Here is a 69435-nt window from a genome sequence, read left to right as displayed (position 1 = left end):
GGAAGAAGGAAAAAAGAGGAAGATTGGCAACAGATGTTAGTTTAGGGCGAATCTTCTCCTACAAAAAATAAAAAACCACACAAAAAAACAAAACTATGTATTTTAGCACAACTGTAAAGGTAATGAGGACCATAACTTTCACTTCAGGGAAATAAGGAATATTTTATCTTTGGGGCTTTTAGTTTGTTTTACCTTGTTTTATTTTGTGTGTTTGTACATATTATTGTCGTTTTGTTTTTGTTTTATAAGGAAATGTACTTCATTTTCTGAAAATGATATTTATGCTTACCTAACACTAATATAACTGGTTCAATTCATTGGCAATACAAAATTTTGGAAAAATGCAGTGGTTTGATTAATTAAGTAATCTGATCATATAGTTTACTATTTATATTATATGGGTTACTGACTTTTTAAAAAAATTAGATCATAATAGCACAAACTCAATTTTCTTTTAATTCATAGTTTATTGTTATTTTTTTTAAAGAAATGGACACATTTTATTCACTAAAATGGTCCTATAAATTAAACCATCTGTGGCAAAGTTTTTTATGGGAAAATTAAATTGGGGTATCAAGAGAACATCCTCTCTCTACTTCAGTTGAATAAGAGTTTTCTTTCACCTCTTCTGTCTTTCATGCAGTGAAGGACTCCTCAGTCAGACTGCCTGAGTTCAAAACCAGGCTCTCCCTGGGTACTGGGTGACCTTGGACAAGTTACCTAACTTCCTTCCCCCTATTCCCTTCCTCCTTTTCTCTTTCTTCTTTTCCTCTTTCCCCCTTCTCCCTCTCCCTCCTCCTCCCTTCCTTTAGTAATAATTATGATTTTCTAAAACTTCATTTTGAAAAAAATTTAGAGTTACAGAAAAGTTGCAAAAATAGTACAGAGAATTCCTATCTGTTTTTCACCCAGCTTCCCCTACTGTTAACATCTTATATAACCATTTGAACAATCGTCAAATTAACAATGGTAGAATACTATTATTAACTAAACTACAGACCTTATTCGGATCTTACCGGTTTTCCCACCAGTGCCCTTTTTCCAGGATCCCATACTGCATTTAATTGTCATGTCCACCCCAATCTATGACAGTTATTTAGTTGTTTTTTTTTTTTGTCTTCACACTTTCGAAGAGTACTTCTCAGTTATTTTGTAGACTGTCTCTCAATTTAGATCTGATGTTTTCCATAATTGAATTGAAGTTATGTATTTTTGGCGAGAATACCACAAAAATGATGATGTGTTCTTCTCAGTGCATCATATCAGAGGTTCTTGATGTTGATATGTTTTATTACTGGGATATTAACTTTGATCACTTGGTTAAGGAGGTGTCTGCCAGGTTTCTCCACCATAAAGTTGCTATCATTTATCTTGTAGTTGATAAATATCTTGGGGAGCTACTTTAAAACTAGGTAAATAATCCTTCTCAAACAAGATACTTAATTTTTCTGAACTTCATTTTCCTCTTTTGTAAAATGGGTTGTAAGAATTCAATGAAATTTCATTTAAAGTATTAGCATAATTTCTATTACGTATTAAATGTTCAATAAATGTTAGCTATTATAATTATCGGGCATCTTTCATTATTAATATAGTGAAGATCTCTAGTATATGCAAGATACAGTTTTAGGCTATCACATTTTTGACTGTTATTCCTGGTAAGAAATGCATTTTGCCACCCAGTATACACACACATGTATATACTGTTTCATGAAAAGTATATGTACTTTCTACATGTGATCTGCTCTATTTTCTATTCTCCTCTCTTTTATTTAAAAAGAAAAATGCTGGTCATAACTTAGGAAAGTGATTTCACAACTCACTAATTAGATTATAACCAGCATTTGAAAATCACAGATGTAGGTTAGCATGGACTTACCTGTAGTAGGAGGTGTGATATGGGGCAAAAGCACAGACCTTGGAGTTGGACATAGTGGGTTTGCATCCTGGCCCCACCATGACCTTGAGTAACTTATATGAGCTTTTCTCACTTAGGTATCCTCATCTGTGGAGGCTTTTTGTGAGGACTAAATAATTCTTATGGATCCAATACAGTCTTTGGCATGTAAACGCTCAGTGAATGTTCATCTTTTTTCTATGGGACAAAAATAAAAGCACTGTTCACAGAGGAGGTAGCTTTTGAACAAAGCTTTGACGAATAAGTAGGAAAAAATTGAGTAAATATTTCCCACTACTGTATTTAAAACCTAAATGAAATGGACAGTTTTGCAGGAAATCAGAAATGATCAAAATTAGTTCAAGTAGAAGAGAGAAACCAAACAGACCAGGAATCATAAAATAAATTGGAACAGTCATCAAAGTCTATCTCCTCCTCCTTTCATAAAGGGCCAAGAGCTTTATAAGTTATACCAAACTTTTAAGGAACAAATAATGCCCATCTTAAAACAGTTTTAGAACGTAGAAGAAAGTGTGGAGCTATACAGTTTATTTTGCAAGGCTAGCATAACTGCTATCAAAACTAAGGAGAGGGCTCGCCTGGTGGCACAGCGGTTAAGTGCATGTGCTCCACTGCAGTGGCCCGGGGTTCGCAGGTTTGGATCCGGGGCGCGCACCGACGCACCGCTTGCTAAGCCGTGCTGTGGCGGCATCCCATATAAAGTAGAGGAGGATGGGCACAGATGTTAGCCCAGGGCCAATCTTCCTCAAGAAAAAAGGCAAGGTTTGGCATCAGATGTTAGCTCAGGGCTAGTCCTCCTCACCAAAAACAAACAAACAAACAAAAACTTAGGAGAGCACACACAAAAAGGAGATTTTCAGGTCAGTCTCATGAAAAATAATTTTGTAAAATTCAGTACTTATGATAAAAAATCTTAGCAAGTGAGGACTAAAAAGTACTCCTTTAACTAATAAAATGGAATGTTCCAGAAATCTTCAACAAACACGATCCATAATGGAGAAGTGGAGAAATATTAAAGCAATTCCAGTAAGTAGGAAACAGGACCAGGATGCTCTCACCAGTACTATTTAACATTATCCTGGAGGTATACGTATAATATAATTATAGAAATAAGCATAAAGAAGGAAGTAGAAAGATTAGACGAGACAGCTGAAAGAACCAAGTGAAATCAACTAACAAACTTATCAGTACTAATAAGATTGGTTAGCAAAGGGAAATGGGTATAAGATCAACATAAAATTAGTAACTGCTCAGATACCACCAATAATCATTTTAAAAATGGAAAGGAAAAATTCTATTAAAACTAAATCTAACTATAGACTATAGAGAAACTGTATACTTTATAGATGGAATTCAAAAAAGAGTAAGTGGATGGAAAGTATCAGTACAGTAAAAATGTCACTCTACAGCCCATGTTTCCAGTCCATTTATTAATTCAATGCAATTCCAACTGATTTTTCATGCAACTTTAAAAATTCATACAGAAAAGTAAATAAGAATAACCAAGGCAAATTTGAGAAAACAAGATAGGGGGTATTTTCCCTGTCATATCAAAAACAGCAACGTTATTTATAATGATTAAAATCATACAGGGAAAGGATTGTCACAAATAGATCAAACAGATTCAAGAGTCCAGAAACTTGTGCATTTAGTAAATGATAAAAGTAGTATTCCGGATCAGCAGGAAAAGATAAGAAAATATTTGACAATCTCCAGATAGGGAAGGTCTTCTTAAAGATGACACAGAAAAACAAAAGCTACTGAAAAGGACATAACTAAAATACATGTCAAAATATGGGACAGATCAGCACAAGTTATTTAGAATGTATCTTAGAAAGTAATAAATTAGGAAGAAAAAAATCTAACTTAAAAATGCCCTAAGCATGTGATTAGGAAACATAAATGGCCAATAATTATAACATACACAAGCCCACTAGTAATTAGGAAAACGCCAATTAAGACCACATTGAGGTATCATTTTTGTTCAAAGATTGGCAAAAATTAAAAAGTTTGATAACATTAAATGATGAGAATGTGGAGAAGGGAACTCTCATTCAATGCATGTGAGAAAGTAACGTAGTACAGCCAGTCAGGAGGACAGTTGGGTAGAATCTACTGTAATTTAAAGTGGGCACATTGAACCACAGCTGCCCTTCTTAGTATCTGTTCTAGTGGCACACTCACGTGTTGAGTGCACAAGAATGCGTCATAAAGCGGTATTCATTGCAGCAATATTTGTGAAAAGTTGGAAACAATCCGGTTGTCTTTGAATAGGGAAATAGCTAAATGAACTGTGATAGGAATTTATTATAGAATACTTTGTAGCCATGAAAAAGAGTGTGATCATGACATGTGCCTGTCAAGGGTAGATCTCCAAGATACATTGTTGAACGGAGAAACTACAACTACAGTCATAGTAGGATACCATTTATGTTAAAACACGCACACACATCAGTGTCAGTAAATAAAATGCAGGGTGTATTCAGGACTAGAAGATCCTTTGTGGGTGAGAGGTATGCTGCATGATGAACCTGGAAAGGTAGACTGAAGCTAACTTTTGAAGGATCTTGAATGCTGTTCAGGAGTTTGGACTTTGTTTTGTAGGTAGTTTAGTTCTATGTGCTTTCCTGAGGAATACCCAAAAGGATGGCATTGTTAGTTTACCATGGAGTATAGGTATATAGGCTTAAAAATGGATTTTTGATGACAAATTTAGAAGGGATCTATCTCTTAGAAGATTATCCTTATCTGAATTCATGATACTGATGTCTAAAGCAGTAGGCAGTTAATTCATTTACATAATAAAAAATTGCTATGGAGATGAGACTGCTTGAGCTCCAAGTGACCTTCAAATCCTCTTCCTGTGGGCTAAGCTGCATGGGAAGCCAAAAAATCAGGAGAGTGCTTAGTGAGCATGGGGTCAGAACATGGGAGGTAAATAAATTCACGTCTAATGGTATCAAATTAGAGAGCCACATTCATCACAGAATAGGGATGTTCTTATTAATGGGGCCCAGACTACTCAAAATCTGCATTTTGAGGCTTTCCCTCCCAGGATAGTGGTTGGATGGACAGTGACGATAATTGCCTTTGTAATTGCTCTCTCTGAGCTTCTGTTGCTCGTCAGATCCCCTTAGAGTTGGTGTACTTACTACAGGCAGGAGATGATGGGGCTGCACTTTGAAACTAACATTGGAAAGAAAGAAAGATGTAAGTGAGTTTTTCGAGGTACTATGCACAGAACTTGGTGACCAGGTGAATATAGAGTCTGCGGGAGGAGAAGTCAAAGTGCCCTAAGATTTCTACTTCTGCTAGACAGGGAAACACAGGATAGGAAGTGCTCCCTTGGGAGGCATTCACATGAACAGAAGCACAAAGGTGGGAAGGTGTATTCAGGGAGCCACCATTAGTCCACCTGATACATGAAGGAATCTGACTAGTATCACTTGATAGGCACTCGATCTAAAAGGCCTTAAAAATGTTGGACTGGAGTGATAATCCATGGATGCTTTCTGAGCAAGGAGTCCTGTGATCACGTCTGTGCTCTAAGAGTGCCACAGTTAAATAACATTTGGACATAATGTTTAGAGGCACTGTGGTAAACTATAGTTTGTCAAGAATCGATTAATTGAATTTTTCTGCTTTCAATTGGGTGATTTAGTATTATATAAGTAGTTCAATGATTTCTTAATTCTTTTTTTTTTTTTAACAATCTGGAAAGTAAGAGAGAACCTCAGAAATATTCAGTGTATAATCCCTCAAAGAAGTATTCTTTATTTCTCAGAAAGTTTATCTGATGGGACAGTTGATCCTTTTGGTAACTTCAGACAACCTCAGTGATTGTTCTGTAGAGCTTAAAGTAAATTGAATTATTTGAATTAGAATTAGGTCATTGGAAAGAAGTGTTAAAAGAATAGAAAGAAAATCTTGAAATATCATTAAATTTAATTTTTAAAAACATTCTCTTGAGTCCATTTGAAATATTACCAAGTAGTTTATTTCCTTCAATACCAGAATCACAGTTATCACATATAATTTAATTTGTTTGGTCAAGACATTATAAACTGCTTTAAAAATGAATTTTTGAGCCAGCCCTGATGGTCTAGTGGTTCAATTTCAGTGTTCTCACCACATCGGTGGCCTGGGTTCGCTTCCTGGTTGCGGAACTACACCCCCTGTCTGTCAGTTGCCGTGCTATGGTGGTGGCTCACATAGAACTAGAAGGACTTACAACTAGGATAATACAACCATGCACTGGGGCTTTGGGGAGGGAAAAAAAAACGAGGAAGATTGGCAACAGATGTTAGCTCAGGGCGACTCCTTCCCTGCAAAAAAAAAAAAAAAAAAAAAATTGTTTGCCTACTTAAAAAAATGAATTTTCTGCTCTAAAATATACACTGAAGCTATTTAAATGCTTGTTTCTTAGCAAATCAACAGGGATAAACTTAAGGAAGGCAATAGACTGATAGTGTCTGATTTCTATATTCTGGACTTTACTTTTGTCTTGTGAGTGGTGGGCCTTCCTGGGACAGCTGTCCTGTGTGGAGTAATATGGCAGTAGGAACTTCCTTTCCTTTCCACTAGAGCTACTCGAGATTTCTTTCCTTTTTACCCTTCCTTTTTCTTTGAGCCTAACTCTGCCATTGGTCTGTGATGGCATGCCTGACGGTTGTGAGATGGGAAGGAAAAGCAGATCTTATGACTAAGCCATGATCACATTCCATCTGCTCCTTATAGTATGAGTTCCCAACTCCTGTGATAAAGTACCCAGGACATTTTCCTCTGAAGCATAGGTGGATCTTACATGAATCTTTAGCTGGCAGAGGAGAAAAAAGGGACAGCCAGGAAGCCAACCTTGAATTGGGGTTAAGTTAGCAGGAAGCCTCCAGTAATGATCCCTCTCCCCATCTCTACCACCCTTTTTGTCCTGTCATTGGCTTCCTGTACTGAAACCCTTGTTTTTGCTTACAGTGGCTTGGAATAGGGTTTACACTGTGGCAGGACGGAGAGGTAAGGGATGGCATGAGTCTCTAATCTTGCTTGTAATACAGGACAGATGTTTTCTTGACAGCTAGTTCAAATCTCTCATCACAGTTTTTTTTCTCCTCATGTACTAGTTGGATTCTATAAAATCTTTTTTGTTTTTAATTAATAGAATGGAAGGAATTTCTAAAGAATAATTTATATATGTCTATAAATATGTTTGTGAATGAAATAAAAGTTTGCAGCATTATTAAGTTATCCATTTGTATTTAACAGTTTAAATGGCATTTTATTTTGCATTGGTTTGCACTAATTAAGAGTTTTTCCTATTTTTGTCAGTGAATTATTTTATGACTCACTATTAAATTATACTCTAGGCTGTGTAAGCTCATAGGGAAGTTATAACGTAATTGATGTCTCCACCCTGGCCCTTTTCACCTGCTCCCCCTTATCTGCTCATTTCATTACGGCTTTCACAACCTGCTTGTACTTCTATGGAACTACTCTATAGCAAGCTTACACAGAAGCGTCCGGGTTGTTTCCTAGAAGCTAGCAGATTCAATCAAGTGTGCTTGATGTTTCAGAGATGTGTGACTCCTTGGATAACCTCAATCTAATAGTCCTAAGTTCTAATATTATCTGTTAGGTTGGAACCTGAAGGTTCTTTGTACATTGTAGATTCTGAGTCTCTGATATTACATGATTTTTCCGTAGAAGCTAATATGATTGTTGTTTTTATTCATAGACTTTTTAAAAATTAATATTCCAAGTATTGTGCAAAGAACTTATTTTCCTAAATCATTTGACTGTAAGTGCCTACATTACCCTCTCTTTAACACTTCTAGTGAATATTTCCTACAAACAAGGATGTTCTCCTACTTAACTTCAATAAAACCATTAAAATCAGGAAATTAACATTGATATATTACTCATATCTAATCTCTAGATCTCATTCAAGTATACAGCCTTTCCATTTGACTCTTTTTTTAATAATTTCCTTCTATCTGCTGAAATTTCTAATCTGATTATGCTTGTGTTTACTTTTTACACTAGATCTTTAACATATTAACTATGATTATTTTATATATATATTTTTTTTGTGAGGAAGATCAGCCCTGAGCTAACATCCATGCTAATCCTCCTCTTTTGCTGAGGAAGACCGGCTCTGAGCTAAAATCTATTGCCAATCCTCCTCCTTTTTTTTTTTTTCCCCCCAAAGCCCCAGTAGATAGTTGTATGTCATAGTTGCACATCCTTCTAGTTGCTGTTATGTGGGACGCGGCCTCAGCATGGCCGGAGATGCGGTGCGTCGGTGCGCGCCCAGGATCCGAACCCCGGGCCGCCAGTAGCGGAACGCGCGCATTTAACCGCTAAGCCACAGGGCTGGCCCAGTTATTTTAAAGTTATTGTCTGATAATTTAAACATTTGAGTCTGGTTCTTTTGATTAAACAATCTCTTGACAAGGGATTTTTTTTTCATGTTGTTTTGTATGTCCCATAATTTTTTTTATTGAATTCTGGGCATTGTTTGTGAAAGAACAGTAAAGACTGATGTAAATAGTGTTTATAACTGAAAATTGGCCTTTTTCTGTTAGGCCATTTAGTGAATGAGGTGGCGGTTAATTCAGTCACTCAGTAGTTGAACTGCGCTTGGGTTTTATTGTAGCTATAATTATCTTCAGTTCAGCACAGACTTCAAAATCCTAATGCTACCTTATGCACAGTATAGGGCTTGGGGTACCAGAGGGTTTTTCTCAGTTACTGCTCCACCCTCAATCTTGTATACCTGCGCCACAGAAGAGGTCTCTCTGTAGGCTCCTGCCTCTCCCCCAGGAAAAGGTTGCGTTTGCTTGTAACTCCATGCAATGCTTGTAGTCCGGATAGGGGTGGCGAGGGCACTCCTCGATTTTCCTGGTTCAGCCAAAATCTTACACAGGCCCTGTATGCCTGAGGCTCAGGTAAGGCTTTCTCAGTGTTTCTTTCCCTCTTCTCTGTAGCAGGCAAACTTTGCCTTGTGTGGCGGGGGCGGATTTGGGGTTGGGAGCAAGTTTCCTGCCCTTCCTCCCAGTGGAGCAGATCTCTGCTTTATGCAATTTCAGGACCCTGGGCCTACCCCCTACCTCCCAGTAGCAGATGCTTTGGCTTCTACCCTTCCCTAGGAATAGTGGCCTTTTGCCTGAGACTGGGATGGCAGGGCGAGGCAGAGGAGAGGAGGAGGCTGGCGTGGAGCTCTGTCCCTCCCAGCATCTCAGATGCATATCCTTTTCTTAGAAGGGGTGGAAGAGTTTTCTGCACCTCTCCCAGCGTCAGGTTTTGCTTTTACAAGAGAAGCTTCCAGGAAGCAAGGGGTTTTGTTCTCTGTACCGTTAGCAGGGCCTCTCTTGGGTTTCTTGCCTGCCCTTGCCCTGACTTGTCTTATGAGCACCACCAAGGCCTGTCGAGGAATGCTGGTGAGTGAGTGTGGACTCGTGTTTGTGTCTGGGGTTCCCAGGGATTCTACACTCAGTGCTCGCCCACATTTGGTCTTTAAGTATTTGTTAACATTTCAGTTGTTTTCTTCTTAACCACTTGTATGGCACCTGCCTCTTCCACCCATACTCAGTTTTCTTGTCTCTCGTTAGAGGGGGTTGTCACCCTTGGGAGCTCAGTTCATCTGATTGAGAGGACCTCAGCTTTCTGACATGCTGCTTTTTCTCGTTCTTGGGGTGGGAGCAAGGTTCTCTTATGACTACAGAGTTTATTCTAGTTTTCTCCTTTTCTGTATTTGCAACCACCTTCTCTAACATTGAGAAGCCTGGCTCACATTATCCTTAATATGTAGACGTATTTATCATTCCCCCTGTATGTAACCAGTCTCCCCTCACTGCCACCATCCTCTGCCACTCACAGATAGCATCTTACTCCATTTGGGCTGTGACATCGAGTACCAGGCCACTTAGGTGTCTGGGTGCCATCCTCATTTCAGTCAGGCTCTGGCCCCCATGCTTGTCCTAACCTTGGCTCCCCTCTTTTTCCCACTCAGGCCGCAGCACTCTACTCTAGGCTCTTCTCCTATGCTTGGGCTTTGACTCCCCGCTCTAGGACACTCCATATGAATGCCCTCCTCACCCTGGCTGGGCTCAAATACTCCAGACTGCCCCTCCACACAAGTGCCTGCTTCACTCTGGCCCACCTAATGGCTGTAGGACTGATTTGTTCAAGAAGGGAAGGAAGGGGAAAGAGGAAGGGAAGAAGAAGGGAAAGTGGATGGGAAACAGCAAGGCCCATACACTTCTGTAAGAAAAGACTGAGTTTCTGAGTTAGTAACCATCCTTTAGTGTAAATAAACTAATAAATATATTTTAAGTATTTATATTTTGTCTTTCTAACAGGTTATGAAGTTCATGGAATGGAAAAAATACCAGAGGAAGGACCAGCACTTATAATTTTTTATCATGGAGCTATTCCCATAGATTTTTACTACTTCATGGCTAAAATTTTTATCCATAAAGGCAGAACTTGCCGAGTAGTAGCTGATCACTTTGTCTTTAAAATTCCAGGTAAATTTTCACTATAGATAGTGATATTAAAATATTTAATTAACATGATCAAGTTATGTGATAGTCTATATCTTTGAGCTCTCTGGTATCATTTGGAAAAGCTTTTCGCCTTTTTAGGGTAACACACTTGGAACTCCAATTTGAGAGTATCTAATTATCCTGTTTAGGTAATATATCTAAATATAAAAACTTTATGGCCAAAATTTACTTTCTTTATTAACAGGTATTTAGTCATTATTTTCCAAAGTTAAATCCTGAATGTCACTTTTTAAAAATAAATCATAACTTTTGCCAAACAATTAATAATTTATATTTGGGTATAGAAGGTAGTTGATTTTTTTCATATGATGAATTTCTTCAATGAGGTATTGATTTTTGGAGAATAATTAGAGTTTGATAGCAAATCAAAATTAGTAAAAAAAATAAAAATTAGCCAGGATGTATTTTGTCTTCATGTAATATAATATTTCCTCAGAAATCCTATCTTAATAGGATAGACATAGTAGAGTCTATTATGTCTTTTATCATACTTGACTTGCCTGGTAGACTTATAAATCTTAAGATTGAGGACTACATTTTTTTTTTTTTTTTTTTTGTGAGGAGGACTAGCCCTGAGCTAACATCCAGTGCCAGTCCTCCCCTTTTTTCTTGAGGAAGACTGGCCCTGGGCTAACATCCGTGCCCATCTTCCTCTACTTTATATGGGACGCCGCCACAGTACGGCTTAACAAGCGGTGCATTGGTGTGCGCCTGGGATCTGGACCTGCGAACCCCCCGGGCCGCCACAGCAGAACAGGTGCACCTAACCGCTGTGCTGCTGGGCCGGCCCCAGACTACATTCTTTTTAATCTGTTCGTAAAGGCTTTTTACCTTTTAAAATAGATTAATTAACTGAGTGGTTTCAAACATGGTAAAGTTTTAAAAAAATCATTCTAAAATAAACTCATTGAGATTAAATCTTATTTTCTTCTGTCACTAAATCACTAAGTGACTATAAACTAAGAACTAATCACTATAAACTAAGAAAGTTTATAATATGTTCTCTGGAATAATAAAAGCAAAGGCCACCCATCAACAGACAGACAAACACCAAGCAGTGAATTAAATAACAATCTACTCAGTGCCTTTCATAGACATGGTTAAAGTTTTGGGTATCCTTGAGTCACTAAAAAGCCCTTGTGCTTTGTCTTTAAACTAAATTGGTTATAAAAGGTTTTTCTTTAGAAGTAATCTGATCACTTTATAATAAATTTAGAAACTAGAGTAGAACATCGTTATAGTCTTACCACCCTAACATAACCAGCTACCATTTTGCTTTATTTTACTTCATTTTTAACTTGAATATTTTCACGTTTGCAAACTAGTTTGTGTTCTTTTTTCAAAAAATTTAATTTTAGCATTAACATTTTACCATGTTATATAAAGAATAGTTTTAATGTATGACTAAAATATTTACTTATGTAGTTTTCTCCTATGGAACATTAGGTTGCTTCCATTTTTTTTCTATTTATATATATAATAGAATGTGAATATTTTTATTTAGCATTTGGCTTTTAAAAATTTTTTCCTCTTTATGATCTTGTAATTGATGAAACCTCCCCTGTTCATTTGCTATGAGAATGCATCTAGTTAAATCAGTGAACTTTTAATGTAATGTAGGATGAAAACTATTTCAGTCTTAATATTATTTATAATCTTACTTCAGATCCTTAAACCTATGAGAAGTTTGGTTTGTCTGCACAGTTTTCACTACCCACCCCCATATTTCCCAGTCTCAAAGAATAATGTATACTAACATCAGTCCTCTAAAGTTCCAGTTTAGGATTTGGTTAAAATATTTAATTACTGATAGGATTATTTCTTTCATCTATAAGTAGTAATAATTTGGAAAACTGTGTAACATTAAGACCTGGAATTAGTTGTTCCTGAGTTAAACACTCACTTTATTAAAAACTCTTAATGATTTTGCTATTATTATGGATTTTAAAAAATTTAATTGTGGAATTAGCATCATCTGACTTAATTTCAGTAGATTTGATTATGGCTTGCCAGTTTTGGCAGGGCTAAGCATAGTCAGATTCACATTCTCTTGAGTGATTCTCTTATAGGGTTCATGGAAGATTAGATTTGTGATTGCTGATGGGATACCATTTCTGAGTGCTCTAAGAAATACTGTAGACAGTGTTTGGCCAGGAGATGCAGTGGAAGGAGCTTTGGATTAGACATAACTGGACTGGAATCTCTGCCCTGCTGTTTGCTAGGTGTGTGGCTTTGAGCAAGCTACTGCTCTCTGAGCCGACTTTCCTCATCTGTAAAGTGGAGATACGAATCCCTGTTTTCCAAGGTTTTTGTGAATTTTAATAAGAGTTTGAACATGTAAAGTAGCCAGAGTAGTAGGTGATCACTAAGGAGATGATCATTAATAGGTGATCAATAAGATATAGCTATTACTTTACCAGCAATATTAATCTTATGTTAACCTTAAGAGTTCTTGTTGATTTTTAAAAAAGTAAAAAAGAATTTACTGATTTAAGTATAGATAGTAAATTATGTAGATTGTGAAGCTTTCTGTCTTAAAAAATTAGATAAGAAGTACTTAAGATATATCTTCATTCTAATGTTTCTTACAGGGTTTAGTTTATTACTTGATGTATTTTGTGCTCTACATGGACCAAGAGAAAAATGTGTTGAAATTCTGAGGAGTGGTCACTTGTTAGCTATTTCACCAGGTGGAGTTCGAGAAGCCCTACTTAGTGATGAAACCTACAACATCATATGGGGTAATCGTAAAGGCTTTGCTCAGGTTGCAATTGATGCAAAAGTGGTGAGTTGTATAAAACTAATTATTAAAGTAAAGCTAGGTTGAATTTAAAATAAATGCTTAAATAGTGAGCCAAAGTATATAAGAATTTAGATACTTACATTACACTACTTTAAAAATTAGTATGTATAACTCTTTAAGAGGTAACAATAGAGAAATATTCCTTATGCATGGAAAGCCATCTTTAAAAAAAATCAATCTGGCAAATACCCAGCAAAGTTATATTTTACATTTCAAAATCTGGCTTATTTTAATAAGATTTGTAAAATTCTTTGTATTCCTTCAGTTATCTTTTTTTCATAAGTATAATCAATCCAATTCTATGTATTTTAATCCTTTGGTACAACTGAGTTGGCATATTTCATTGCTGGTTGTTGGTTGTTTCCTTTACAATTCTTTTATCTGTGACCAGTTTATGTAACAATAGGACTCAAATACTATAGGACTCCTAACATTTTTTTATCACCAAATGTGATCAGCTATCTAATAGTATGAATAAAGATGAGAGATAGGTATTAGTGTAATTTAGATCTTTTTAAAAGACTTTACAAGTGAATTAGTCACTAAAATTAAGTGTTGCTCTGGGATTCACTGTACTCTACTTAGTAGACTGGAGAATGTGAATGCCATTTTGTCCTTTTCTTTGGCTTTGGAAAATATTTCTTAGCTTTTTGATCTCCATATTGTACTTTATCTTATGAAACACTTATTTATTACTTATGGAATGTTTCTTCTTTGTTTTTGTTTTAGATTGTCTGTCAGAAAAAGAAATTGTAGTACCTTTGACAAGGTGGTATTCTTTTTCCAGGCCAGTTAGTTGAGTACTGCCAGTACTTGCACATTTCAGTTTTTTTGTATATTCATTGCTGCCACATAAGGAGACCAGTCTGCAGTCTTAGCTTGCCTGTTCATCTTGCAAATACAGACTGTTGATTAAAAAGGAAAAGATGATGGATGACTCATTCTAACCCAAGACCAGTATTGGAAGAAGAGTGGAAATTTTTTTTTACTTTTTAATTGCAAAGTTAAATGCATTGAGCTCTAGTCTCTCCTTTACATATATGTATGTAACTCCTAGAAGTAAGTTATTGCTATAGTGCTTTGATAATGTGATCCTAGTATAAGAGTTAATGTACTTGCCCAAGTGTATAGTAATAGACAACATAAAAATTTAAACACTACTGTCCTATAGTAGATTATAAACTCCTTGAGGACAAGGCCATCTTTTATATTGAGTCCGTAGTACAATGACTAGTACTTAGTAGGCTATTCGTATTTGTTGAATTGAATTGGTTTTTCTTAACACAGTATTAAACACTACTAGAAAGGATCCTTTTGAATTTAATTTTATGTTAATAGTATTAGTGATATAGAAAATTAATTTATAGCACATTTTATTTTCCAAAAAGTCTTAAGCCCTGATGTAGAAAACAAAACTTTAGGCTATATGAATAATATAGAATACAAAAGGATATAGGCAGAGTTGGACAAAAATTAAGAAAAATCAGTGTAATGTATATTAAAGCAATGATAAAAGCTAAAAACCTAATCAGACAGTTCAATTTTTAGGCTTATATTTTGAAAGAATTATTTCTTCTAAGTCTTAAGATAAAAATGACGAAAATAGATTTGGAATCACATAAATCAATCATGGGATTCTAATTTCTCATCCTTAAGTTGACAGTTTTAAGGAACATTACCTGGAAGAAGCCCTGAAAGAAAGAAATTATATAGAGAAAGGAACTCCTTTTCCAGTCCTTGAAAGGGTTTCTAGATAATTAACATAATCTAGATAATTTAGTTAAGGTTTTTATACAAAAACTTGAGAAAATTTAATAAACAGCCTTTTACAAGTTTGAAAACAAAAATCTTTAACATTGCTGATTTACAAAATAGCTTTATAAGTTTGATAAATATTGTACCACTTCAACTTCTTGCAGTGCTTTTAAAGGCTTTATGTTGGTCCTCCTGCAGTAGTAAGTAGGTGACATATGTAATTATTCCAATGTTACAGATGAGGAAGCTCAGTCACAGAGAGATGAAGGGATGGAGGGATCGGGTCACACAGCAAGGCAGAAGCAGAGCAGAGCACTCAGTTCAGGACTGCAGGCAACGGTGCTGTTGCCCTCCCTGACTGCGTTCACAGTGAGTCTGCTGACCTGGAGGTTAGAGCGGCCTTCCAGATATGTGAGGGAAAGCTTTCAGTCATATATGGATATAGTTGTAGATGGCACAAGTATCCTGTCTGGAAAACCCCTTCACAGGCCTCAGAGAATTATCGTAAACTTTGAGTAAAAATTTGACTGTTGTTTCAGGATTAACTACATTTAAATTGTGACATAGAAATTAAAGTGAAAAAATCTAGACTGTCAATACAGGTTCACAAAATATTGGTAGAAAATAGTTAAGGTTCATCTGAAAGTTACAGGCTTTTTGATATAACATAAATCCCTCTTATTTTGTGAATTCCTGGGAATTATGATTTTGATAAGAATTTTTAGGTAGCTTCGAATCTAAATAAGTTGGGAAAAAAATTTGCCTGTTTACTCTAATTGGAAAACAATAGATGTAACAGAAAATAGCATTCGTTTCAATAAAATTGTTTATATGTATTATTGCAATCTATAAAAAACCTTTGAGATAGGAAAATTATTATTATTACCCCCCCCCCCCTTTTTTTGTGAGGAGGACCAGCCCTGAGCTAACATCCAATGCCAATCCTCCTCTTTTTTTTGCTGAGGAAGACTGGCCCTGGGCTAACATCCGTGCCCATCTTCCTCTACTTTATATGGGATGCCACCACAGCATGGCTTAACAAGTGGTGCGTCAGTGCGTGCCCGGGACCCGAACCAGTGAACCCTGGGCCACCACAGCCGAGCGGGCATACTCAACCACTTGTGCCACCGGGCCAGCCCCTATTACCCACTTTTTTTACATGAAGAAACTGAGGCTTAGACTTGGTAAGCAACTTGTCAAATGGTTCCCACTTTTTTAGTGGCAAACTTAAGACTCCAAGACCATGTTGAACTGATTCCCCAAGAATAGTTTTAGCAAAATACACCTTTCCTCTCTCTTGCACACATATGTGTACACACATACATACAGAGACACGGATACATGTAAACAGGATTTAATTCTGCGTTACTTATCCAACTACCTTGTATACAAAGTGTGCACAAGGAAAAAGGAATGAATAATTGTACTACAACATCAAGGTGTAATAAGGTAATGCTTGCAGCTTTAAGGCTGCAAGCTTGAATGCAAATCTAGAAACCATGTGTCCAGTCTGTAGCCTGGAATACTGAGCCTGCTAGGGTACGCTTTCTCCTCTTTAGTAGGGTCTAGAAATGTCCAGCTTGCGGAGAGTTAGCTGTTTAAAGGATGATATGTAACCTGAAGAGTCTTTATAAAGTGCATACTTGAATACAAGCTTCGGGGTTCGTGCTAGTCAGTAGACATAAATTCAGCAGTACTGGTCAGAGAAGGAAAGATGGTGTATATATGAGCTGAATGGTTTCTGTTCCTTTTTGGGCATTTTAAGTTCTCACCTCTAAAGACACTTTATAACTATTTAAGAGATTAGGATTTCAACCTTCATTTTATTTTAAAAAACCAGTGGTGATTTTCTAGATCATAATCTGAATTTTTTACAAAAGAGTCAATGTACTTTGTCTTATGTGTTTGTTTTGTGAATTAACTCTGTCAAATTTTAAATTCTTCATCTGACTTCTTTTCTTTACCTGGCTGCTCTTTTTCCTCACTGCTTTTGAGATTGCCGCTGCCTGTTTCTGACCCTTTGTATTCGGAGAATACAAACTTAATTCATTAGCAGCAATGTTTCTCTGTTCTATGTGTTCATTCATCACACTTTCTTTTAGCACTAACTCTATTCCAGGCACTCTTCTAGGTGCTGGGATACAGCAGTGAACAAAGCAATGTCCCTGCTATCAGGGGTCTTCCTTCTGATGATAGGAGAGATACAATAAATAAATGATCAGTTAGTTATATGTGAGGCAATAAATTTTATGAAGAAAGCTATACTTTTAGTCTCTTTCCTTCAGTCCACTATATTTTACTGTTTTCCAAAGCTGAATAGGAATGACTTTTTAAATGTCAGCTTATTTAAATGTCTCCAACCCTGCTCACTAAGGCAGGTAATTCTGATTGAGGCAAATGCTGATGGTAGACTGTAAGTAAAGTGGTACTTGCCCCCTCTCCCCAGTTTTATCTATTCTAAAACATCATTTAATTCAGTATATTTTGTGTATATTTTAGAGTGTTTCTTTCAGTTTTTTATCTACTTCAGTTTCACCATGGCATAACCTCCTTACATGATCCTTTGCTACTTCATCCGTTGTTTTATGACATTTAGTTAAGGTCTCCATTTAAAAAAATCATACATAATCATTGATATTTATGGAAAAATAAAACCCATAAACATGTGAGCAGAAACCCTCCAAAATTGATGTAAAGAATTCTTTTCTATATATGCTTTTTTCTGCAGTGAGTCTTATACTTACTTTTCATTGTTGTTGAACATTTTTAGATTTAATAAGCTTACAAAAAAAAGTGATGTTTCACTAATTTCTTGACAGCATCTTGCCAAAACGTGTCATTTAAATTTATATAAATTTTCTGTAGAGAGAATCTCCATCTTGCAACTTTTTCTTCAGTGCGCATACCATTCAGTAGCACACTAAAACCAGTTGAATTTACCAGATTCATTTAATTTAATGAAATTATGATTACTGTAATCTTTATTTTGAGTTTCAAGGGTTTAAGTGTAGAATGATAGGAAAAGTGGTAAATGAACTATTATATATTACCACTAGAGGGTAGTGTTTCCTACTTATATTTTTTAAAATAATCAAGTTAAATTTAGTCTGATAGATCACACTAGTGATAAAGTATATCTTTATTCTAAAAATACCTTATTTTCATAATCTTAAACAGGTCCTCAAAAGTTTACATTAGTGGCTCAATGGAGACATTGAATGGATTGATTTATTTACTTTTTAATTCAAATTCTCTCTTTAGCCTATTATTCCTATGTTTACACAAAATATTCGAGAAGGATTTAGATCACTTGGAGGAACAAGTAAGTTCTGATTCGTATGGTTTTTCTAATTATAATGTAATATTTAGAATGTAATATTTTAAATATTTGGGCTTTTGAACCCTGTAAGGAATCATCTTGAATTGTTACTTTAGATAATGGATATACCGTTTAGATGTTTTTTTATGTCAAGTCTAAGAGGTAACTGGTCCTAAGTAATGGTGGTTCTTAGATATTAGATTTTTAAGAGTCTAATATACATATTTAAGCTTATTTGTCATGGGCTTTTTAAAACTACAGAGTGAATTATCTAATTTACTGTATTAAACCATGTTGTTGAGGTTTAAAACAAATTTACGTATTATCCAGACTGTCTTCCTAACTCACCCCTGAAGAAATATGATATTGAGATAAGATGAACAACCTAAGGAGATATCATTTGCTTTGGTTTATTTCTGTTACTTCTTGTTTTTGTTTTTTTTTAATATTTTGAACCATGATACATTTACATTGAAGAGTTCTTTTTGCCTACCTTTAATTTATTGATAACAGAATAATTTGAATCTAGTTATAGGAGTGATAACGATTAGATATGCTTTGTCGTTGCAGTATTTCTGTTGTTTTCTTTTTATTTTGAAGTTTTCATAGTTTGTTTTCCTCCCCTATAGTTTACATATTATATTCAATTGATTATATTTTATATTCCTTGCACTAACAATATAGTGCTCCTGTCCACATACAAATCTCCTCCTGAAGAGCTTGAAACTTCTGTTGTTTCTTTTATGTCTCATGTTGGTATATGGTTGATATTCTGTTTTTTAGGTCTTACTTTTTTTTCCTTTTTTTTCAAATTTAAGTAGAAAGGCAGATTGATGTAATGTTTAACTGTTGTTGTGGAATTATTTCTTCTAACTTTCTTTTGGGTCATTTCTTCAGAATTTAAGTTGCATACCAGAAATTATTCCTAATTTTGTTTCTTAAATTGTAAAGTGGTTTTAAAATTCTTTTTGACATCAACAGTTGAATATCTCAAAAATTAGTGTCTTATGGTATCTTCTGTTTCCTTATGTAAACATATTCTGTGTTTTTTTATTACTTTCTTATGGGTCTTAGGGTATATTCTGTGTTTCCTTATGTAAACAGTATTTTAAACTTCAGTATAATTCATGACTATGTATTTCATGTTGGTTGCCATTTTGAATTTCTTTTTTTTAAGACTTAGTCTATCGGTTAATTTTACATTATTACCACTTTTAAAAATCTTGCTAAATTTCATACTTGGTCATTTGTATTAGTAATTCTTTGCTTTCTTGCATTTTTTTCCAATTTACAATAATGTTTTTAGTTTTTACCTAGTTTATTGGTTCATTTTAGTCTCAGGTTTACATGAATTTACTTTATGCTTCTATTTTTTCTTCTTTTATTCATATGTCATGTATTTGTGAGTCTCTAGACTTTTTAGCTTCTAGCTTTTGGTTGCAGTCTTTACCCTTTGTTTTGCAATAATAGTAATTTGTTTGCCTTTTAAAATTCTCATATTTTTTAAAGCTCATCTTTTTTTTTTTTTAACAGACATTATTTTGTTGAGTATTTTTAGGTTTACAGAAAAATTGAGCAGGAAACACAGAGAGTATATACCCCCCAGTTTCTCCTATTATTAACATCTTGCATTATTGTGGTACATTTGTAACAAGTGATGAAAAGCTCATCTTTAAAAAAAAATACTGTATTAATTTCCAGGAGGTAATACTGTTTGCCACCTTCCTCTAAGTGTTACATATTACAATTTGAAAGTTTATGATTACATGCTCAGAATATTTAACCAAGTAAAATGATTTTGTTACTTTAAAACAGGGTTATTTAGGTGGCTTTATGAAAAATTCCGCTATCCGTTTGCTCCAATGTATGGAGGTTTTCCAGTGAAGTTACGCACCTATTTAGGTGATCCCATTCCGTATGATCCAAAGATAACAGCAGAAGAATTAGCCGAAAAGGTAAATTATTCTTTCTTTCTTAGTCTTAGGATAGATTTTTACTTTCAATTATTATATTAAAAATTTATTCATTCATTCATTCAACAAACATGTTCTAGATCAGTGGTGATTTCCCCCCAGGGGACATTTGGCTGTATCTGGAGACATTTTTTATTGTTATGATGGGTAGGACTTGGGAGGTGGTGGTGCTCCTGGCATCTAGTGGGTTTAGGCCAGGGATGCTCGTAAATTCTGCAGTGCACAAGACAGCCCCCCACAACAAACAACTATCCATTCTAAAATGTCACTGTGCTGACGTTGAGAACCCCTGTTCTTGGCACTGATGGTTAAAAAGTTTTGTAAGTGGTGTTCAGAAAAAGAAAGCTATGATCTCCATGATAAGAAAGAAATTGTTCCTGTCTGGTAGAAGTATCTTGGGAGGAAAATGGAATAGTGTTTAAGAGTGTGAGTTATGAAGTCAGATTGTTCCTAGCTCCACTGTTTGTTTGCTGTATGACCTTGGGCAGTCCCCGCCTTACTCTCCTAGTCTGCAGAGCAGAGAGTAGTACCCACTCATAGAGTTATCCCTGAGGACTACATGGGATTGCTGATGTTCATTGTTTAGAACAGTGTCTGGCATATAGTAAGTGCTCCATGAATGCTGGCCACTGTTGTCATCCTAGGAACTTACAGTCCGGTGGGGGAGATAAATAACTGAATCAGTGTTTATAAGGTGATAAGTGTTACCACAATGGTGTGTTTATGGCAGGGTTTCTCACCTGGGCACTACTGACGTTTTGTTTGGGGGGGGGCTGTCCTGTGCATTGTGGCGTTGCGGGATGTTTACCACCATCCCTGGCCTCTACTCACTGGATGCCAGTAGCACTCCCCATCCCCACCCCTCACTAGACATGGCCATATGTTCCCACCGAGGGCAAAATCTCCCCTGGTTGAGAACTGCTGTGGAGGGTATTATGGAAGCACAAAGGAAAGGCATATAAATTAGATTGGGGACCCCTCCTTGAGGGAGGTAATGCTTGAAGTGAGTTTTGAAGACAAGAAGGGATTAGCTGGACAGAGAGTAATGAGGTAGAGGAAACTGAATGTATAAAGGGATGGCAACATGAAATAGCATAAAATCTTTGGGGAGTTGAGGGTAGTCTGGTATAGCTAAAAGAGAAATTGTAGATGAGGCTAGAAATGTAGGAAGAGTCTGGACCTATGTTGGCCTATAATTGATTTTCTTTCCTGAAAGCTAGGGGGAGCTATTGAAAGCAGATGAAGGAAGTCATAGGTTTGCATTTTGAAAGATCCCTAGAAGCAATATGGAGGCTGAATTTGAGTGAGACCAGTAGAAGCTCAAAGGGGAAAGAGACTGCTTAGTGAGGGAAAAATAGGAAAAGCGTCCTAGAATGAGGGCATTTGTGGTGGGTTTTGAAAGATGGTCAGGACTTGGACACGTAGACTTGGGGCGGGAGAGGAGAGTAAGAACAAGAAACAGTGGTAGGAAAGCTGACTGCTTATACCCACGGTATTGAGCAATCTGATGTGATTAGAACAGCAGGGCTGGGAGAGACTGCCTAAGAAATTGTCCTCCAGGAATTTGGAAAGGACATTAACGTATTAAAGGTTCTAAGAAACCCTACAATAAAGGGATCTATTTTGTTTCAAAGAGCATTTCCCTGTCTCATCTGACCAAAACCGTCTCCCTGTTTTTCCATGAATAGCAATTAATAACAGCTGTGGAATAAACTTGGGGAATCACTGGCTTAGTGGGTAGGGTTTGGTTGAGATGAAACTGGAAAAGTAAGTAGGAGCTACATTTTTAGGCCCTTAAATCTCAGACTAGGGAATTTGTTTACCAAATACATTTCAATTAGGATAGGCCTCTATTTGAAAGTGGCTTATATCAGTTCCACTCAAATTTTTTTGGCCAAAGCAAGCAGATGTATGACCTCTTCCTCTACAATGGTTTGTGAAGATGATTCTAGCAATTGTCATTATTTAGATACATATAAATAAAAGTGCAGAGGTTATGCTATTTATTATTATTAGTTTATTTTTTAAGAGCAGAGGTTATGCTATGAATTTTTATGTCTCTAGTTCCCAGAACAGTGTTAAGTGTTTAATTAGATCTCAGTAAATGTTTGAAGAATGAATGAATTAGATAATGATCTCCTTATCTACTTGAAAGGGAGAGCAAAAGAGATTTTACAGAGATAGAATGCACCAGACTTGAAAACTAATCCTATATAGTTACCTGCAGGATATCTAGATATATATTTATATACGTAGGTTTTTGGAAATATTGTACTAGAGTTGGGAGAGAAGTCAGAATTGGTGATAAAGATTTAGAAGACATTTGCACTGAGACCATTACCCTTACAAGGCAGATTAGAGAGAGAAAGAAAAGGACTGAGGATAGACTGTAGGAGACGTAACATTTAAGGAGTGGGCCAAGGAAGTACAATCAAGACCGACTGAAAGGAAGGTGGCAGAGAGGTAGGAGAACAAGTCAGTTTGTGTGAGAGAAGTCAGCAGGTGAGGTTTTTAAAAAAATAGGAATGGTCAGTAGTATTAGTTCTTACAAAGAGATCAAGGAAGATGAGGATGAGAAAAGACCACTCAGCTTGCAATTATACTTTCAAAGAGTATAAAACTACATAAGAAGCAATAAATGTCATATTATTCAATCACCTAGAAAATGGGATGAAGTATTTTGATTATGACTTTTACACCAGCCTTCTGTATACATAGTCTGATTTTTTTTAAGTTTTTAAAGTTGTGGTAAAAAATACGTAGCATTAGTTTATGAACTTAACCATTTTGAAGTGTACAGTTCAGTAGTGTTAAATATATTCACATTGTTGTGCAGCAGATCTCTAGAACCTTTTCATCTTGCACAACTAAATCTCTGTACCCACTCAGCACCACCTTCCCATTTCCTTCTTTCTTTTTTTCATATACATCCATCAACACTTTTTTCTGGTTCCTTTATGGGCTGCACAAGATTCTTTTTTATTTTCCAGCTTTATTGAGATATAATTGACACATAGCATTGTGTAAGTCTAAGGTGTATAATGTGAAGATTTGATACATGTATATATTGTGAAATAATTACCACAATAATATTAGTTAACACCTCCATCACCTCACATAATTACCACTTTTGTGTGTGTGTGGTGAGATTAAGATCTACTCTCTTAGCAACTTTCAAATATATAATATAGTACTGTTAACTGTAGTCACCATGCTGTACCTTAGATCCTCAGAATTTACTCATCTTATAACTGGAAGTTTATACCCTTGACCAACATCTCCCCATTTCCCCCACCTCCCAGCCCCCAGCAACTACCAGTCTACTCTCTGTTTCCATGAATTTGGCTTTTTTTGGATTCCACATATAAGTGAGATCATACACCAGCTCCCTGTTTCCTCCTTCCCCCAGCCCTTGGCAGCCACCATTCTACTTTGTGTTATTATGAGTTTGACTACTTTAGATACCTCATATGAGTGGAGTCATACACTGTTTGTCTTTTTATGACTGGTTAAGTGTAATTTCACTTAGCATAAAGTCCTCAAGTTTCATCTGTATTGTAGCATGTGACAAGATTTTCTTCCTTTTTAAGGCTGAATAATATTCCATTGTATGTATATACCACATTTTGTTTATCCATTCTACCCATTGGTGGACATTTGAGTTGCTTCCTTTTTCTTGGCTATTGTGAATAATACTACAGTGAACATGGATGTGCAATTATGTCTTCAAGATCCTGCTTTGAATTCTTTTGGATATATACCCAGAAGTGGGATTCCTGGACCTTATGATAATTCTATTTTTAATTTTTTGAGAAACCTCCTCCATCCTGTTTTCCATAGTGTCTATGCCATTTTACATTGCTGCTAACAGTGTAGAAGGGTTCCAATTTCTTCACATCCTTGTCAACACTTATTATTTTCTGGGGTTTTTTGAGAGTAGCCATCCTAACGGGTGTGGGGTAGTATCTCATTGTGCTTTTGATTTGCATTTCTCTAATGATTAATGATGTTGAGGAACTTTTCTTTTTTTTTTTTTTTTAGTTTTATTTATTTATTTATTTTCCCCCAAAGCCCCAGTAGATAGTTGTATGTCATAGGTGCACATCCTTCTAGTTGATGTATGTGGAACGCGGCCTCAGCATAGCCGGAGAAGCAGTGCGTCAGTGCGCGCCCAGGATCTGAACCCGGGCCGCCAGTAGCCGAGCACGTGCACTTAACTGCTAAGCCACGGGGCCGGCCTGAGCAACTCTTCATATACTTGTTGGCCATTTGTGTATCTTCTGTGGAGAAATGTCTGTTCAAGTCTTTTGCCCATTTTTTAATTGTATTATTTGGGTTTTCTTTGTTGTTGAGTTGTATGAGTTCTTTATATATTCTGGATATTAACCCCTTATCAGATACATGATTTGGAAATATTTTCTCCCATTCCATAGGTTCCTTTTCACCCCGTTGGTTTTTTGTTTTGATGTGCAGAAGTTTTTGAGTTCGATGTAGTCCCATTTGTCTATTTTTGCTTTTGTTGCCTGTGCTTTTGGTGTCATAGTCAAGAAATCATTACCAAATCTAATGTCATGAAGCTTTTCCCCTGTTTTTCTTCTAGGAGTTTTATAGTTTTAGGTCTTATGTTTAGGTCTTTAATCCATTGTAAGTTAATTTTTGCATATGGTCTAAGGTACAGGTCTAACTTCATTCTTTTTAATTTAAGTATCTAGTTTTCCCACCACCATTTGTTGAAGAGACTGTCCTTTCCGCGTTGTGTGGTCTTGGCACCCTTGTCAAAGATGTTTGACCATACATGCAAAGGTTTATTTCTGGGCTGTCTGTTTTGATCCATAGGCCTATGTGTCTATCTATGCCAGTACCACACTGTTTTGATTACTGTAGCTTTGTAATATGTTTTGAAATGAGGAAGTGTGAGGCCTGTAACTTTATTCTTTTCCAATTCAAGATTGTTTTGGCTATTCAGGGTCCTTTGAAATTCCATATGAATTTTAGGAGGATTTTTTTCTATTTCTGCAAAAAATGCTGCTGGGATTTTGATAGGGATTACCTTGAATCTGTAGATCACTTTGGATAGTATGGACATCTTAATAATATTAAATCTTCCAATCCATGAACACAGGATGTCTTTCCATTTTTCTTTGTCTTCTTTAATTTCTTTCAGTAATGTGTTATGGTTTACAAAACTTTCTCCTCCTTGGTTAAGTTTATTCCTAACTGTTTTATTCTTTTTGGTGCTGTTGTAAATGGGATTATTTTCTTACTTTCTTTGCAGATTGTTTGTTGTTAGTGTATTACAGAAACACAACTGATTTTTGTGTGTTGATTTTATATCCTGTAACTTAGCTGAATTTTTATTAGTTTTAACAGTTTTTTGTGTGGAATCTTTAGGATTTTCCGTGTATAAAATCATCTCATCTGTGAATAGAGATAATTTTAATCTTTCCTTTCCATGCATAGTCTGATTTAATCCTCACATCAACCCTATATGGTCGCCCTATTAGCGGTGTTTTACACATGAGAAAACTGGATGATTCAGTCAGCTTCGCTAGGTTATGCTGTGGTAACAACCAACCACAGAATCTCAGAGACTTAGGACAATAAAGCTTACTTCTTGTTCATGTTGTGTTTCCCCTGAGGCCTGTGTCTTCTTTATTCTGGGATTCAGGCTGAAAGCATCCGTGTGGGATGTTGCCATTTGCATGGCAAAAAGAAAAGGTTAGGAGTGGACCCATGAGATGGCCCTGAAAGCTTCTGTTTGGAAGTGGCTCACTCGCCCCCACTGACATTTTATTGGCCAAAGCAGTCACACGGCCACATGGGACTTTAGTGGGGCAGGACCTGGATTCTACCTGCAGGGGTAGCCTAGAAGAGAGAGGCCTAGTAGGCAGAGGGAATGAATGACTATAATACACTGTGCCATACTGGAACTCAGCAAGGTCAGACATTTAGAAAAGGATGTGCAGCTGAAGCAGCTTTAATGTTACATTAGCTGAAACTGTTCAAGCCAAGCAGCTGATATGTAGGAAGTCTCGCAAAAGTAACATTAATGATACCTATGTGCCTTGTATATGAACTTCATTCTTAGGAAACTTACTTCCAGTCATTGTGCTGGGTCCTTAAGTATACTCACAGTTTATTGCTCTCTTTTTCCTCAAAGAAAACCCTGTGACACTGGTTTCTAGGGTCAGCACACGCTCTCCACACAGCATGGCTCTTCTCTCATCCTGAAGCCATGCCTGCCTGAGATGCTCCAGGAGCCTTAACCAGGGCTGAGACCTCACCCTGTGATGTTGCTTCTGCTCCCACATACTTTATATTGTTAATATAACACATTTCTTTGCTGCTTCCTAACAAACGCATTCTTCTTTAGGATATAACTGAATTCTGTTTTGTTCTTTTTAAATTTTTTCTTGCCTATCAGGATTTAAGTGGGTCAGAGCTAGTTAAGAACACTTTTTTACAAATACTGTCTATTTTATGGTCAAAATAGAAGGTAATGGAGAGAGAAGGGGAAAAAAAGCCTGGCCTGGAAGTTTAGGGATCTGGGTTCTAATCCTCGCTCTACCATTAGGCAGCAATGTCCCTTTGGATAAATGACATGTTCTTCTCTAGGTCTCAGTTTCCTTATTTGTAGAATGGGGAAATTGAACTAGATGATCTCAGAGGTTTCTTCCAGGTCTAAAATTAAATGAATCCTTTCCCGTCTTTTTCTCAGTTAAGGAAAATATATTACTGATAGTTAAATTGCAGTGACTTGATTTTCCTATGAGAGGAAAATTTACTCACATTCATGTCCCTGGTAGAGTTAGATATTTTACATATTAAAATATATAAATATAGTAAAATCTTGCCAATTCAAATTAAGTAAGAAAGAAAAGGCCTTTTTGAATCATTGAAATACCCCAGTTATTGTGTTCAGTTACTTTATGTACTTTATTATCAGTACTTAGAGTAACAGTAGTAGTCTACCAAAAGCATAGTTTAGTAGAATTTCTTGAGGGAATTTACTTAAATATATAGTTACTATATACATATTTTTGATTGTAAATTGTCATTATTGAACTAAAGTATACTTGAAATAAAGAATACTTGAAATTTCCCTTTTGTGAATACATTGTCATGATTTTCCAATCTTCATTGTTAATAGCATAAGCATAAACTATAGCATAATGATCCCTGGGTTATCACAAATTCAAAATGACTAGCATCCAAATTAATGTAGAAATGAAACTTCATTTAAAAAATGAGTGATAGATTGTTCAGGCATTTGATTGTGGAGAAAACCCATTTTGTAAACACTGTCAAACTCTAAATTAAAATATACTGTACTAATGCTGAAGAGGACGCTTGGGATAGTTCCTTAAAGTTCTCTCAGTCTTAATCTCTGTTCTGTTTCCATTTCTTTCTGTCTCTTTGCCTCTCTCTGTACGTTCTCATACACACATTCACATATACATATAAATACAGATTTATTTATATATACATGTACATATACTATACATGTATTATTAAGGTGGAAAGAAAATGGAGAGAAGTGGATAGATTTGCAGGGTGTTGGGGAGTGAAACTAATGGACGCCGTCAATGGATTGGGTATTGTCAATGAGAAGCAGGAGTTGAGGATGACTCTTGTGTTTTAGCTTACTTGGCTAGACTCATGGTAGTGTCATTTGCTGAAATACGGAGGGAACTCAGGAAAGGACAAAGTATGAGGAGGAAAGAATGTGAGTCTAGTCTTTAAGCCTGTTGAGTTTGAGATGCCTTTAAAACATTCGAGGGAAGTCTTATTGAACATTCCTACCTGAAGTTGAGAGGTCTGCAGATATAAATTTGGGAGGCATCTGCAAATGGATGGTAATTAAAGCTTTAGAAATGGATGAGATTACTGAACCTTTGAAGAATAAGTCAGTGCCTGATTTGGGGATTATAAATCTGCAAAAAGAGATTGAAAGGGAACAGTCTGAAGGCCAGAGTAAAACCTAGCTTTTCCTCTAGTGTGCGAGTTCCAGAAGCAAGATCAATTGTGACTGAGAGGTCAAGTAGGATTCAAAGAATGTCTATTGGATTTAGTGACAAAAGGGGTCCTTGGTGATCTTTGCAAGAGTTGTATTTTCTTAATGCAAAGCTCTGACATTTCTTTACCCCAAAATCCTTCCTTGACACCTCAATTTATACTAAACAAAGTCTGTACTTTTTCACTTGGTGTTTAACTCCATTCATGACTTAATTGAAACCTAACTTTAAAGCCTTATACCACCCCGCTTATGAACACCTGCCTGAAACTCCAGCCAAACTCCCCAACTTGCCATTCTTTAGGTGTTTTCCTGTGGTCTTTCTCCTCTTGCTCCCTCCTTACGGAAATCTTATTGGGCCTTCAGACCCAGACCAAACAGTAACCCTGTCATGCGTCCTTCCCCGGTCACTGTCCACCAAATGGGCTCTCAGTCTGAATTTTCATATGCTTTCTTTTCACGTCTCAGATGATAAGTCTCACAAATGATCTTATATTTTAATTACCTTGTACTTGATTATGCTTATTAAGTTATGAGCTACTTGAGATTAGAAACTTGGTTCACTAACGTTATAGCTTTCAAAGCATCTAATATTATCTGAATGAATAAATAAAATTGAAAACAATACTTCACAGAACATAGCCCATGTGTTAGTCACTGTGCCAAGTACCTGAAGACATGGTTTCAATTTCGTTTAATCCTTATAATAAGTGTATGAAATAGTTCTCATTCCACAGATGTGAAAACTTGCGGTTTAGAGAGGCATATTTTTAAAATACGCCTTTAGGCTAGGGTTTATTAATTATATTTATTAATTATATTTAAAAAGAGATGAAGGTCCAAGATTGTAAAAAGAAGGCTCATTAAAAGGTTAGCATCTATAAGGAAGTGTGTATGCATATGCATGCATGCAGTATGTACATGCATAAAACATTTTTGTGGATAGCCATAAACTGATTTAAAAGTAAAAATTGTTGAAATTTGTCATGAATTTAATGGGAAACAAATAGTTGTAGAAGATTTCTTAATATATCCTAATTGACTTTTCCATTGCTATGACTTAATTTAAATTCCTGATAAACTGTCTGCAAATTAAGGTAATGAACTAAAGTTTATCAGCTCATTCATAGTTTTCCTCACTTTTTCCTGTTACATTGCCTGATTTAATTGTTTGGTGGGTCTGGTGATGAAAGAAAAGTACACGAAAGTTTATTACTGGCTGGAAAGGAGTGAAGCTACCATTTGGCTGCTAGAAAATTTCCTGCTACTTTTTTTCTTCTGAATTTTTTTCCTCAGTTCTTTTTAGTGTTTAGTGTGTGCAAGGCATTGCTCTGCTCACTGCTGAAGAGATACTAAGAAGTATCTTAAAGAGCTTACAATCTAGGGTAGAAAATAGCCATGTGGACAATAACTGTAATTCAAGCATAATAAGTATAAGAAATATGCTGTGGGTGTACTGAGTAGGAAATTATTAATTCTGAGGAGAGATGGGTGCTAAATTAGGGAGGACTTCTTGAAAGTAGTAGTATATTAAAATCTTTACAAAATAAATGATCTATATTGAGAACTAAAAGAATAATGGCTTTTGTGTTTTCTTAATAGGCGAAGAATGCTGTTCAAGCTTTGATTGATGAGCACCAAAGAATACCAGGAAACATCATGAGTGCTCTGTTAGAACGTTTTCATAAAAAACAAAAGATCAACTAGAAGATGATTTAATACATTTATATTAATATGTTTGTGTCTCTAGTACTGTCTTCTAAATTTTGTAGGTACTATAATAAGTATTTTTTAAAAAATCATGTTAATAAGCATCTTTTACTGAACTTGCTTAAAATTGTGTTGTCAATTTTGTGTTTGCAATCAAATGTGTCAAATTTAAACAATAACTCATTACATGCGTATTAATTCAGGAAATGGTCATGTTTCTTTTTATAAATTCCTAATGTATGATAAACATTTAGATTCTAAAGTTAAGTTTATTAATAACAGCAGTTTATGTTAAACAAACATTTCTAAATAATGTATCTAATTTCTGTATCTGTTGCCCTGAGCTAATTTTGTGAGATGGCATAACCTAGGGTTTAGTACAGATGCTTAAGTTAGAAAAGAAAATGCTCTTTTATCTTCCTTTCATGATCTTGGGGAAATCATGCAATGCTTTTGTGCATCAACAATTCACTTTTTTAAAAACCTGTTAATACTATGGTAAGGAATATTATTTTAAATTCTTTGTATTTGCTGTGGTCGATAACCGTAGAACCAAAATTATAACTGAATTAATTAAGCAATACCAAGATCTTTTAGAGTTTGTGTATATATTTTGTTCATAGGATGTTTAAATTATTCCTTCAGGTATGGTGTCAAGTTGCCAAGTACAATGAAAAAGATGTACTGCTTTTCATATTGAATAAAAAAATTAGAAAAGGAAAATTTCTAATTATTATCATCTTTTTAGTATTGTATTTTTAATGAGAATCTGCAAACAATATAGGGTGTGCCGTGCATTGTCAGCCCTGTAATATGGCATTTAATAGTGTAAGGTTACAACGACCCTTGTGCTCTGCATTTCCTGTTTGAAGCGGATTCTAGGCTGATGAAAGCAGAGCTAAAGAAGGCTCTGCTTTTGCTTCATATCGTGGCTTATTCAGTGTGACTTTGCAACTAGTCAGATGGTTTATTGTTTCAATAAAAATATACTTGAATGATGAATTTATGTGAACACAAAGCTTTCTGAAAAATTAATGGCTTTCAATTTGTTGTTTCCTTGAAATCTGAATTTTAAAAGTATTTAAACAGAATAGTACCAGAAATCAAATGCAGTATCTCCCTCTTCCTTTTTAGATATTAAATTACTTGGACACTTGTATAACAAGTGTGTATGTCTGATATGTGTAATGTGTATACAATTATGCAACATAAAAATAAAAGAAAAACTGAATTGTAATTCATTTTCTTGTGAATTTGCATATGTGACATTTTCTTATTTTAAACTGATTTTTTTTGTTTTATGTTTATACATTTCTCACTCACAATCATATTCATCTATCTCAGCCACAATGAATAAACCTTACTTCCAATGTAATAAATATATTTGAATTTCAATTTTAGTGAAAAGACTCAATTAATGATTATTTGTAGCTTTTTTTCCCTCTAGCAGTGAGCAGTGTTTGTTTAAAATTGATAAATATTTCCAGAATGAATGAATAAATGATCATAAAATGAATGAGAATAATGTTTTTGGGCAACTATTGAGTTTTAAAAACTGAAGAAAGAACAACATTTACTGCTAATTTAGCAAAAGCTATTAGTTTTTGCAGTGTTTTTACTGCTTTACTTAAAACCTTTTTTGTTCTCTGATACTCAGACTAACAGGAAGGCTTCCTGTCTTGCTTGATACGAGATTTTTATCTTTGCTATTTGAATTTAAATCTCACTTAGAAGAATGAGGGGATATGACTGAACATAGAAATGTCAACTCATGAATGGAAAGGGGCTGCTCTTGACCCTTTTTGAAGGGAGTGTTCACAAATCAGAATCTCTTGAAAGCTAGAGACTCTCCAGAAGCATGAACATGGCACACTTTCATGGGAAATCTTTCATACCCTTGTAAAAACACTTTCATTTTGAAGCAATTTCAAATTTACAGACAAGTTGCAATAATAGTGCATAGTACTCCCGTATACTCTTCACCCAGATTCACCGATTGTTGTGGCACGTTTGTTTTACTCTCTTCACACACCCCTCGTCTTGTTTCTCTCTCTCTCTCCACGTAGATATCTGTAAAATTTTTTCTCCTGAATCATCTGATAGTAAATTGCAGACACTGTGTCCCTTACCTTTACCCTTGACTGTAAGGCCATCCATTTACAGCACCACAGAGCAATGATCAAAATCAAGAAATTTATCATTGCTATAATAGTATTATGTGATCTAAAGACTGGGTTCAAATTTCACCAGTTGCCTCAATAATGTCCTTTATATCAATTCAATTTCTCTTCTTGATCCATGGTTCATGGCAGGATCACACATTGCATTTAGTTTTCCTCTCTCTTTAGTCACCTTTAATCAGAATAATTACCCAGCCTTTCTTTGTCTTTATGATAGTGACATTCTGGGAGATGACAGACTATTTCTTTTGTAGATATCCTTTCAGTCTGTTTTTCCCTGATATTTTGTGATGATTTGATTCAGGTTATGCATTATTCCAGAAATATGACATAAATGATGTTGTTTTCTTTCGAATGTGTCACATCAGAAGGCACACAATGTTGGTTTGTGTCATTAGTAATGGTAATAACTTGGCTCACTTGGTTAAGATGGCACCTACCAGATGTCTTCCTTGTAAAGTTCTTTTTTCCTTTGTAATGAATAAGTTTATGGAGAGATACTTTGAGACTAAATATCTGTTTCTCATCAAACTTCCACCCACTAGTTTTAGCATCCTTTGAATTAACTATTGCCTGAATAAATTATTGCTATGGGGGTTTCAAAAGTGTGATTTTCTAGCTCTATGATTCTACATTTATTAGTTGACATTCTACTATAAGAAAGAGCTTTCCAATTTCCATCCCTCACACATTTAATGTCAATATGGACTCAAATTCAAATTCTGAGTCCCTGCTTTCAGTTCTTTTGGGTATATACCTAGGAGCAGAATTGCTGGGTCATATGGTAGCTCTATGTTTAACTTCTTGAGGAACTGCCAAACTGTTATCCACAGAGACCATACCATTTTACATTCCCACCAGCAATATACCTGGGTTCCAATTTCTCCATATCCTCACCAACACTTACTTTCCATTTGTTTGATAATATCTATTCTAATGGGTGAAGTGGTATCTCGTGATTTTGACTTTCATTTCCCTAATGACTAATGATGTTGAACATCTTTTCATGTGCTTATTGGCCATTTGCATATACTCTTTGGAGAAATGTCTATTCAAGTTCTTTGCACATTTTTGAATTAGGTTTGTTGTTGAGTTTTTGGAGTTCTTTATATATTCTGGATATGGATATTAATCCTTATATGATTTGCAAATATTTTCTCTGTTCTGTGGGTTGCCTTTTTACTCTCATGATAGTGTCCTTTGATGCACAAAAGTTTTTAATTTTGATAAGATCTGATTTATCTTTTTTTTCTTTTGTTGCTTGTGCTTTTGGTGATATATTCTAAAAATCATTGCCAAATCCAATATCATGAAGCTTTTCCTTTATGTTTTCTTCTAAGAGTTTTATACTTTTAATTTTCAAGTTTTTAAGTGTTTGGTCCATTTTTAGTTAATTTCTGTGGTGTAAAGTAAGGGTTCAACTTAATTTTTTTTTTTTCCTGAGGAAGAGTCACGCTGAGCTAACATCTGTTGCCAATCTTCCTCTTTTTTTTGCTTGAGGAAGATTAGCCCTGAGCTAACATCTGTGCCAGTCTTCTTCTACTTTATGTGTGGGATGCTGCCACAGCATGGCTGGTGAGTGGAGTAGGTCCGCACCCAGGATCCAAACCCATGAACCTGGGCCGCCAAAGCAGAGCATGCAAAACTTCAACCACTCAGCCACCAGGTCGGGCCCTCGACTTCATTTTTTTTACATGTGGATGTCCAGTTTTTTCAGAACAATTTGTTGAAAAGACTGTCCTTTCCATTGTTTGGTCTTGGCACCCTTATCAAAAATCAACTGACCATATATGCAAGGGTTTATTTCTGGGCTCTCTATTGTATTACATTGATCTGTTTGTCTGTTCATATGCCAGTGCCACACTGTTTTGATTACGGTAACTTTGTGGTAAATTTTGAAATCTAGTGTGAGTCTTCCAACATAGTTCTTTTTAAAGATTGTTTTGGCTATTCTGAGTCCTTTGAGATTTTATATGAGTTTTAGGATGGGTTTTCCCATTCATAAAAAAAAAAAACTATTGAGATTTTGATAGAGATTGTATTGAATCTGTAGAGTGCTTTGGGTAGTATTGTCATCTTAACAATATTAAGTATCCTATGAACACTGAATATCCAATGGATATTAAGTATCCATGAACATGAGATATCTTTCCATTTATTTATATCTTCTTAAATTTCTTGAGCAATGTTTTATAATTTTGAGAGTACCAGTCTCTTGCATTCTTGGTTAAATTCTTAAGTATTTTATTCTATCTTAGATAGAATTGTTTTCTTAGTATCTTTTTCCATTGTTCATTGTTAATCTGTAGAAACATAAATGATTTCTGTGTTGATTTTGTATCACCAACTTTGCTGAATTCATATATTAGCTTTAACAGATTTTTTTGGTGGAATGTTAGAGTTTTCTATATTTAAGGTCATGTCATCTGCAAACAGAGAAAATTTTTCTTCCTCCTTTCCAATTTGGATATCTTTTCTTTCTTTTTCTTGCCTAGTTGCTCTGGGAAGAGCTTTGGACACTATGTTGAATAGATGTGGTGAAAATGCACATCATTGTCTTTGTATGATTATTTTTCATGTGCAAAGATGATGCCTGTTTGTGTGAATGTAACTGAAAGAATAGATGTGAATCTGTATATCTCTTCCATGTTGTGTGTGTTGACTTCTACACATAAGGCTGGTTTGTGGTATTAGGGTTATTTTGCATTCTGGGTGGCTTTATCGTATTATTTTAGATCATAATTCAATATCTGCGAAACATTTGTTCTGTCTTGGTCCTTCCATCTAATTTATTCTACAGCAGCTATTTATGTATCCTGTTCTTGCTTCTTCTCTACCGTGTGCCATCCAGCAGTGTTGAAAGTCAAGTACTCAATATTTATTCATTTAACATTATTTCCCCATTTAGGACTATTGTTTTATAGATAATACAGAACACATTAATTGACCCAGTAGGCAAAATCAAATTCCAAGCATAAACCCTCGCTTTTAAAAATTGGCTATCGGGGCCGGCCCCATGGCTTAGCAGTTAAGTGCGTGTGCTCCGCTACTGGCGGCCCGGGTTCATATCCCGGGCGCGCAGTGAGGCACTGCTTCTCCGGCCATGCTGAGGCCGCATCCCACATACAGCAACTAGAAGGATGTGCAACTATGACATACAACTATCTACTGGGGCTTTAGGGGGAAAAAAGGAGGAGGATTGGCAATAGATGTTAGCTCAGAGCTGGTCTTCCTCAGCAAAGAAAAGAGGAGGATTAGCATGGATGTTAGCTCAGGGCTGATCTTCCTCACAAAAAAATAAATAAATAAAATAAAATAAAATAAAATAAAAATTGGCTATCAATATATTATCTTATACAAATAAAAATTATGACCCTAAACTCTATAGCTCAAAATCAGAAGACACTATTTTCTCAAAAAGCTATATATTACTCTTGGCCTCTCCTCAAAAATTCTCTCACACAAAGCTGCCTTTGGTTTATTCTGGATCAATAAAGGAAGAAAAAGGATTCTCAACAAAATATATCTACTAAAAGCTCCATAATTCTCTACCATTGAAATTGGGCTTGATCCTGGTATCTATTAACTTGTGGAAGTAAAAGTACACTCATTCTTTTTTTAAATCTAATTTTCATTTATATCAGAGTAGTGCACGTGCTGAAGAAAGCTTCTAATGCAAGGCAGCGGTCCTTTGTCCTACCTCTCCCCCCATCACCCAGTATCCCACTCTAGACAAACACTTTCAGTTCTTCTAGCTCCTTCTGAGAATTACCTCTAAACAACATATATAAAATATGTAAAAGCTATATATATATATAAGCTATAAAAAATAGCTTATATGCCACTACTTCTAGGTTTATCTGCTGACTTTCCTACTAATTTCCTACTAAGAAAGCTAGTGATTTAATTCATTTACGTGCACTGTTCCCCATACCTTTCCTATCTCCAATTTACCAATTGAGTTCTCACAATTTGGGGTTAAATGAGTATTCAGTAGTATTACAACTATGCAAATACATTTACAGCTGAGGCATATAGTGGCTATGCTTGAATTTCCTTTCTTCCACAGGCTTTTCTATTCCCCAGCCAAATTAGTAATTATCTCCTGTTTCATTTGGTTAATTTCCCTTATAGTTCTTCCCCAAACTTTTCTACAAACCTGCAAAAACAGTCAAAACAGCTTTTACAGTCAGGCACCTCAGCCAGTTTTTATCTACCCTGTTCTTGTCTTGGTGCTGACTCTGCTGGAGCCTTCTGCACATCTGTTGTAATCCGACATGGTTTCTCTAACCCTGCTGTGTCATCCTAGGAATTCCTCTGACTTCTCTCCTTTGGAGCCCTATTTCCTGGATCCCATTCTTCCTATTTCTTGGCTAATGCCTACTTTTGGTGAGATACGTCCTCTAGTCGTTTCCTAAGAAAGGTTGCATCAGAGATACATGGTTAAGTTTTTGAGTGGCTTCACACTTGTTTGGTAAATGGTAAATTACCTGGGCATAGAATTCTACGATAGAAATCATTCTCAGAATTTTTGAATCATTTTTTATTGTCTTCTAGTATCTATTGTTGCTCACATAAGATATTTGGTGCCATTTTGATTTGAATGCTTTACACGGCATCTTTTTTTCTCTCTGGTAGTTTCATTTTATCCCAAGTCTGAAATTTTTTGATACTTGTTTAGTTTTTCATTCTTTGGGCTGGGTATTTGATGGATTCTTTTAACTTGGAAATTTATGTATTTTATTTCTAAGAAATTGTCTTTCTGTTTTTGTTTTTAGGTCTTTAAAATTTTTAATTGTGAAATACATCATCCAAAAGTAACTGTAATGTATATGTACATTTGCCTGTAATTTTTCTTTCTTGTAATGTTTTGGTCAGGTTTTTGTATCAAGGTTATGCTGGGCTTGTAAAACTTGTAAAGATAAGCTTTTCTATCGCTGGAAGAATTTCTATAATATTGCTATTTTTCCTTAAACAAATGGAAGAAGTCATCAATGAGGCCATCTGGGCTTGGAGTTTTCTTTGTAAGAAGGTTTTTACTTGCAAATTCAATTTCTGTAATAGACATGGTTTTTCTTCTTGGTAAGATTTTCTATTCTTCTTGGTAAGTTTTGATAAGTTCTGTTTATGTAGAAATTTGTCCATTTCCCTAACATTTTAAATTATTCTCATGAAGTTGTTCATAACGTCTTGTAGGATTTGTAGGATAATCCTCCTTTTCATTCCTGCTATTGGTAATTTGGACTTTCTCACACTCTCCTTGTGTCTCTAAGTCTCTTTGGCTCTTTCTCGTTTCCTTGATACTGTAAAACAGGGCCTGTCATGCTTTTTCCTGTAATGGTGGCTCTTTTACAGTAAACATTTTTGATGTTGTGGGCTATAAACTGTCCTAACTAGCATAGTGAGGTTTCAAGTCTGCAAATTGATTGGTTGCTTATTTATTCAACTTACACATTTTTTAATCAGCAAGTAGTATTCAAGTGTGTATTCTGTGCCAAGCATTCCTATATGCCAGGAGTCAGAAAACTTTTTCTGTAAAGGGCCAGATAGATAATATTTTAGACTTTGCAGGCCATACAGTCTCTGTCATGACTACTCAACTCTGCCATCATATTACGAGAGCAGCCACAGATAACATGCAAATAAATGAGCATGACTATGTTGCAATAAAACTATACTTATGGACACTGAAATTTGAATTTCATGTGTCACAAAATATTATTTTTCTTTTGACTTTTTTTCCAAACATTTAAAAATGTGAAAACCATTCTTGGCTCACGGCCCATACTAAAACATGTGGAGGGCTGGATTTGGCCCGTGAGCTATAGTTTGTCAAATACTTGCTGTAGAAAATTCAATTTGATTGTTCTTTTCAGAGTCTTCATTTTGTTGTTGTTGATTTTCTTCCCATTTGTGTTTATTTTCTTTTCCAACAATTTCTGCTCTTTATTATTTCCTTTTTTCTAGTTTCTTTAGGTTAAATTTATTGTTTTTATAACTTTTTGAGATGGATACCTAAATCATTGATTTTTCAGCCTTTTTTCTTTTCTAATATATGCATTTATATTTAAAAGTTGCTAGGAGAGTAAATATTAAAAGTTCTCATCACAAGGAAAAAGTTTTGGAACTATATGTGGTGATGAGTGGTAACTAGACCTATTGTGATCACATTGCAGGGTATACAAACATCAAATCATGTATGCTTGAAACTAATATAATGTTATATGTCAATTATACCTCCATAAAGAATAAAGTCGTAAATTTCTTTCTAAGCACTACTTTAACTGCATTTCACAAATTTTGATGTCATTCTTTTATCATTCAATTCAAAAGGTATCTAATTTCATTATGCTTTCTTTGTTGTTTTCTTATTTCCTTCTTTGATACTAGAGTAACTTAGAAGTGTATTGCTTAGTTTCCAAACACTAAGTATTTTCTTTTTTTTGTTGTTTGTTTTTAGTTGATTTCTAGCTTAATTTTACTGTGGCAAGTGAACATACTTGAATGATTTCAATCATTTGAAATTTGCTTTATGGTCCAGCATATAGTCAGTATTTGCTAGTTCTGTGGGCACTCACAAAGAATTTTAACTCTTTTAGTCTTGAATGAAGTGTTCCATCTATGTCAATTAGGTCAACTTTGTTAGTTTGTAGTTTTATTATTATTATTCAGGTGGTGAGGCCAACAGATCAGAAGACAATTGCCACTGAAGAGATAGTTTGTGACTCTCAGATCCCAAGAGGAGGTGGGGAGGAAACACCACACCATACAGGGTCACACGGGGAAGCACCAGGATCAGTCAGGCAGAGGGAGAGGGGGAAACTGTGGGCAGGGGTCTTTATTGTGGCTTCTGCAGGAAGGACATGACAAGGCAGGGTAAGCAGGCTTGAATAACTTCAGTGGGCTCTGGGGCATAGGGGCCATCCATAGTGTCCAGTTCTGGGGTCTGGAGTTATTAAGGCAGGTGGATGGTGGCTCTGAGTGTGAGAGCCAAATAGAGGACGTGGTTGGGGGGTATGGGCTCTGAATTGGTTGGTTTCCATTTGAAAAGTGAGCTCCAGGGCTAGCTGTTTATCATCTCTTGGAATTGGCTAGCCCTGGGGGGCAGTCCCTGCAGGGTCAGCAAGGCCCCAAGACGTCGAAGCTTCAGAGCACAGCAAATGAAAAGATATGGTCAATACGGGGAGAAACATGAATCCACATGCATGTGTTGAGTTTCAGGTACCTGTGAATCCCTAAGAGGAGATGTCTATGGGTGCTTAGGTGCTTGTTTTGAGCTGGAGACTTAAATTTGGGGACCAAACTATTAGAGGTAGTGACAATCAAGAGGTTTCATAAGGTTATTTATGGAGAGGATGTAGGAGGGGAAGAGCAGAAACACCAATAGTTCAGGTGCAAAATGGAAAGGAGATCTCACAAAGGAGACAGCAGGGGAGAAACCAGGTGAGGGTGGTGTGGCAGAAAGCTGAGGATGACACACACCATGGTGCAGGCACGCCTGCAGTCCTCTCTTCCTTCAGGAGGAAATGGCGGAGAGAAGAGGAAGTTGGGAGAGTAACTAGAATATTTCTGTCATGGCTGAAGCCTACTTAAATTCAATCTTTTACCTGGTCATTACATTTGCCGGGAATCCTCCCCTGCCCTTATACTTTTTTTTTTAAATTGTGGTAAAATATGCTTAATACAAAATTTACCATCTTAACCATTTTTAAGTGTACAGTTAAGGACAGTCACATTGTTGTACAACCAATCTCCAGAACTCTTCCCATCATCCCGAACTGAAGCTCTGTAGCCATGAAACAGCTCCTCATTCTCCCCTCCCCCCAGCTCCCCACAATCACCATTCCACTTTCTGTCTCTATGAATGTGACCACTCTAGACACCTCATATCAGTGGAATCCAGTATTTGTCTTTTTGTGTCTGGCTTATTTCACTTAGAATGTCTTCAACATCCATCCACATTGTAGCATGTGTCAGAATTTCCTTCCTTTATAAGGCTGAATAACATTCCATTTTATGTATACATCACATTTTGTTTATCCATTCATCTATTGATGGACACCTGGGTTGTGTCCACCTTTTGGCTACTGTGAATAATGCTGCAATGAACATTGGAGCACAGATATTTCTTCAAGACCCTGCTTCCAATTCTCCTGGGCATATGCCCAGAAGAGTGATTGCTGGATCATATGGTAATTCTGTGTTTATTTATTTTTTTTGTAAGGAAGACTAGCTCTGAGCTAACATCCATGCCCATCTTCCTCCACTTTATGTGGGACGCTGCCACAGCATGGCCTGACAAGTGGTGTGTCAGTGCGTGCCCGGGATCCGAACCTGGGCCGCCAGCTTACAGAGTGCTTTGACCAGAAAAGATGCTTTAGAATGTAACAACAGGAAAAATATTTTGATTTCTTCCAGAAGATTGAAAGTAAACTTAAGATGCAACTGGATAAAAAGTCAAGACAACGATTAAGGGGAATGACACAAGGATGGGCAGGAAGAAGTCAGATTGCAGAGGTCAAAGGGCCTCGGGATGAAGAGAGATGTTCAGTTCTGGGTGGAAGGCAGCAATGGAAAGAATGCTTTCTAGATTCCCGTGCTTTGAGGGAGCAACAAGGGTCAATATAATAATCAAGAGCCTTTTTAAAAAATGTACTGTCACATCACCACTACTGCACTCACAAAGCTTAAAGCAGACATTGTAAAAATTACAGAATTAAAAACACTGAATTTTGGGATCTGAGCAGGGCCTTCACATTTCCCAACCCGAGTCCCTTCCTTGATAGATGAGAAAACATGTTTTTTCATAATTTATTTCTTGAAATGTTAATGGGAGAATGGGGTGTGATCTATAAAATCATTTGGAGAGGCAGAATAGGGGAAAAAAAGGTAAATTATGTGACATTTACCTGTGGGGCTTGTTCCAGAAAAAAATTCTGACATGATACGTACTCAATAATGTTTGTCAAATAAAGGAACAAATGCATTATATTTCAGTCCTTAAGACATTTTAAAATAAATTACTTGTTTAAACGTGGAAATGAAAAATAAAGGTCTTCTAGTATGGGAAACTTTGATGTAAGTTTAAATTAAGGAATGTATTGGCTTTTATACGCAAATCTTTATATTTTAAGCAAAGAATTTAATTCTCACCAATTTCCAGTCCACTCTCGAGCTTTTGTCCCTCTTTTCAGTGACACTGCTCTGGCTTTACTCCCTAATCCAGGGACCTTGACCTGGGCACCTTTCACCATGAGTGACAAGAAGAGCTGCATCTTTCAGGGTTACTCAGGATACGGATTTCAGGGCCCATCCTTCCAAAGCAGAGACTTTTGGGAAGTCACCTGCAGAGCTGTGGGTCAGGTTATGGAAACAAACAGGATGGTGATGTCTGAGACTACCACAGGCAGGCCCTGTCACTACCCTGGAGGCTGCAGGGGCAGGGGGAGGACATGGTGTTTCCAAGGCCCGGGATGAGATGAACCTTAGAGGATGGGCTTCTGGGTAAAGTACAGAAGCAGGGAGTGAGCAAGGAAAAAATATCCACTCTCTCCTCCGTCCTCCAACTGCCTGCTGTGTCTCCTACTGACCCAACCCAATGGGAAGCTAGTGGAAGGGAGCCTGGGGGTCCAGTCAGCAGTGGGCTTCCTAGGGTAAAGGTCAGGGCAGAGAAAGGTGGGAAATGGACACAAGAGGTGGGGGAGGGTCAGAGTAACCAGCACAGGATGGGATTTGATAGCAGAAACTGACAGCAAAGCTGCTGACCTTCCTAACCCCGACTCCTTTAAGACAGGACCATCGCTTTCAAGCAAGTTAAGTGGTAAAAGTCCAGCGGGCAGCTGAGGGGCTTAGGATGAGTGGAGAGAACCCATTCTCTCTGGATGACACTTTCAACACTCACTCACTCAATATTCATTAAGCACTTACTGCTGGGCCGGGTGACTCTCTATTACTCTGGAGCATAGGTGCACGCTGCTGTAGGAGAGTCAACCTGCAGACATGTTTTGTTTGGACGGCAAAGTTTTATTTTCGGTTTTCAATTTCAGTTGTGTTAGGTGGGCCTGTCTAGCTCATCAAAAGCCCCTTGGCTCCCTCCTGTCTTGCACCAGCCTGACTCACACCTACCCGCTACTGGCAGGAGAACAGAGCCAAGCTGGGTCTGGAGTTGCAGAGAATGTTTTCAGTGTAGCTTACCTTCCACAAACTAGAGCCTTCTTTTCTCCTTCCTTCTATCACTGCTCTAGCTTCCCTACTAACATTTAAATTGGCACCCACAACACACCTGACCCACAAGTCAGCATGTACCTCCCTGGGCTTGGCCCTGCCTCTGTGCCCACCCTGGCTCCTGTCTGGACCCCGTGGGACCCTTCTCACTCATCTCGGGTCACTCACGGAGCACTTGGGCCAACTCCAGACAAGTGTAGACAGGTTCTTGAAGACCAGCGCGGGGCTTCTAGCACTGGCTCCTCAGGTGGCTTTCTTGCCCCCACCTGCCAGGAACTGGCCCCACCCAGTGCAGTCCACATCTCTAAGGGAGAACTCGAGCTCCTCCACCTCCTCCACGCTGCCATCCCACCGAAACTTCAGCAAAATCTGGGGAAGGGCTTGGCTCTTGGCAGAGAAGTTTGTCCGTGAACCTTTATCTGCAGCCGTTTCTAAGCTGAGATCTTAGATTTGCAGAGGGAGGCCTAATCAGAAATGGAATTTGGTCGTTGTGGACAAAAAAAGCTGAATGTCCAACCCAGGGAGTGAAGGGAACAGGACTGCAGGAGAAGTTGAACTTCAACGCAATTGCAGAAGATCTCCACCAACCCCATGGGGAGGTCTGGAGCTGGGGTGGCCCTTTAGAGGTATGCTGAATTGGGACAGGGGCCAGGCCTGTATTCTGCCCCCATGGACCAGTCACCGGAGGTCAGCTAGTGCCTGGGGAGGGAGGTGCCCTTGGGTAATGCAGCAGCCCCTTCAGCAGAGCGCAATGCCAGAGGAGCTGCCCAGCTCTGAGCCTTCAGCAGCTGGGAGAAAAAGCTCCTCTGTCCTGAAGGAGGATTGGCGGTACATCACAGTACCCCCTATACCTGGCCTGATGCTGAGTCTCCATGACACCAAGGAGGATCACCTACAGCCCACCTAGAACACGAGCAGGACGGGAATCAGAGCAGCAGTGGTTGTTGTGGGAAAGTCAAGGACTTTTGCAGACAGATCAGCTCTTTGCTAGCAAGTTATTTAACCTCTTTGAGCTCCCAGTCTCCTCTGTATTTATAGACCACTTAGGGTGAGGATTAAAAGGCACAACCTGGCACTAAGCCCAGCATATAGTAGATGCTTGATAAGTGTTTGTTTTCTTCCCTCTTGGACTCTCGGAAGGGTAGACCTGCAAGTGAGAATCAGGCGAGTTGGGCAGTGGAGAGAAGTGGTCCGGAGATGACAACCCTCTGCATGCTAACATCCACCTCAGAAACCAAGCACACTGCTGGTCCAGCTGTATGAATGTACTCCATTTCCAGCTCTGACCAGGCTTCTCATACCCTAGTTCTGATCATGGATTCCTCAACCCTGAATCTCGTCTTCATCCCTCATCTGCAATCCCAGGTACCTGTGGATCTTCTCCTGCCCACCTGCTGGAGCCATGAATATTGCCTGCTCCTAGCCTCCTGGATTTGATATATGGTTCTCCCAGCTCTCTCGTTAAATTAACTTTTCCCCCCAAAAATCTGAGATTAGTGTGGTATGACTCATTCTCAGCAAATTGAAGCTGGTTTTAGCTGATCATCTCTTCCTTTTCTAAGTAATCACAAACAATCTGCTTGATCAGCACAGCTAGAATTGTTTTAAGCAGTGTCTATGTGTTAAAACGATTCACTTAGCTTTCAATATCTGCATTTCTTTCTTTCTCAGTCTGGTATCCTCACAACCCACCTCTGCCCTTTCTTGAAAATGACATTTATCCAAGTTCCCCCTGGAAATTTTGGTCCCTATACTGCTGTCCAAAATTCCTTGGATATTATTAATTATAAATTCTAATTCATCTGGACCTGGAGATTTGTAAACATCAAAAACAATTAGAAATTACCATGTTTTGACAAACATATCTTAAGCATCAATTCCTTTGAAGATGGCTTATTCACACTTTTCTCGTTTTAAGACCTTTTCTAATGAAGACCTAATGTGAATTAAAAGTGAGTGGTTTTTCTCTCTTATTAAAGGTTTAGCTTTGTTATTAAATGTTTTCAATTTGTTACTTAGTGCTCTGTCATGAAATGTTTAGCACTCACTTACTTCATGGGTACCTGCCATGTGCTAAATCCTTTACAGCCATGACTTAACTAAGAGTCCTATAAGGTAGAAATTATTATCTCTATTACAAAATATATGAAATGGTCACATTGCTATAGAGAGAAAGAAATTTAAGCCCCCAGATGTTAAGGAATTTGCCCACGGTCATGTCACCAGTCAGGAACAGGGGAGAATCCCACTCCAGCTCCCTCTGTCTGCCCCAGAGCCTGCCCATTTCTGCTTCACACACTGCCCCTCAATGGCCACTAGCCCCAAGCATGGGTCTGTCCCTCTCCTCTTCTTGCTGTTTAAAAGTCTCTTTAGTTGTGATGATTAATTTTTATGTGATAACATGACTGGTCCACAGGTGACTAGATATTTGGTTAAACATTATTCTGGGTGTGTCTATGAGGGTGTTTCTGGGTAAGAGTAACATTTTGAATTGGTAGACTGAGCAACACAGATTGCCCTCCTTCATGTGAGTGGGCCTCATCCAATCAGTTAGAGGCCTGGGGGAGAAAGAGAGAATTCAGTCTCTGCCTGACTGTTTTCGAGCTGAGACATCAGTCTTCTCCTGCACTCGGGCTGGAACTTGCACCACCCGCTTTCCTGGTTCTCCAGCTGGCAGGCGGCAGATCATGGAACTTCTCAGCCTCCATAATTGAGAAATCAACTTTTTTCCTGTTTTGCTTTAGCTTTTATTGAGGCAACATTAGTTTATAACATTGTGTAAATTTCAGGTGTACATCATTATATTTCGATTTCTGTGTAGATTACATCATGGTCACCACCAATAGTCTAACTACCATCTGTCATGGTACACATGTACCCCCTTACCCCTTTCGCCCTCCTCCCTTCCCCCTTCCCTTCTGGTGGCCACCAATCTATTCCCTGTATCTATGTGTTTGTTTGTTGTTGTTTTTATCTTCCACATATGAGTGAGATCATACAGTATTTGGCTTTCTCTGTCTGACTTATTTTGCTTAGCATAATGCCCTCAAGGTCCACCCATGTTGTCACAAATGGCAAGATTTCGTCTGTTTTTATCACTGAGTAGTATTCCATTGTGTATATATACCACATCTTCTTTATCCATTCATCCATTGATGGGTGCCTAGGTTGTTTCCAAGTCTTGGCTATTGTGAAAATGCTGCAATGAACCTAAGGGTGCATGTATCTTTTTGAATTAGTGTTTTCGTGTTCTTTGGATAAATACCCACAAGTGGAATAACTGGACATATGGTAGTTCTATTCGTAATTTTTTGAGGAATCTCCATACTGTTTTCCATAGTGGCTGCACCAGTTTACATTCCCAGCAGCGGTGTATGAGGGTTCCCTTTTCTCCACATCCTCTCCAACACTTGTTGTTTCTTGTCTTTTTAATAAGAGCCATTCTGACAAGTGTGAGGTGATGTCTCATTGTAGTTTTGATTTGCATTTCCCTAATAATCGGTGATGTTGAACATTTTTTCATATGCCTGTTGGCCATCTGTACATCTTCTTTGGAAAAATGTCTGTTCAGATCCTCTGTCTATTTCTTAATTGAGTTGTTTGTTTTTTTGTTGTTGAGTTGTATGAGTTCTATATATATTGGGTATTAACCCCTTATTAGGTATATGCTTTGTAAGTATCTTCTCCCAATTATTAGGGAGTCTTTTCATTTTGTTCATGGTTTCCCTTGCCATGCAGAAGCTTTTCAGTTTGATGTAGTCCCATTAGTTTATTTTTCTTTTGTTTCCCTTGCCTGAAGAGACATGATCTTCAAAAAATACTGCTAAGATCCATGTCAAAGAGCATACTGCCTATATTTTCTTCTAGGAGCTTTATGGTTTCAGGTCTTATATTCAAGTTTTTAATCCATTTTGAGTTAATTTTTGTGTATGATGTAAGATAATGGTCTACTTTCAATTTTTTTTGCATATGGCTGTCCAGTTTTCCTAACACCATTTATTAAAGAGACTTTTCTTTCTCCATTGTATGTTCTTGACTCCTTTGTCAAAAATCAACTGTCCATGGATGTGTGGGTTTATTTCTGGGCTCTTAATTCTGTCCCTTTGATCTGTGTCTGTTTTTGGGCCAGTACCATGCTGTTTTGATTACTAGAGCTTCATAGCATATTTTGAAATCAGGAGTGTGATACCTCTAGCTTTGTTCTTTTTTCTCAGGATTGCTGTGGCTATTGAGGGTCTATTGTTGTTGCATATAAATTTTAGGATTCTTTGTTCTAGTTCCATGAAAAATGTCATTGGGACTTGGATAGGGATGGCATTGAATCTGTAGATTGCTTTAGGAAGTATGGACATTTTAACGATGTTAATTCTTCCAATCCATGAGCACAGAATATCTTTCCATTTCTTTGTGTCTTCTTTGATTTCTTTCAACAACGTTTTATAGTATTCAGTGTACAGGTCTTTTGCCTCTTTGGTTAAGTTTATCCCTAGGTATTTTATTCTTTTTGTTGCAATTATAAATGGGATTGTATTCTTGATTTCTTCTTCTGTTATTTCGTTGTTAGTGTATAGAAACATAACTGACTTTTGTATGTTGATTTTGTACCCCACAAATTTATTGTATTTGTTGATGATTTCTAATAGTTTTTTGGTGGATTCTTTAGGGTTTTCTATATATAGAATCAGGTCATCCACAAATAGTGACAGTTTTATTTCTTCCTTTCCAATTTGTGTCCCTTTTATTTCTTTTTCTTGCCTGATTGCTCTGGCTAGGACTTCCAATACTATGTTAAATAAGAGTGGCAAAAGTAAGCATCCCTGTCTTGTTCCTTTTCTTATAGGGATAGCTTTCAGTTTTTCCCCATTGAGTATGATGTTGGCTGTGGGTTTGTCATATATGGCCTTTATTGTGTTGAAGTACTTTACTTCTATACCCATTTTATTCAAAGTTTTTGTCATAAATTGACACCATATCTTGTTGAATCCTTTCTCTGCATCTCTTTAGATGACCATGTGATTTTTATTCTTCATTTTGTTGATTTGGTGTATCATGTTGATTGATTTGTGAATGTTCAACCATCCTGGCATCCCTGGAATAAACCCCATTTAATCATGGTATATGATCCTCTTAATGTGTTGTATTTGAGTAGCTAATATTTTGTTGAGGATTTTTGCAGCTATGTTCTTCAGTGATATTTGGCTTGTAATTTTCTTTTTTTTGTGTTGTCCTTGTCTGGTTTTGGTATCAGGATAATGTTGGCCTCGAAAAATGAGTTAGGAAGCATACCCTCCTCTTCAATTTTTTGGAAGAGTTTGAAAATGATAGGTATTACATCTTCTTTGAATGTTTGGTAGCATTCACAGGGGAAGCTGTCTGGTCATGGACTTTTGTTTTTTGGGAGGTTTCTGATTACTGTTTCAATCTCCTTACCAGTGATTTGTGTATTTAGATTCTCTATTCCTTCTTGATTCAATTTTGGAAGGCTGCATAATTCTAAGAATTTATCTATTTCTTCTAGATTGTCCAATTTGTTGGCATATAGCTTTTCATAGTATTCTCTTATAATCCTTTGTATTTCTGTGGTATCTGTTATAATTTCTCCTCTTTCATTCTGATTTTATTTATTTGAGACTTCCCTTTTTATCTTGGTGAATCTAGTTAAAGGTTTGTGAATTTTTTTTTATTTTTTCAAAGGAGCAGCTCTTAGTTTCATTGATTTTTTCTATTGTCTTTTTAGTCTCTATTTCATTTATTTCCACTCTGATTTTTATTATTTCCTTCCTTCTACTGATTTTGGGCTTTGTTTGGTCTTCTTTTTCTAGTTCCTTTATGTGTATTGTTAGATTGTTTATTTAAGATTTTTCTTGTTTGTTGAGGCAGGCCGGTATTTCTGTAACCTTCCCTCTTAGTACCACTTTTGTTGTATCCCATAGATTTTGGTTTGTCATATTTTTATTTTCATTTGTCTCCAGATATTTTTTGATTTCTCCATTGAGCCAATAGTTGTTCAGTAGCATGTTGTTTAATCTCCACATATTTGTGACTTTTCCAGTTTTCTTCTTGTAGTTGATGTCTAGTTTCATACTATTGTGGTCAGAAAAGATGCTTGATATTATTTTAATCTTCTTAAATTTATTGAGACTTGTTTTGTGGCCTAATACCTGATTTATCCTGGAAAATGTTCAGTGTGATTTTGAAAAGAATTTGTATCCTTTAGTTTGGGGATGGAATGTTCTGTATATATCTATTAAATCCATCTGGTCTAACGTGATATTTAAGGCCAGTATTTCCTTATTGATTTTCTGTCTGGATGATCTACCCGTTGGTGTAAGTGGAGTGTTAATGTCCCCTACTATTATCGTGTTACTGTCTGTTTCTCCTTTTATGTCTATTAATAATAGCTTTATATATTTAGGTGCTCCTAGATTGGGCACATAGATATTTATAAGTGTTATGTCCTCTTCTTGGATTGTTCCTTTTATCACTATGTAATACCCTTCTTTGTCTCTTATTACAGTTTTTGTTTTAAAGTCTATTTTGTCCAATATAAGTATTGCTACCCCAGCATTCTTTTCATTTCCATTTTCATAGAATATCTTTTGCTATCCCTTCGTTTTCAGTTTGTGAGTGTCTTTAGTTCTAAAGTGTGTCTCTTACATGCAGCGTATATGTAGGTCTTGTTTTTTTATCCATTTAGCCACCCTATATCTTTTTATTGGAACATTTAGCCCATTTACACTTAAAATAATTATTGATAAATATGTACTTATTTCCATTTTGTTACTTTTTTCCTGGATGTTTTTGTAGTTCTTCTCTGTTCCTTTCTTCTTCTCTTGTTCTCTTCCTTTGTGATTTGATGGCTTTCTTTGGTGATATGTTTGGGTTCCTTTTTCTTTATTTTTTTTGTGTTATAGATTTTTGGTTTGTGGCTATCATGAGGTTCATACATAATAACCTATATAAATAGCAATCTAGGGGCCTGACCCGTGGTGCAAACGGTTAAGTGCGTGCGCTCTGCTGTGGCGGCCCGGGGTTCGCTGGTTGGGATCCTGGGCAGGCACCGACGCATCGCTTGTCAAGCCATGCTGTGGTGGCATCCCATATAAAGTGAAGGAAGATGAACATGGATATTAGTCCAGGGCCAGTCTTCCTCAGCAAAAAAGAGGAGGATTGGCAGATGTTAGCTCAGGGCCGATCTTCCTCACTAAATAAATAAATAAATAAATAAATAAATAAATAAATAAATAGCAATCTATATTAAGTTGATGTTCTCTTAAGTTTGACCTTTTACTAAAAGCCCTACCCTTGGGAAAAACTGAGAACCAATTTCTCATAACAAACCTCTTTCTACACATACATATCTCCTATTGGTTCTGTTTCTCTGAAGAACCTTGACTAATATATTGCTCTTGGCACCATCATCTCATTTGGTGCTTCAGCATGAAATGCTGATCTAGGATACCATGTCTTGCCATTTGAAACTTGTTCTTGGACATTTGCCATTTCTTCCATCTTTCATAAACAAGCTATTAAAATTTGAGATTACTAGAGGGCAATTTGTGTAGCTACATAGGTTTTGACGTATGGCCTTCCATTTCTTCATACTTTGTGTTGATATTGTGAGGACTTATATTTTGGATCACTCATTCCTCTTAAGTCATCTTCCTTTTTTAGAATCTCCAGATAAGGAAATGTGCCTATTTTTATCGAAAGTCAAGATATCAATGCTCAGAATTCCTTTGCTTAGCTTTCAAGATATCATTGCTTTTCACATTTCCAACCAGTTCTTGGTGTTCACAGTTGAGTTAGAATAACAATTCTCCATATTCCTCTCCCTACTGAATGTGGGGTATAATTAACTTCAAGGCAAGTCAAGATTTATAAACTGCATTTTGTTTGTTTCTTCTCGCTCAAATGAGATCCCCAGCAGACGTTTTCTTGTTTCACTGACTCCTATTTATTTTGGGAGGGAGTTGTGTTTCTTTCTCCTCCTTTACTTGAATCTTCCTGCTTTATAAAATCTCCTCTCTTTTATTCTCTTGTCTGTTACTTTTGAGCTCTTTGTTTTTAATAATGCAAAGTGCATCTTTTTGTTAAAAAAAAGAAACCATGTAATAAAATGCACAGGGGAAGTGAAAAATAAATCGGGAGCAAATTTTGATACCACATTTCCTTCAACTTGTCAAAATGACATATTTGTGTTCTACTTCATATTGGTTTTTTTTTAGGTCTTAAGTGCCTAAAGAGCAAGAACTATTTCTTTTAAGAAATTTTTATCCACTATTAACATATCTCATACAAACTTTATACTTAAATAAATATTTTTGGTTGATGGCATTAGATGAAAATGAAAATAATGTATCCTCATCCTCAATGATCTTTCTGAGGTCACACAAGGTCCACTTTGATGAGTGTTTGAGTGACATTCCTGATTACGTGGTACCTGGTTCCAGAATGATGATTTACCAGAGTTTTCTTCTTTTTTTTAATTTTAAAATTTATTTTTAATGTACATACAATACAATCAACTCTTTTTAAATGTATGGTTCTTTGTGATTTGAAGGTATCACTACGTACTTGCCATCACAATCAAGATACAAAACTATTGCATCATCCACCCAAAAAATTCCTCCATATGCCACTTTCATAGTCAACCCTTCTCCAACTCCACCCCCTAGTAACTACTATTCTGCTTTCCATCCCTAAGGATTTGCCTTTTCTAGAATGTCATATCAATGGAATCATGCACTACACAGCATTTTGGGTCTGGCTTCTTTCACTTACCATAATTTACATTTGAGATTCATCCACGTCATTACCTGTATTGTAGTTTGTTCCTTTTTCTTGCAGAGCATTATCCCATTGTCTGGATGTATCACAGTGTATTTAACCATTCCCCAGTGAAGAGACCTTTGATATTTTTCCAATTTCTGGCTATTATGAATAAAGCTGCTATAAATATTTTTGTACAAGTCTTAGGTGAACATAGGTTTTTATTTCACTTGGGTGAATACCTAGGAGTGGGATTACTGGGTATATTAGCTTCCTGTTGCTGCCACAACAAATTACCACAAACTTGTTGGCCTAAAACAACAGAAATTTATTCTTTCACAGTTCTGAAGGCCAGAAGTCCAAAATCAAGGTGTCAGCAAGGCCACACCTTGGGAAGAATTCCCAAGAAGAATTGGGAAGAATTTGTTCCTTGCCTCTTCTAGTTTCTGGTGGTTGGCAGCTTCCTTGGCTTGTGGCCACATCACTCCAATCTCTCCTCTGTCTTCACATTGCCCTCTCCTCTGTCTGTCTTCTCTGCATGATCATATTCCAGCATATGGGCCCCACTTTGACTCTAGGTGACACAGAAACACATTTGGTCTGAGTGCACACAACTCTCCTCTGATCCTTACTGATGAGGTTGACGATGTATAGGGAAGCCAGGTGTCACTCCAGGCAACATACTATTTTCCTTATGACTGTTTCCTGAATTCTGTTACTTCTTTCTGGGTTCACTTTTTTCCTTGTTTGAGAACGTTGAACCAGTCAGAGTTCTTGGTTGCGAACAACAGAAACTAATTCTGGTTAACTTAAGCAGAAGATTTTTTATAAGGATATTGTGTAGCTTGCATGGTCAATGGAAAGTGTATATTCCTGGGATTAGAAAATGTGCAGTCACCAAGGGAACCTACTTATGACGCTATTGCCCCTGGGCTCCTGTTCTGTGTCCCAGGATTCTTGGCTCCACCACCCTTGTCAGGAATAATCTCTGCCTCATCATCTTTACATTATATCTCAATATTCAAAGTCTTAGGTGGGAAGATCCAGTTGGCTAAGCCAGGACATGTGGTCATGCCTTAGCTGCAAGGGAGCTGGGAAGAAATTTTAACTGTCCATTCGTGTTAGCTGCTCTACTGGGACCATCTCATTCTCATAAATTTGGTTTTCTCCAAAATAGGATGTGTGTTTAGCTTCTGGGTAGCCAAAACAAAACAAAACAAAAATCACAAGTGTTTGCTCCATTTTCTACATAGTTCTTTTAGTCATTTTTTTCAGTAGGGATGACTGACTGTTACTCTTCTACTTCTAGTAGTATAAAGGATGAATTTGTCTGCTTGATCTTTTTAACCTCTATTACTGCCGTGGTTTAGAATTAAGGAGGAAACGTAAAGCGTGAACTCACAGCATTATCTTGACCAGAACTTCTCACACTGCCCGGATTTGTTAGCTAACAGCTATCACTTGGAGATCACTTGTTTACTCTATCAAAAATGTCATACCAGGGCCAGCTTGAAGACCAGTGGTTAAAGTTCCACACGCTCCACTTTGGTGGCCCGGGTTTGGATCCTGTGTGCAGACCTACACCACTCATCAGCCATGCTGTGGAGGCATCCCACATACAAGGTGGAGGAGGACTGGCACAGATGTTAGCTCAGGGCTAATCTTTCTCAAGCCGAAAAAGAGGAAGATTGGCAACGGATGTTAGCTCAGCGTGAATCTTCCTCATCAAAAAAAAAAAAAAAAGTCATAACCTAAATTACTTTAGAATTTTAAAAAATGAATTAAAAAAAACCCCAGACCAATGGTAAAGATATTTTTAGGCATATCCAGTTGGCATGTGGCTCTATACCAGGATAAACACCTTGCCTTCCTCCTCACACTCCCTTAACTGCCTTCTCTTCCTCGCTCCCTTGGTTGGCATGCTACCTGCACCATTTACCCACCTGCTTTTGGATTTTGTTAAAAATTTATACAGAAGAGTACAGTATTTGCTTTCTGAGTGGCCACCAATGGTCCAGATGATGCTACCTGGCGCATGAGGGAGTTAGCTTCCCTTGAGGCGAATGCTAGCAAGGGGGAACTGACAGCCGGGTGCTGGGCACGGGCATTCCCCTTCTTTCTCTCTGCTGTGGGCTATTCTGAGATACATTTCCTCTTTGCAACCCTTCTGGAAAATCATGTGCGATGAGTAAACATACTGCTGAGCAACCTTCTGTTTTTTGTTGTCACTGCATGAAAAACAGCAGCTCGAGCAGTAATGCTAACACGTCTCATTACCCTGCATCACAAGTTGGCTTGCCTCACTTCTCACTTCACCCTCCCTGCCCTGGGCTCGTGTTTCCCAGATAAAGTGTTAGCACCTTAACCTTTTCCTCCGGCTCCATTTTGTACAAGATCTGGGCTAAAAGCAAGACAGGGATTTTAGGTTAACAGTTCTCAGTAGACTTATCTGTCCACTGCTACTGAATGTGACTGGTGTAAGGCTCACTTCCATATCCATTCTGTTCTGGAAATCCAGGGAAGAGGTAGGGAGTTTGTCTCTCCTAATAGAGATTCCAAACAAATCCAATCTTGTAGAACATAGTTTTGATGCTATAAATTTATAAATCTGAGCAGCAATGATTTATAAAGCTACACTTCCGGTACAAAGGTCAGAGGCAGGGAGAAAGTTGGGATTTTAGTAATATTGAATAGATCAAGAGTAATATCAATGCTATTAACTGGCTGGAACAGGGACAGGCAGCCCAATGTGGGCACCAGCAACGAGGGACCCAGGAAGACTTGTGCTTTTCCAATCCTCCTCGCATTTCTGTTGAGAAACTGAAGCAGGTTAGCAGACTCACAGGGCTAACCACGCGGTGCCTTCTATACATCTGTGCAGTAATCATCTCTAGTCACCGCTCGTCACTTGTACAATAATTCTGCATTCTGTTAATAATTTTATCATTCTAGCATTTCTTGATTTATTTGAAAAGTCTAACCTAAAGTATCATGGATCTTTAGAGAAGTCATTTAACTCTGTTCATAACAACAGAATTTGTAGGCATTCCTCCTTGAAAATGCATCCATTTTTATGAGATTAAGACAACTCCAGCTCTTCTCAGCTTCCGTTTCGCTAAGCTCTCCCTGTGCGTTTAGCCACTGTCATATAACTTAAGTCAATATTGTGCCAGGATGTCCTGCTTGCTCTTTGTTGTCTTATTTTGGTCTTAGCTTCCCAAGTGGGATATAAACCTCTTCAGGGCTGTGACCGTATCTTTCTACTTCTTGTGTGTGCTTCTGGGAGGAGAGCTGTGCTTGGACACATAATAGATGCTTAACAACTACCTGCTGAGTAAAAAGTTAGACAACGAATACACAAGCACTCAGTCACTACAGAATGTGAAACCTCAGTGTATGGGTTAGGACTAATTTGTCTGCATGTGACAGAAAACCCTAAGTAACAGTGGCTTCAAAACATTAGAAGTTTATCTTTCTTTCACTAAAAGAAATCCATGCCCTGACCCTTTAGTCATTATCTCCTCTGCCCCCTGTCTTGGGTCAAGGTCCAGCCTCGTATTACCATACAGGCCACAGGAAGGAGGGTGGGCAGAAGATGGCACTGCCCCCTGCCTTAGAAGACTCCCCAGAGTTGTTCACATTGTACTTAGGCTTCCATCTCAATGGGCCACACTTCCTCATACGACTACATCTAACTGCAAGAGAGGCTGGTGGCACACGCCCAGCTACAAAGGGAGGTTCCTGCTGCTGAAGAAGAAGAGGGGACTCTGGGATGCAAAAGCACCCCTTGCCACAGCACCTTGATGAAATCACGAGGTGAGAATGCATGTCATTTCCCAGTGGACCTGAAGCCTTGGCCCACTTCTCCTGGCGAATACCTAGACTCAAAGAGGAGGGGCCCACAATTTGGAAACTTTGAGGAATGGAATCTCCAGAAATGAGAGATTTTACTTGCTCTGTGGAAAAGTGATCAACTAAGACACATGATCTGGTGATGCTCTGACCTGGGTTCCACTGAACAAGAGGGGAATCAAGTCCAGCTCTTCATTCAGAACTGGAGGTCTGAGGGTAGTCAGAGTCAGTTACCAAGAGGCCACTGGGAGATATGGGGTGAAGGAGGAAGCTGCCATCAATTGTCCAGGGGCAGAAAGAGGTAAAGATCAGGCGCTGGAAAGGAGGCATTGGCCTGGGAGCTGGGAACACCCAGCAGGAGGCCAGACCAGGTCAGGCCATTTTCAGGAACCAAGATATACACACATAGCATTAGATGGTTTAGATTTCACTCCCTCCTGTCCGGGATGGTTTTTAATTTTATGATGGAGGTTTAATGGGAAAATAGAAGTCTCTAGGGAAGGGTTTTTAATTTTTGGTGAGAACAATTTGTCCTGTTTAAATCATATTTAATAGATTTCTGAAATACAAAAGTAAAGCATGCTCTTTGTACTGAGGGAATTTGTCAAAGATATATAAGGAGAAAAAATGGATTATCCTCCTCATGCCTCCTCCTCTGTGAGCCTCTGAGGTGTGCACTGTCAGCCTCCGTGTGTCCTCTGGTTTGTGTGTGTGTGTGTTTTGTTTTTGCAAAAATAGGATCTGATTATAAACATTATCTTGAAACCTGCTTTAAGAAGAAAAAAAAATCTTGAACACTCTTCCAAATGAGTAGATATAGACCTAAGTTCATCCCTTTTCATAGATGTGTAATATTCCACAACATATATACCCACAAATTTACTAAACCATCTTTTTACTGGTGGACATTCAGGAACTCATTTGATAGTCAACTATGTTAGAATATCTCTTTTCTACAAAAGAGGCTTGCAGATAAACTCCAAGTACTAAGTTAGTGTGCCAAACCTGAGAAACATCAACATTCTTCACACCTCCCCTAGCTGGGGATCCATAATATAATCCAGTATCCCACTGAGGACCTGAGAAGAGAAAAATACCATCAAGCCTTCAAAGAGTAAGTGTTAATTATCTGATGGTACACCACTATTTAAAAACTTTGGACTATAAGAACTCTGCCAACATGCCAAAGAGGATAAATGCATTGCTGCAGGAAACGTCCATATTCCCAGTGAACTAAGCATTAAGTTAATTAAGATGACAATTCTGTGTTTTTGGTCTGCATGGAAATCTTTGTGTTGTTAGTCAAGAGGAGAAAAGTCATCTAAAAGTGATACCTCCAGGATAGAGATTAAGCAGATACATTAAAAATTACTAGTCATGGGCCAGCCCCGTGGCTTAGAGGTTAAGTGCGTGCGCTCTGGTGCTGGCGGCCCGGGTTCGGATCCCGGGCGCACACTGACGCACTGCTTCTCTGGCCGTGCTGAGGCCGTGTCCCACATGCAGCAACTAGAAGGATGTGCAGCTATGACATACAACTATCTACTGGGCTTTGGGGGAATAAATAAAATTATTAAAAAAAAAAAAAGGAAAAAAAAAATTACTAGTCATATAATCTATAACTAACTAACGAGACATGACAAGCCCCGCCATAGCATAAGGCTCTTCGTCACACATCCCCCACAGCTTGGCTGGTGCTACAGGCGTGTCAGGCTCCTGTCCTAATGAGACTCGTTCGTAACTGTCGTCCTTCAGTTCAGCGAGCACCGTGTTAGCGGCAGCTGGCCCTTCCCCTGGAGTGCCAGGCCCCTTTCCAAGGCCTGGGGAATCTTCTCAGTAACCTGACAATGCTTGTAAGGCTTAATTTTAAACCTTGTAAATAAATGAAGATCCCGATTTAATAACAGTCAACACCCATCAAGCACTTATCACGAGCCAGGTGCTGTTCAAAGTGCGTTACTTGTCTTACTTTTAAAAATCCTCACGACAACCTTTTGAAGTAGGCACAGGCTGCTCCCCCACTGCATGTGTTTCCTCGATGCATGCCAGCTCTCGTGCAACTGGCAAATGGAGGAACGGCATCAATATAACACGAAAGTGTCAGGGTTCAGATGTGGTCACCCCAGTCTTTGCTAATATTTTAAGTTTATCAGGAGCAAGATTTTTCATGAGTGAAAAAAACGCCTGAGCAACATACAAAAAACTTATGAAAAAGGCTGAAATTCTGCAGAAGTGCTTTCTTCAGGGCAAGTGGCTGCTTTAGCGGATTCAAGAATCACCATTCTTTTCATCAAGTTGTCTGGGGAACCTGCGTGCTGATGAAGAAGCTTCGAGTGTTCTCCGAGTGTTATTCTTTTTTTCATTGATACATAAGGTGACTCCTGGAGCTGCATTATAGTTTTAATTTTAACAAGTGTCCATGACAAGCACGTGCCTTCAAGGACTTACGTCTTGGAAGTGGAAACACAGGCTCTGGGCTGCAAAGATGGATGGACTGTTGCTCTAGGTGCCACCGCCGGAGGCTGGGCCCCACCTGCCACCAGTTTTCAAAGTGTGGTTTATAAAGCAGAACGTACCACTTACGATAAGGTCTCTGCCTTTCAAGGAGCTGTAAATGCTAGGATCCCCTTCTTATTCAAATACTTTTGAAAATCAGTCAAAACATAACTTCACAATGAAAGACCCTAACCAAGAAGTGGAATGCATAGTCATTAAAGGACACTTTTTTCGAAAAATAGTCCAGTAACCCAAGTCACATCTTTATTTTATATAGACATACCTTGGAGATTTTGCAGGTTTGGTTCCAGTCCACTGCAAAAAAGCGAATATTGCAATAAAGTGAGTCACACGAAGTTTTTGGTTTCCTGGTGGGTATAAAAGTTACGTTTACATTATACTGTAGTCTACTAGGTGTGCAATAATAGCATTATGTCTAAAATGCAATGTATATACCTTAAATAAAAAATACTTTATTGCCAAAAAATGCTAACCATCATCTGAGCCTTCAGCAGGTCGTAATCTTTTTGCTGGTGGAGGGTCTTGCGTTGATGTTGGTGGCTGCTGGCTGATCAGGGGGGTGGTGGCTGAAGGTTGGGGTGGCTGTGGCATGAAGTTTGCCATGTTGATTGACTCTTCCTTTCATGAACGATTTCTCTGTAGCATGTGGTGCTGTTTGATGGCATTTTACCCACAGTAGAACTTCTTTCAAAATTGGAGTCAGTCCTCTCAAACCCTGCCACTGCTTTACCAATGACGTTTATGTCATATTCTAAATCCTTTGTGGTCATTTCAACAACTTCACAGTATCTTCACCAAGAGTAGTTCCCATCTGAAGAAAACACTTTCTTTGCTCATCCATAAGAAGCCACTCCTTATCCATTCAAGTTTTATCATGAGATTATAGCAATTGAGTCACATCTTCAGGCTCTACTTCTTTTTTTTTTTTTTTTTTAAAGATTTTATTTATTTTTTTCTCCCCAAAGCCCCAGTAGATAGTTGTATGTCATAGCTGCACATCCTTTTAGTTGCTGTATGTGGGACTCGGCCTCAGGATGGACGGAGAAGTGGTGCCTCGGTGCGCGCCCGGGATCCGAACCCGGGCCACCAGCATCGGAGCGCACGCACTTAACCACCAAGCCACGGGGCCGGCCCAGGCTCGACTTCTAATTCTAGTTCTCTTGCTGTTTCTACCACATGTGTAGTCACTTCCTCCACTGAAGTCTTGAACCCCTCAAAGTTATCCATGAAGGCTGGAATCAATTTCTTCCAAACTTCTGTTAATGTTGATATTTTCACCTCTTCCCATGAATTATGAATGTTCTTAATGGCATCCAGAATGGTGAATTCTTTTCAGAAGGTTTTCAATTTACTTTGACAAGATCCATAAGAATCACTATCTATGGCAGCTATTGCTTTACGGCTATATGGGTGTTGTGTTAGCAGGCGTGAAAACAACATTGATCTCATTATGCATCTCCATCAGAGCTCTTGGGTGACCAGGTGCATTGTCAATAAGCAGTAATATTTTGAAAGGAATCTATTTTTCTGAGCAGTAGGTCTCAAGAATGAGCTTAAGAGATGCGGTAAATCACGTTGTAAATAGATCTGCTGTCATCCAGGCTTTTCCATATGTAGAGCACAGGCAGAGTAGATTTAGCATAATTCTTAAGAGTCCTAGGATTTTTTGGGATGGTAAATGAGCACTGGCTTCAACTTAAAGTCACCAGCTGCATCAGCCCCTAACAAGAGAGTCAGCCTGTCCTTTGCAGCTTCGAAGCCAGGCATTGACTTCTTCTCTCTAGCTATGAAAGTCCCAGATGGCATCTTTTTCCAATATAAGGCTGTTTCGTCTACATTGAAAATCTGTTGTTTAGTGTAGCCTCCTTCATCAATTATCTTAGCTAGATCTTCTGGAGAACTTGCTGCAGCTTCTACATCAGCACTTGCTGCTTCACCTTGCACTTTTATGTTACGGGGATGGCTTCTTTCCTTAAACTTCATGAAACAACCTCTGCTAGCTTCAAACTTTTTTCTGCAGCTTCCTCACCTCTCTCAGCCTCATAGAATTGAAGAGTTAGGGCCTTGCTCTAGAGTAGGCTTTGTCTTAAGGGAATGTTGTGGCTGGTTTGCTCTTCTATCCAGACCACTAAAACTGTCTCCATATCAGCAATAAGGCTGTTTCACTTTCTTATCATTCATGTATTCACTGGAATGGCACTTTTAATTTCCTCAAGAACTTTTCCTTTGCATTCTCAACTTGGCCAACTGTTTGGTGCCAGAGGCCTAGCTTTCATCCTGCCTCGGCGTTGGACACGCCTTCCTCACTAAGTTTAGTCATTTCTAGCTTTTGATTTAAAGTGAGAGGCGTGTGACTCTTCCTTTCACTTGGGTTGTTAATTGGTCTAATTTCTATATTGTTGTGTTGCAGGGAACAGGGAGGCCCGAGGAGAGGGAGAGAGATGAGGGAATGGCCGGTCGGTGGAGCCGTCAGAACACACTCAACATTTATTGATTAAGTCTGCCGTCTTACATGGGCGCGCTTCATGGCACCCCAAAACAATTACAATAGTAACATCAAAGATCACTGATCACAGATCACCATAATAAGTATAAAAATAATGAAAAAGTTCCAAATATTGCCAACGAGAGTTACCAAAATGTGACCCAGAGACACGAAGTGAGCAAATGCTGTTGGAAAATGGCACCGACAGACTTGCTCAATGCAGGGTTGCTACAAATCTTCAATTTGTAAAAAACTCAGTAGAAGCACAATAGAAGGAGGTATGCTTATATGTTAAAAATGAATGAAAACAAATTTACCCTTATTCAATTTATAATTTAAAAAATCAAAATATTCAATTACAACTAAAGGAAAATATGCAAGAAAATAGAAGAATATAGGACCCCCATGGTAGGTGGTAGGATTACGTGCCTTTGCATTTAGGTCAAGTCCTGTGTTATTAACAAGGTTCACAAGTAAGCCTGCCTCTTACTACTCGGCCTTTCTCCCTCCTCCCGCCACTTGATTTTAGCCATACAGGTTCTTTTTCCTTCTAGTTTCTCTGCACCTTGCCCCTACTTTTCCTCTGCTTTGCACAATCCCCTCAACTCCTCCACTTTTCCTTGGCTAATTCTCATTTGGCAAAATGTCGTGTCCATGATGGTCTTCTCTGTCCCCCGAAGGTTGGGTGCCTTAGATTTCCTTTCTATCTCATTTGTCACACTTGTAATTCCTTAACATTATGCCAGAAGCATTATAGCACTGTGGTTAAGAGCTTGGGTTCTAGAGACAGCCAAACTGTGTTTGAATGTTGCCTTTTCCACTTCTCAGCTATAGTAGCTTGGGCAACTCACATCACCTCTACAAAAAAACAGACGTAACTCACTTGGCACAGCGCTGCCACATACACTGGATACATCTTATATATTGTTAATATTATTAGTTAGCAATGGTTTGTAACACTGACTATTGTGTCCTTCGTTCCTTCCACAATACTGGCCATGTTATAAATAGTTGTTGAATAAGTGAACAAATAAAATGTATGGAAAAGATTAAAACATTTTCTTGTGATAAAAATCATTTGACTGAGTTCATATAAAAAAGCAACTTAATTGATTTATGAAAATGCACCAATGTATTTAAATCTCTAGCAACAAGTTCTACTAGCTAGGAGATTAGAATCAGTTCAAAAATGTTTTTCTCTATTGATAAATCAAAATAACTTGATTCCCCTAAAGATCAATGTTCAAGACTACAGTGAGCCTAAACTGTAGAAATAACAAAGAGATCCCCTCTGTAAAATGTATTGTATTGAGTTTTTTGCAAATTGAATCTAGGAATTGCTCATTTTTATGGATTGGTACTGCCATCAAGAAATGCTATAAAGAAATATCTTTTAAAAGTTCCAGGATACAATTAAATAGATTTTGTGAAATCTGTGTGGAATAACTTTTGGAAATGAACAGTTGTATTTCATGTGTGTTTAAGACTGAAAAAGAATAATTGGCCTTAAATGTAGGCAAGCACGGTATTGATTAGGTTTCTTGAACCTCAAGGTGATAAAGCACCATAATAGGCTAGACAGGGAGGTTGTGAATCCTCCCTGTTAAAAAAAAAATACTACATAAAAGGCACACTCCATCCATTTTCTCCTGGAAAAATTTTATTTTCTGTCATCTACCGAGTCGCATTATTTGAGTATGTATTCTCTCATCTCCCTTTCCTACCCAGGAAACCTGAAGAGGTTGTTAGTGTTTATGAAAAAGATGGGTTACAAGATTCTTCACTCACTTCACATTGCCATGCCTGTCACCACTTTGAGGCTATTATTTGCGCATTTTAACCAAACCAGACAAAAACTTCTTTTCAGGTTCATAGCTTCTGCCTATAGCATCATTCATGTATGTTTGCTGTTGCTGTCTACCCACCTCCAGATGTAATTTACAATCTCCTCCCCCAAGCCTCCCCGCATTGTGACCCTGGATCCCCTACCTTGTCTGTGTGGATGAATCATCCAAGACTCTAACTTGCAGCTGGTCTTGACGCTGGAGGTCAACTGTCTATCAGCCATTCCCGTTTCTTCCTGGTTGAAGAGCCACACTTCGGTTTGGGTGACCACCCTTCCCAACATGGCACCCAGAGAACTGCCGAATAGTCTGGAGAATCCCCTTCCCCCCTGCCAGAGATTTGTTCAGGAGTTGGCTCTTGACTCAGTTTCAGCCAACGACCCAAGAGGGTATCTACGTTGGGGTCTCTAGGAAACATTTTCCTCACTGATTAAAAGTGACAACCATCAGAAGAAACAGCTCCTCATCTCCCTTGCCCATTCTTATGTCTAGAACATAACAAAGGAAGCGCAGCCTCTGTCTTGCAACCATAGAGGAGCTAAACTGACAGGCTGAGGATGACAGAGTGAAAAACGTACAGAAGCAAAAACAAACAACGAAATGCTAAAATTAGCTAAACCTGGATCCTTCCTACTTCATGGTAAGAGGAAAAAAAATATTCCTGTTGTAAGCCACTTGAACCAGGAATTTCTTTTTTATTTTTATTGTGATATTTTTTATCCTGATATTTCCTCACAATTAGGTTTAGGCTATGCACTTTTGGCAGGAGCACTGCTGAAATGAAGTGCTGCTGTGTTCTTCCCAGTGTGGCTGTCAGGAGGCACGGGGCTCCATTTCTCACAGAGCTGGTGAGGTTAACTTTGGTCACTTGGTTAAGGTGGTGTCACCTGGTTTCTCCACTCTAAAGTCATTGTTTTCCTTCTATAATTAATCAGTGTCTTGTCAGGAGGTACTTTGATACTGTAAATTTCCTGGTTTTCATTAAACTTTTACCTACTAGTACTATTATCCGTCGATGCCTCCATCACTTATTGTGATGGTTGCCAAGTGGTGTATTCTGTGATTTTTAAAAAGTTGTTTAAAAAGATTATGGTAAAATATATATAACATAAAATGTACCGTTTTAACCTTTCTTCAATATACAATTCAGTGTCATTAAGTGCATTCACATTGTTGTGCAGCCATCACCTCATCCGTGTCTAGAATCTTTTCATCATCCCAAACTGAAGCTCCTTACCCATTAAACACTAACTCCGCATTCCCGTCTCCCTCAGCGCCTGGTAACCACTGTTATACATTCTGTCTCTATGAGTTTGACTATTATACGTATTACATATAAGTGAAATCATGTAATATTTACCCTTTCCAAGTTATTTCGTTTAACATAATGTCTGCAAGTTTCATCCCTGTTACAGCATGTATTAGAATTGCATTCCTTTTTAAGGCTGTATAATATTTCACTGTGTGAAATACTGCATTTTGTTTATCCATTCATTCTTCTACTGACATTAGAGTTGTTTCTAGTTTTTGGTTATTGTGAATAATGCTGCTATGAGCATTCATACAAATATCTATTCATGTGTCTGCTTTCACTTCTTTTGGGTGTATACCTAGAAGTGAAATTACTGGATCATATGATAATTCAGTGTTTAATTTTTTGAGGAACCACCATAATGTTTTCCATAGTGCCTGCCCTATTTTACTTTCCCACTAGCAATGCACAAGCATATCAATTTCTCCATATCCTTGTTGATAATTATTTTCTGTTTTTTTGATAGTGGCCATCCTAATGGGTGTGAAGTGGTATCCACTGTGGTTTTGATTTGCATTTCCAGAATGATTAGTGATGCTAAGTATCTTTTCACGTGCTTATTGGCCAGTTGCGTATCTTCTTGGAAAATCGTCTATCAAGTTTTTTGATTATTTTTGAATTGGGTTGTTTGTTTTTTGTTGTTGAGTTTTAGGAGTTCATTATATATTCTGGATATTAACCCTTTATCAGATGCACAATTTGCAAACATTTTCTCCCTTTCTGTGGGTTGCTTTTTTGCTTTCTTGATAGTGTCCTTTAATGCACAAAAGTTTTTAGTTTCGAAGAAGCCCAATTTATCTATTTTTTCTTTTGTTGCCTGTGCTTTTGGTGTCATATCCAAGAAATCATTGACAGATCCAATGTCCAAATGAAGTTTTACGCTATGTGTTTTTCTAAGGGTTTTATAGTTTGAGTTCTTCCTTTTAGTCTTTAATACATTTGTAGTTAATTTTTGCATGTGGTATAATGTACGCGTCCAACTTTGTTCTTTCGCGCATAGATATCCAGTTTTCCCAGCACCATTTGTTGAAAAGAACAGGATGTAGCTGAAAACATGTTAGCTCTGAGATTCCCAAACTTTCTCAGGTCACGGTACCCTTCGCATCTCAATAAAGTTTTCATGGTGTATCTAGGCCAAAGGAAACAACTAACAATTCCATTTATTAAATAGTTAGGTCAAAACAACTTCATATGTATTCATACCTGAACAACTTAGCCATTTGAAAAAATACTACACACAAATTGAAAGAAAAAATACTATTTTAATTTCATTCTTAGATAACACAATTACTTACTATTGGGGTGTGTGTGCTTGTTGGTGACACACAACATCTCAGACCTTGGAGTCAGCCTGGCCTTCCTTTCCTGTTCACAATGGCTTTCGTGTGGTGTCTGCTTTCTGTCTCAACAATTGTGGAAAACTCAGTTTTACAAAGATATAATGTCGTTAAAGGTAAGTAGTGTGATCTAATGTTGAAACAGTGAACTGTTTTAAGTTAGTAATTCACATGATGTCTGAAAGATGTCCAGTGTTGCTGTGCACCCCATGAGTTCGCTGTAGCATCTCAGTACTTGGTGCAGTTTGGAGGTGTGTCTTAGCTGATACAACATCTTTAATTTTGATGACCTTCACCTCCACCCCTCCTTCGGCCATCTGCTCCAATGACCACACTTGTCCTGCTCATAACCTGGAACATCTTTACCTTTTACTCTTCTATTTCCCCCTTTCATGCCCTTATCACACCCTCTTATCATCCATCACACAGTCCTTCTCTTAATTCCTACTTTTACTTCATGAAAATCTCAAAGTTCTTCACTTTTCAATTTTCTACCAGTCTATCAGCTTCTTTCTGTTTAAGCATTTCCCTAGCTAGCCACTCATTCAATTTCTCTGCTTATGTCCCCAGTCTGCTGAACATTAAAAATTCCATGTATATTGGGATCCGTAGTCTCTAACGTCATCGAGACCCTAGACATTTCCTGGCAATCCTTTATATAAGTTCTTAGTGGCTATCCCAAAATGATTCCAAACGTTTTCTTCATTTCTCAAAATTCCCACTACACTGCCTTCTGCCTCATAATTAGCAGCTCCATGAACTTTACTAACAAAATAAAAATCATAATCCTCATGCTAGAACTCACTCAACGTCCTACCCCACCACCCACACGCATCTCCATCTCTGCTCAGACATCTTCCTCTCATCGTATTTCAGTAAAGGAGGGTCCCTTTCTTCTGGCAAGGAGAAAGCACCTCCTCTGCTTAGATGCTTCATTTGTCCCTGCAGACGCACACTCCACCTACCCTACCTGCTCTGCTCTGGGAAGCCACTCCCCGGCCCTCTTGTTTCTGGTGGAGTTTTGGCCAATAACACATCGGGAGGAGACTGGGGAGTGGGAGGAGAGGCAGGTCTGCTGACGCAGCCCCCTGGCCCCCTCCATGCCCAGCCTTGAGTTGACAGGGCTGCATGTCTCTGTCAAGCTGCAGCTCCTGCTGCAGCCCTCTATTAGAGCTGGGACACTTTCTCCTCTGGCCCCTTCAGGCCACAGGCTGTAGTGGCTTTTGCTACCAGCTCAGGAGGGCTCTACTCTTCTCCTCTGGTTACCCTTATGTAACTTGCCAACACTATGGTAAATAGGCCCTTTGTTAGTCTCTCTTCAGTCACTGCTTTTGAGCGTGCCATCTGTTTCCTGTCGGTATCCTGATGGCATGCAGACCCACCCTCTATAGTTCTTTATGGTATCTCTTTCTAGAAAACACCATTCTCTGGCCAGTGATAATGCTGATGACAAACTGATAATAATAATATAGCAACAACTATGACTTATTGAGCAGTTTTGATGTTCTAGGCACCTGATGTGTGATCTTATTTAATCCTCACATTGAAACTGCTGTGATCTGTTCACAGTCCCCTTTTACAGCCGAGAGACCTGAGATGTACAGAGGAGAAGCGACTTTCCCCAGGTCACATACCGGGAAGTGGTAGATCTGGAATCTGAGCCCAGGACTGTGTGAGACTCACCTGTTAGCTATGTAACCACAAGAACACACTTCCTATCAGTCCATATGGGCTGATCACGACCTCCCCAAAGCAAAGAGGGACCAGGAAAGGGTCCTATATGGTTGGTGGTGTTACACTGGTGATTTCTGTTATTTTCAGGTTTTAAATTTGGTACTTGAGTCCCTTGGTTTAAGAGGAATGCGAAACAGCCAGCTCTGGAGTTGCAGCTTGTTCTGTCAAAGCTCTCCTGCTGAGCTGGACTGCAGCGGGGACGAAACGTTTGCGGCAGTGATCAGAGAAGAGCAGAAGGCCTAAACACGTGAAATGAGTCTAAACCCACGCCTCTCGCTCCTCCTTCCATCTGGGAGGAGAGCACTTGCACACTACTGAGAACTTCCTTTTATTTTACGGCCTACTCCGCCCTGACATGGAAAAAATTCATGGCACTTCTGGTGGAGTTTAGAGTTTCCCTAATGAAGGGACTGAGTTATAGCAGAAAACCTTAGGAAAGTTCTTTAAGAGAACAATGTTGTGCCCTTACCTAAAAATGATTGATGCTCTAAAGTCTCTTTTGTAGCCTCTGCAGAATGCTGTCTGTTCTAAGGTAGGAGAACAAACAATAGGGTGGCAGTGGGGTGGTGAGGAAGAATGAAGCAGAAACATTATTTTTCTTGATTTTCTTTTCAAAATGTTTGGGATAATCAGATAGGGAAAATATGTAAGTGAAGGCAACATAATCCTTATCCTTGCCTTGATCTCTAGCTTCGGCCAGCACTTGAACAATGAACATGTTTCCGGTAATGTGATTCAAATAAATCCTTTCTGAATACTCACCTTTTAAATCCAATGCGTTCCTCCTGAATCTATGCTTAGCTTTCAGACACAGAGAGCACAAGGGAAGTCCAGACAAATGCATAATTTAGATTTTTCCACAGAACATCTCCTAAGTTTCACTCTTTGCTATTCTGGGAAAATGGGTGGACACGGCAGAAAGAGATCTGAGAGTTCTAGCACCAGTTCTGAGCCACTCGCTTCTGGCTTTGTCTCCTCTCGCCCTTGTCTGCCCTCTGCTCTGCCACGTCAGAGGTGCCTCTTGAGCAAAAGGCTGAAGAGGATGGTCTTCTGTAAGCCTCAGGAGCCCAGGGGCCCAGAATTCCTTTAAGCAGCAGAGTTACCTGGCTTCCTCTTCTTCTTTTGTTAGGTCTTCCCTTTCTCTTCTGCCCTCTCAACTCTTTGGCTTTGTGGTGTATTTATACCTAATGGTGAGGGAAGAAGGGGAAATGAGGCTCTACCGTTGTGGTCTACTGTTCCATTTATTTACCATCTGAAGTGTGAAGGTGTGTGGTTTGTCATCTTCACCGATCCTAAATCTTTTGGACTTTTGCATACTTTGGAGATTCCCCACTTCTTTCACCACATCTTCCTTCATTCCTTTTCTGAGTGTTCTTGACGGGACCTAACAGGAGCTTGGTTGAAGGGAGTATATTGGGGAGCCAATATCCCATAATTTTCTCTTCTAAAACTTTTTTCCAAAAAGGACTCAGAGAGCATTGAGAAATTCTGAAAGAAGGCTTTCCCAGGAAATGAGTTTCTAACTTACTCCTTGTCCATTTCATAGCATCTTTTTGATTTTCCTCTAAAATGGATCATAGGTACATTGCTTTTTTTTTTCTTAGCTTCTTAGGCTTCTGAAGTTGAAGGCAGAGAGTCTGAAAAAGGGGAAGCCACTCTATTTTGAGCAGCAGCAAGAAGAAGGAAGCTATTTTCTTCATGCCAGAGTGCAGCACTCTGGTGAGGAGCAGCTCTTTCCCTCTCACACTGGTATTCTGGGGGCAGCTTGCTCTAGTCGCCTTAAATTATGCACTTGCATAATAAGTAAAATAAACTCCATTCCACATGACTCTGTGGCCAACGTTGTTATAACCTCTGTTGGAGTAGCTTTTTGAAGTCTGAATACGTTTCAGTGTTAGGTTTCTTGGTACAAATACTTTTGATGGCTTCATCTTTTTTAGAGACTGTGCTAACTCAAGACACATGAGACATTTCATGAACAGTATCTTGTAAAATGTGCAACCGTTGGGGCCGGCCCGGTGGCGCAAGCGGTTAAGTGCGCGCGCTCCGCTGCGGCGGCCCGGGGTTCGCTGGTTCGGATCCCGGGCGCGCACCGACGCACTGCTTGGTAAGCCATGCTGTGGCGGCGTCCCATGTAAAGTGGAGGAAGATGGGCACCGACGTTAGCCCAGGGCCGTCTTCCTCAGCGAAAAAGGAGGAGGATTGGCGGATGTTAGCTCAGGGCTGATCTCCTCACAAAAAAAAAAAAAAAAAAAAATGTGCAACCGTTTGTTAGGAGGTCTTTTTCTAGCTCTTCTATCACTTTTATCAGAATCATCTGGGAGTACTTGTTGAAAAGTCAGATTCCTGGGCCCCACCCCAATCCTACTAAATCAGGATGTCTGAGTTGAAGCCAAGGAGTCTGAATTTCTAAAAAATTCTGTTCTAAATCACATAGAAGCTAATTCCAGAGCAAAAATTTCTCAGTCTTGGCCCAGAACATTATTTCTCAACCCTAGTTGCATATGAGAATCACCTGGAGTATTTAAAATATAAGATGCCTGGGCCTTACCCCCAACTAATTAAATCAGAATCTTGGTGGGGGTGGTAGGATTTTTTTAGCTTCTAAGTATTTCTAATATGTAGCCACAATTAGAACTCCTGGTCTAAACCTAGAGGCCTAAGAATTGCCTTCAGGGTGTTGATACTCTCTGAAATTGCATAAAATACAAAAATTGGGGTGCCTGCTGGGCTCAGGATCAATTTCCCTTCCCTGAGAAGAGTCTTGACTTACAGTTTGGGAATCCAACAGCCAAAGGCCACTGATTCAGCTGAGACATGCAACCTAAGCTGAGACCATCAGTATCTTTGCCCTGCAAGTTTTTTTGTTTTTAAATTTTTTTTGCTTTTATTTTTCCTTTGCTAGATTTTTTTCTCAAAATAAACACACCTTTATTTTTTCTTGTAATAAAAATAACACATTAGAAGGAATAAATCCAGATAATACAAAAAGGTGTAAAGTAAAAATGAAAATTACCACCATCCAGAGAGAAATCTTATTAACATTTTGACGTGTGCCTTTCCATATTTTTTCTATGCATATATAAAAAATATGATCATATTATACATGCTGTTTTGTAATCTTTTTT

The 69435-nt window shown here is 38.0% G+C and overlaps 1 protein-coding gene across 2 annotated transcripts; it reads left to right on the top strand.

The window, feature by feature from the left end:
* Positions 1–10068: 10068 nt before the first annotated feature.
* Positions 10069–31296, top strand: LOC131396485 (monoacylglycerol/Diacylglycerol O-acyltransferase-like). Of its 2 annotated transcripts, none has more exons than XM_058528719.1 (6): positions 10069–10176; positions 10273–10440; positions 13071–13264; positions 18299–18359; positions 20172–20311; positions 29946–31296. In XM_058528719.1, the coding sequence occupies exons 1-6, from the start codon at positions 10077–10079 to the stop codon at positions 30048–30050; spliced, it is 768 nt and encodes a 255-aa protein (XP_058384702.1). In that variant the 5' UTR covers positions 10069–10076; the 3' UTR covers positions 30051–31296. The 2 variants fall into 2 exon arrangements, with proteins under 2 accessions (XP_058384702.1, XP_058384703.1); XM_058528720.1 differs by lacking the exons at positions 10069–10176; positions 10273–10440 and adding exons at positions 14012–14341; positions 15276–15406 and having other exon boundaries at positions 13203–13264.
* The last annotated feature ends 38139 nt before the right edge of the window (positions 31297–69435 follow it).

This window comes from Diceros bicornis, chromosome 33 (genome assembly GCF_020826845.1).
Source record: "Diceros bicornis minor isolate mBicDic1 chromosome 33, mDicBic1.mat.cur, whole genome shotgun sequence".
Taxonomy (NCBI): Eukaryota; Metazoa; Chordata; class Mammalia; order Perissodactyla; family Rhinocerotidae; genus Diceros; species Diceros bicornis.
Note: the sequence above shows the minus strand (reverse complement) of the source record. Positions and strands in the feature narration are given on the sequence as shown.

Bases quoted from the DNA above. Each gene is read 5' to 3' on its own strand.
- LOC131396485 (XM_058528719.1), top strand. From the start codon at position 10,077: ATGGCTGTAGGACTGATTTGTTCAAGAAGGGAAGGAAGGGGAAAGAGG. The intron at 13,265-18,298 runs GTGAGTTGTATA...TTCTCTCTTTAG, and splicing joins TTGCAATTGATGCAAAAGTG to CCTATTATTCCTATGTTTAC. The intron at 18,360-20,171 runs GTAAGTTCTGAT...ACTTTAAAACAG, and splicing joins TAGATCACTTGGAGGAACAA to GGTTATTTAGGTGGCTTTAT.